A 70104-nucleotide genomic window follows, 5' to 3' on the forward strand; every position below is an offset into this window, starting at 1 on the left:
TTTCCAATCCCCTGGAAAGAACTATGAGATCACAGCTTCTGCTTTGACTGCTTTAGGCAGGCAGTGCTCGAGCTGCTGCCCCTCCCGTCCCCAGTAAATGTTCATGCCACAAGATCCCCCCCATACACTTCCCATGAAGAAAAAATAAAACCATAAACCCACAAAACCCAACCCACAACTCTCGAATTTGTCTTTCCTCCATTCTCAGGAGCAGCACCCACGGGGTGGCCGGGCCTCCCTCCACAGTGTCCCAACAGCCCCCAGGCCGCAGCTCCTGCCTCTTCTTCAACCTCACCCGCCCCGGAGGCCGTCCCGCCGGAGCCGCCGCTCCGCTTCCGCAGAGAGCCGGCGCCGAGGGGACGCCGAGGGGGCGCTGAGGGGGCGCTGAAGGGACGCTGAGGGGGCGCTGAGGGGACGCTGAGGGGGCGCCGAGGGGGCGCCGAGGGGGCGCCGAGGGGCCGCACCGGCGGGCCCGGCCCGGGGCTTCCTGCGCGCGCCACACAAACCCCACAATGCCCCGCGCCAGACGCGGAGGACAAAGCCCGGCGCGCGGCCCCGTGGGGGTACCCGGATGGGCGCGAGGAGGGGCGGTGGCCGGAACGCCCTCTGATTGGTGGCCACGGGGCTGGAGGAGGCCGAGTGCCCTGTGATTGGTAGCCGCGCAGCGGTGGGGGGGAGGGCGAATAACGGGGGGCTACAAAATGGAGCCGTGCGCTGCGCCGCCACTTACATAACGCGACCTCTCACCCCGTCCTGCCGGCGGGGCGGGGCGAGGCGGTAGGATCGACCGGCCGTACGACCAATCCGCAGCTGGCGGGGCAGGCGCCTAGCCAATAGACTGTCGGCACCGCGGCGCGGGGGTGGGCGCTGCGGGGCGGGGCGGCAGGGTCGGGGCGCGCGCGCGGGGCCGGTCCCGCCGCCCGCCGTGAGGGGGAGCGGAATCTCCCGCCATTTTTCAACCGTCCCGCTCGGGCCCCGCCGGGTCCCACCATGGCGCCGCTACTCGGCCGCAAGCCGTTTCCGCTGGCTAAGCCATTGCCGCCGGGGGAGCCGGGCGAGCTGTTCGTCATCCCCCACACGCAGGAGGCCTTCCGCACCCGCGAGTATCCGCCACACCGGGGCGCGGGGGAGCCGGGGCGGGTCCCGGGGCCGTGGAGCCGAACAAAGCGGTGGTGGGGTCGTGCGGGGAGCGGGACCGTGAGGAGAGCGTGCCGGACGCTGCCCTGGGCTCGGCGGGGTCGTTGTTCCCTGAGGAGTTCCGGAGCCTGTTCCAGGCGGGCAGGGGAAGTGCGACCGCGCACACTCCACGGGGCTGGAGCGCGGGGACGGGGACCGTCAGAGCGGGCTATGAGAGCAATTCATGCACTCCTGCAGCGGGTGCGGACATTGGGGTCTCGCGGGCCAGGAGCAGGCTGGCACTGGAGGCTTCCTCAGTCCTTAATTTCTAGACAATTAAACAGCGGCAGGAGCTCTCGCTGTGTACATCCCAGGCTTTCGTTCTGAGCATATCTCTTCCTGGGCTGCTTTTGCATAAAAACCAATTTTTAATTTTTTTTTCCCCTGCGTGTGACAGCCTTTGATCGCCGGAAGTGGCCGTAGGCCAGGCTGGTGACTGACAGAGCCGCGCGGCAGCAGAGTTACTGTCCCCCTTGTCCGCAGCGGGGCTGAAGGGGCAGGACCTCGGCGCTGTGACGTGCTGACTTACTGCTTCAGAAGGCTGGGTTGGTGTTTGTGTTATAAAAATCAGGATCTGAGTTGAGAACTAATGAAGGACTCTTAAGTGAGAGGGAATGCATGGATATAAGGAGGAGGTATGGGCAATGTGGAAGACAAAGGGCCTCCAGAATTTCCATAGCCCCTGTGTTAAGGAGTGTCTTGTTTCTGCAGTGAACAGAACAGGTAGAGGAAGCCCCTAGGAAGGATTAGGTGGCCTTTGAAGAGGAAATGCATGTCTTGAGTGCAGGTAGGCATTGTTAATGCACTCAGCCCAGTAAAACAAGATTAGGTGGAATGTTGGAGGCTTGCTTTTTAACTGTGTTTCAAATTAAAACATGCAGTCTGTGATGCCTACCTGCTCTTTTGGTATGTGCAAACTGAAAGTAGCTCAGTCATCCACCTGACCAGGCAGTTCTTTCTGTTTCCCTGTGAGGAGTGATCAGTGATCAAAAAGACTAGTTTAAGCCTATATACTACTTTTATAAAAGAAGACGTGGCTTTAAGGGCCATCTGCCTTGTCGGAACAGCATAGGGAAGTTCTGGGTCTCCTTCTGAGAGCACCATTTTGTTGGGTGGCTCTTACGGATCTAGCAAGTAGGTGGAGGACATGTTTCTGCAAACACTGGGGTGGTATTAAAATTAAGGGGGGAAAAAAGATAGTTTCACATTCTGAGAGGGGAGGAGGGTGTTAGCTGTAGGATTAGAAGGAAAGACGAAACCAAGGTAAGCACTGAGGTTCTGGAGAGTTGCTCTTTTCTTGGAGGAAGAATTTCATCCGGTGCTGTGGGAGGCAGCCTAGCATGATCTAGAAAGTTCATCTTGGCAGACGGACGTCATGAGGCTAAAAAGAGAAACCAAGCAATGCTGGGTTTCTGCTTTGCCTTGTTGATGGTGTATAATATATGCTAGGCCAAAAGTGGAACAGAAAATTGCAAATGAGCCAGTGAGCTGGAGGGAGATGTTACCCAAGGAAGACTTGGGGGGTTTTTTTTGGTCACTTCCGTTTATCCTAGATAGTGTTGAGGAGGCGTGGCTCTGGAAGATGGGAGGGGCCTGCTGAGAGTGTGCCAGGAGATACCTGAGTTTTCACCCAGTGTTATTTATGCAAAGATCTGACAGAATATATTCTCCTGAATTGTTTTCTATCTTGGAAAGTTATTGACCAGTTCTTTCCCTAAAGACTGTAAGTTCTTGTACTGCACAGCTACAACTGAGGCATTTGAAGGACATCAAAATTTCTTAAAGCTTTTTTTTTTGTTAAGATTTGCAACTACTGCAGATTGGGTCACACAAAAAATAGAGACTGTGGTGGCGTGCATGAGGAGAGACGTCTTACCCTTGGGTGTGTGTTATGGAAGTGTTTGGCAGCAGTGGGAGTGGAATAAAATAAGATGGTCGGCAGAGTTCAGGTGTTTGTTTGGCCTCTTTTGCCTTTGTAGCTTTATGTGGTTTCCTTTGACTTCCAAATCCTGCAAAAACCTTATAAGAGAAGTCCTGCTGTGTAAAGAGAGCCCTTTGCATCCTGGCAAAGCCTTGGGTCCTGCTAATCATGTGGATGTGGGGTCATGGGGCAGCCAGGGATAGACTCATCCCTGCAGGAGCTCAGTGGGGTCTGCTCTGAGCTACCTGAATTGTTAGGAAAGTGTTTTGCATGTGTACAGTGCTGTCACCAGTGCAGTGGGTGCTGAGTATTTGCAGTCTCCCAAATACCCAAGTTTGTACCTTGGTGAACAGTCAGCTCAGCTGTGGGCATGTGGGTCTGCTGCAACATGGTCTGGAAAACTGCTGTTGGATCAGGAGATATGCTGGGTTCAGAGAGCTCAGCCGACCTGGGCTGTTCCAGCCAAAGTTTCCCTCAGCTTCTAGTGCATGGTTTTGAGAAACTGTAGTGTCTCCTCTCTGGATAAAAGCCTGCTGTCTTTCTTTAGTTCATACTTCTGCATGGTATCAGCGCAGGGAAGGAGAGGGGTTGGGCCAGGTTTGGCAGGTTCAAGGCTGCTGCTCTCATCCTCACATGTGATACTGGCCAGACAAACTCTGCCTGGAAGGTGGCACAGCAAGACACTGTTGTGTCACACTCTCCAATTGCAGAAGAACTTTGCCACACATCCAGGGAGTAGCACCTTATAAAGGTACTCATATTTCTGGGAAGTTTACCTTCTTGGCTAACGTAAGTGCAAACAATTCAGATGGAGTAAAACTTTTTTGGGAGTTGATATTAGTGCTCTCCTGGAAATTACTAACTGAGGAAGAAGTAAACGTTTTATTTTGTCAGCAGTTGTTTCATGCAGTGGTTAGTTTTGTTACTTTTAAACATCTTTCTTTTAAAAGGTGCCTTTTTTCTACTGTAATTTTGTTTGTACTTTAGTTTCACCGTCTTTCAGCATTGGATGATATGCAGTGCGATGCAAACAGGTGTGATATAGTAACAGCTGCACAGTGGATAGTCGTAGCTTTTTGGGCAATGTTCACAAGTAGCTTGTGTCCAGGATTTTTTTATTCATTCCTGTGTTGGGAATTTTTGGCAATGGAGGCTCCAGCTGTGTAGAGAGGTGGGTTGATTATGGCATACCAGGGGCATGATGACTTGCAGTCCTGGATCAGACCTGCTGAACAATCTGAAATTTCTTGGGTTTGTTTCCAGTCTGAGTGGAAAAGACAAACAGTGTATATGTAGTGAAAAGTTTGGGCTATAGTAAACTTTGCAGAAATATTCTCCTGCATTTTGGTTTTGTGCTGGCCTCAGGAATTCAAAGCAGTACCTGACCTGGAGCTCTTGGCAGACCACAAAGGCAAGGTCAGTACTGTGGGACAAGTCTGGAGCCCTAAGTAAGGAGTGTGTCCAGGGTCAGTGTTAGATGAGCTGATCAGCTGGAGGTGGAATTAAACTTCATGCAAGAGGCAGATCTGAGCTGAACAGGGAATGACCCTATCTGTCACTTCTAAATTCTAGGCTTGTCTGGGAAATGTGAGTCCTGATAAGGTGAGGTTAAGCCTGTTCTCGTAGGTGTGTACAAGGAGTAGAACATTCATAGGGAAAAGTCTCTTGGCTCTCCCTGCTGATATAGGAAATGATGTCAGGGGAAAAAATGTTTCATTCAGTTATTCCACAGATAGACAGAAGGAAACCAAGGGGAGAATGCAGAGGGGTTGCTGGATGAAGCTGAACATGGCTGCTGGTCCTGAATTTCAGCTTCTGTGTGCTGTGAGGATTAGATTTGGTTTTAAGGCTGTTCTTAGTGGGAAAGGCACAGGAATAAACAGTATTGTGGTTCTAACTTAGTCATTATTAAAGTGATTAATTGAATCATAGAAGCTCAGAATGGTTTGGGTTGGAAGGGATCTTAAAGCTCATCTTGTTCCACTCCCTGCTGTTGGCAGGGACACCTTTCACTAGACCGGGTTGCTCCAAGACCTGTCTAACCTGGCCCCAGGGATAGGGCAGCCATAGCTACTCTGGGCAACCTGTTCCAGTCCCACGTTTCTGTAAATTCAAAGAGGATTCCTGGTTTCTTCTTTGATTTCTTTTTTTATATTTTTTTCTCTTCTAGCTGAGTATCACTACAACAGGCATCACAGGGGCACTCCTGGGCTGGTCAGTGGGGCAAGTTACCTGTACATCAACACCCATAATGCAGCTGCTGTACCTTGTTATGCTTTACCTTGGGGCTGTGAGGAAACATTTAAGGAAATTTGCTTTGCTGGAGTTGTAATTCCTAATAGGAATCTTTGAAAAGAAAAAGAAATAGGTTGATCACATTTCAGTTCTTGAATGGCAAAAGGTGTGAGACACAGCGAGTGCTTTGCCGTGGCTGGTGGCTCTGCCTGTGCAAGAGCGTAGAGCAGTCTGCTGTTCTCACAAGACTGTGAATCGGTGCTGGTGCCTCAGTGGGCTGAGCTGTGGCTGTACCCAGTGTGCCTTGTGCTTCATGCTGGCTTTGCCACTGGAGGGCATATGAAGGAAAAGCAAAAGGTGCTTTTCTTGCTTCTCTTGGAGTTTCTCCTTGTAACTTCCCGTTAGAAGGGATGTGGCATTGATCACGGGCCAGTTGGTGTGGATTTAGACCACGCTGATAATTGTGCCTGTGCATCTTCTGTCCATAGTGAATGTGAAGTAGCTGCTCTCTGTTTACCCTGACTATTAATTACCACTCCGGTGGAGCAGGGAGAGCAGCCAAAGATGCTCACAGCAGAGTAGCTATTGCTCTCTGCACCCCGATGGCTTGCCCAAGAACCTTTTAATCATGTAATTCCACCTGGAATAACATAACCTTGAGGCAGGCTGTGACGCAGGAGTGTCAACACCTTAAGTGAGCCAGCAAGAAAGAGAGGGGCTTTTTACAAGAGCATAAAGTGACAGGACAAGTGGGAATGGTTTCAAATTAAAAGAGAGTAGGTTTGGATTAGATAATAGGAAGTTCTTTGCTGTGTAGATGGTGACCTCCTGGCATAGATTGTCTAGAGAAGCTGTGGAAGTGTTCAAGTGTTCAGGTTGGACTGGGCTTGAAGTAACCTAGTGTAGTCCCTGCCCATGACAGGGGGGTGGAACAAGATCGACTTTAATGTCCCTTCTGACCCAAACCTTCTGGGATTCCATGAAGCAGGCAATGCAGTTGGTGAGAGGGCACCTCATGTTGGAATGCAAAAGGCTGATATTGTAGAAAACCAAAGGAAAAAATGGCATTTCTAGGGGTTTCAGTTTCAAATGGTTTAGGTTGTTTTTTTTCTTTTGTCAAAAGATTGGGGGTCATGGGTAGCCTGGTAATTTGCATCTGGATTTTGTGACACCACCATAAGACATTGGTAGTAGCAGTGCCACAACAGTTATTGCCAGGAATTTAGCAGCAATTCATGCTGTACTTCCTGCATGTGCCTGTGATGTTGATTGTGCTGTTTACCAGTGTATCAGACTGGAAAAGCTGAAAAGTAAGTTCCCAATGCTGTGAAACCTTCAGCCATCTGTGCAGTGCAGCTGAGCTATTGGTGGTGTGGAGCCTTCTGTGCCAGGATGAGCAGGACAGGCATTTGGCCTCAGAAAGCACCAGCACTTAATTTAGCACAGCATCTTTATGGTAGTCAGAGGGTCAGACTGTATTGAGGCTCTCCTTAGTCTTTGTACACTCCAGTCATAATAGTTTAATTAGATTTTACTGTTTTGTGCTGTGGTGATTGTGGTTTCCTCTGCATAAATCCTGTTTTCCTGAGCTGCCACTTGTACAGAGAGTACGAAGCACGTTTAGAGCGATACAGCGAACGGATCTGGACGTGCAAGAGCACAGGAAGCAGCCAGCTGACACACAAAGAGGCTTGGGAGGAGGAGCAGGAGGTTGCTGAGCTGTAAGTACTAGCAGAGACGTGGGTTTGTGCCTGTCTTTAGGTGTTGGGGTGTAAGAGTGGGCTTGGGAATGTGTGGCTAGTTGATGAGGTGAGGTTAGGAGCTGTAAGGAGAGCTGGGGATTCTGGAGTTAAAAGCAAATTAAGTCCAAATTTTAAACCATCACTAATACAATTGGCTATTATTTAGTGTTGTATCTTGATATTACTTCAACCAAAATAGTTCAGCATATGGCACTTGGCATATTTTAAAGCCCCTGGAGTGTCAGGAATATTTTAGAGAGAAAAATAATAGATCTTGAACAATGTACAGTCAAAACAGAGTAAAAGGAGTCGGTTGAAGTGTTTGAGATCAGCCAGGTCTGCACCTCTAATTATTTTCTCCAGATCTGCATTAGAGTTGTTGCACTAATTAAAAAAAGTTGTAGTGAGATTTTCGAGAATCTACTCTACTTGAAACAACAAGAGTCCTTGTTCTGTGCAAATTGTCTTCCTCGGGGCTGCTGTGGCCCTGACCTCCTCCTCTAGCCCACAGGAATCCTTGGATGAGACCCAGCATGGCTCTTGTCATAGAAGTGAATTTTCTGTAAAGGTGCAAGTCCTTGTCTCAACCAGCACATAATTTACTGTGTAATTACCAAATCGTAGGAATTATGCCAAAGAAGTGATGTATTTCTTCATTCTGTCAACTTACGACTTGGACTTCTGTGACTTTTTTTTCCCCTGCATATAAACCGTGGAGAATGTCAGCAGTACTGCCTAAGAGGTGGAATTTTCTGCTGCCTCTCTTCATGTTTCTGATTCATTGGCAAATAGTTCACAGCCTTCTCCTAAGGAGAAATTCACCATCATTTGTGGTTAATCACAATCTTAAAGCCAACAAATAAGAAGCCTATTTGCTAATAGTCCTAATTTCTTTGAGGGGTGATGCACTACTGCTTTCAGGCTTTGCTTCCTGGTGTTCTTGTTTGAGAAGGCAGGGGTGGTGCAGAGGCAGCTCCATAAACTTAAAATCCTGAGTCAAAACTCAGGGGTCTGCTGCTACTTTCTTTTGGTTGTCCGGGTTGGATTGATTGACCGCTACTGGAAACATTAAGAAATGTCAGTGAAATGGAAACAGGAGATTTCTCAAATTTCCCAATAACGAATTCAGCTATAGTCTTTCTAATATGGAGGTGGGGCGTGGGGTGTGGGAAGATTCCATGAAATGAGATTTTGGTCTTGTCTCTTTGAAATGGAATGAAAAGTTTCCCAGGTAGTTTGTCTGCTTTAATACCCGACACTAAGCTGGATAGAAAAGTTCATTTAGACAGATTGCTAAAGGGATAAATTTGGTTATGGCAGTTGTAACACAGCACATATAGGCTGAGGGCTCTCAGCCACGGATCCTGGTGTCTGGGAAGATGCAAGTGCTTTGGAAAAATTGAGTATTTTTTTCCTCCTTACTTGCTTTTTAGCCAGAAGGTTTTGTGCAACATATGCCTTAGTGCCCATGCCAACTTCCTGAGGTCAGCTTTTAGAAGGGAAAGAAGGGAAGTTAATGTCACAGTCCTTTTGTTTCTTTGAAAATATTTGAAGATCATGACATGTGAAACACACAAGATGTTTTTCTCTGGCAAGATAATATGATTGTGTAAATCTGCCCCTGTCTTTACTGCACTGGCAGCCTGTTGGAAGAGAAGAAAATACTAAATCTTTATCAGAATCATGGTGTTACTGGAAACAAGTATTTTAAATTAACAAGCCCTGGGATAATTGCATCATCTTGATCTGTATTTAATATCTAATAGAGAAACAGTAATAATCATGAAAGGGTTCACACTCAGTGCTGCTCTTTCTGAGTGTTTACAGTATTCCTTCTGGGAAGAACCAGGACAACTGGGATTTTTCATGCCAGCTAACACCTGGGGAAGGGTGGGGAGCAAAAAGCCCTTGGATGTTTGCACGCTAAGGGAGCATCTGCCTCATTGTGGCTGTTAACAGGAATTCCTGGAATTGGGAAATGGGAGGGTTCTTTGCATTTGGGCTTTTATTCCCTTGAATAATGAAAATGTCTGTGCTTGCTCAGCTTAAAGGAGGAGTTTCCTATCTGGTATGAGAAACTGGTCCTGGAAATAGTCCACCACAACACTGTGTCGTTGGAAAAGTTGGTGGATGCAGCTTGGTTGGAGATCATGACCAAATTCGCAGTGGGTGAAGAGTGTGACTTTGAGGTAAGAATATGTTTTCTGTTTTATCCTGTTCTTCTGCATAGGGCTAATTCCAGATACCTACAGGTAGGAGACGGGAAGAATATGTTAGCCACTCAAATTATTAGAAGGATATGAAAATTTATTCTCTATAGAATCCCAGTGACAGCACCTGCTCTTGGATGGAAAATGGTCCTGTAGTCCATACTTCTGGTGGAAGGTGTCCCTGACAATGTCAGGGGTTTGGAACTGCATGGTTTTTAGGGGCCCTCCAACTCAAACCATTCCAGGATCCTGGAATAATAGCAAGCGAAAAATGACTGATATGTGTGTGCATGGGAAACTGATAAAATTGTTATACTGCTTAAATATGTGATGATCTGTTTATAATAAATACATGATTTAATTAGAAGAAATGAAAAATTATCATCTGTCATAATCTTTTCACTTGACACATTGCCAGAAGGAGCAGTAGTCTGAAACAAATGGACCCTGAAGTCAAAGCTTAAAAATCTCTAAAAAGACCCTTAAGATTTGAGAATTCCTTCCAAAACTGGGAATGTTGATGAAAACTCCAACTTCTTGAAAGTGGGGAGGAGTTAATGTTGTGTGGGGGCAGTGTTTAAGACATAGTCTCTAAACTGGGGTTGCTGAGAACACACTTGCACCTTGTGCACATGCTGTGTCCTTAGGCTGAGGCAGCAGCATTGGTAAATGCTGTGGGTTGGGAGTTTTGCTTTTAGGTCATCTTAGCAGGTACTTTTCCCTTTCTCATAGTGTTAAAGCCTGTTAGCTCATCTGTCTTGTTCAAGTTCGGTCTTCACCAATATTTCTGTCCAGGTTGGTAAGGAGAAAATGTTGCCTGTAAAAGTTGTGAAAATGCATCCCCTGGAGAAAGTTGACGAAGAGGCCTCGGAAAAAAAATCTGAAGGAGCTTGTGATTCTCCATCCAGTGACAAGGAGAACTCCAGCCAGGCAGCCCAGGACAACCAGAAGGAAGCAATGCTGAAGGAGGATGACAGCAGGAGGGATAGTATGAGTAAGTAGAGACCACATGGCAGTAGGTAGCACCTGGTAGTGAGTGTTGGAGCTCGCTCGGTGATAAAATTTACATCTTGGTGCTGCACTGCGAATGTCCAAACAGTGTTATAGGGTGAAAATCCAGAAGTTGTCATTGTTAGTGGTGAATTTTTGGGGCATCAGTGCTGTTGGCTTTCACGTGTTCTTGCCTGATTTAAAGCAGAAAATGTGCTGTCATTCTAAGGTGTAATACCAAAAACAATGCACGAAATGTATAACAAGTGTATTTAAAAAAAAAGTGAGGGGAACAACAAAGGTTTGTTCAGAATTATAAAGTTCTGCTGCAGTGTTCATCCTCAGAGTAAACCTCCCTGGTTCTAAAGTGTGTTATTTTGAAGTCAGAGACGAGCTCTAATTCTCTTTGTCCCCAGTTGTTATGAAAAATGAACTTTTTTTCATTTTTAGTTTATTCTAAATAATAAATTTTCAATCATCATATGTTGAGATAAAAATCTTTTTTTTTTCTTTCCCTAACAGTTTAAAATAAAGCATCCTTTAAAACCTTGTTCCTCTTTCAAATGCTCTCCTTTGGTGTTGAGATAGCTAGTGCTGTCCAAGGCTTTTCTTGCCTCTGAAGAAATATTGTTAGGGAAAAAAAAAAACCCAAACTAACTAACACCCCCCCCCCAAAAAAAAAACCAAAACAAAAAAAGCCACCGAAACCCAAACAAACACATTGTTTGTCCTTTGTCCTGTGCAACTTCTTAAAATGGAATCATAAGATACTTTAAAACAGATTACAGAAAGTGTTTTCAGACAAACCAGCCCCAATCCCACAACATAGTTCTAACCTGGAGAGCTTTATTTTCAACTCTCATAAATGAGTAAACTGTTGGCATTTGTAAATAGTGACTCCAGCATTCGGGAAAGTTGTGTAATCCCCTCTAATGTGGGGAATAAGAAACTTTGAAAATAGCCCAGCAAGAAAATAGCGAAGTCAGGAGTGGAAAAGAAGTCATACCAAGGTCTTGTCCTGAGCTTAAAAATTATCAGCTCTTTTTGACGAGTACTGTTACTCTTGAGATGCCACATAAGAGGCATGGGAAATACCTTTTACTTAAAAAATGCTCTGTGATCACATTTACAGCAGCTATTTTGGATTTGGATGATTAAATAAGATTTACCATGATCCTTTGGGCATTGGGGTGTGGTATTCCAGCAGCTGTGGGCATCGCCAGTGCAGCACTTCAGGATCGGATACTGCAGGAATGAGGGTTCCTGCTCTTGTTTCAGTCCCTGACTCAGTTGGTTCTGGCCTGTATATAGTCACCTCTGGGAACTGGGACTGTCCTCCCCTTCCTGAAAAGATGAACCCCAACGTTTTCCAGCTCAAAGTGCTGGCATAGTTATAACCTAAGCAGTTCTTTGTGCATATGCTGTTACTAAAAGGCTATTTTATTGCTGATGCTTTTATATTCTGGGTTATAACAGAATGTAGGCTCATAGTAACATCATTAAACTAATTCTTCCACAGTGTGTTAATATAATTATGTAGCAATTATTATATTTACACAGAAAACTACAGGAGTTGGAAATGTTCAGTTGCATCCACAGAGGCTGGGGGTTCCCAGCAACACTGACCTGGACTTTTCCTCTCTAGTAATGTTTACATGTGGCCACTTGATATGGGTTGAAGTCACTACACTAGAGTGAGTAACTGGAAGCAGTAACAAGCTCTGTATAACTGATGTAAGAGCTGTGTGTGCCTGTGCACACAAGAGGGGACAGAGCAAACTTTGGCAGTTCTATTAATACTTGTGTCAGACTTGCTGGTTTTGCTGGAGGAGAAATGGGGCAGAGAAAGATAGTTTCAGTCTCTCTGCTTAGGGGTCTACTGTCCTTCAGAAGCTAAAAATAAGGCATTATACCAGCTTTGTTGCATCATTTGTGTAGTCTGAAGTGACTATATTTTTAGTTGGTTAGGGAATGAACTCTAGAAAATCTGCAGGAGCAAGGAAAGGCTGGAAAATTGATGGTGAACTGCTGCAGGCTGGTTCTGTAGCATGAGCTGAGTTAGAACCTGTACTGCTCTGGACAATCTGAAATAATGTGAATACAGGAGACAGCACAGTATAGATGCTTTAGAAACACAGAATCAGCTGTGCTGGGAAGGACCTTAAAGATGCTCTCATTCCAACCCCCCTGCTCTGGACAAGGGCATCTTCCAGTAGACCATTTTCCTAAGTGCTTCATCCAGATGGCTTTTAACTCTTCCAAGCATAAATATCTGTTTCATTACAATAGAATGCAACAACAAATGAAGTTGGCTTTTTAAAATTAACTTAAGGGTGGAATGGGTAGTATTTTCTTCTTCCTCACCCAAATATCTGGGTGCTGTTTGATGGAATTCCATATAGCCATCCCTATTTATGGAATCTAGACAGTAAAGCACAAAAGAAGAGGTCACTTGGGTTGATACCGTGTTAGGTATAATGGTGCTGGAGCTTCAATGATGTGATTCTGAGATCTATATTCTTAAGCTTTATTTAGATTTAACATCTACTTTTATTCTCTATATGTTTAGTAGATTATTACTCTCATCCCTCATGCTTGCTTTATTGTTTTCTTTGAATCCTAAGAAGAAATACTTTCCTGTGAGAGTGGTGAGCCCCTGGCACAGGTTGCCCAGAGTAGCTGTGGCTGCCCCATTCCTAGAAGTGTCTAAGACCAGGTTGGGCAGGGCTTGTAGCATGCTGGTCTAGTGGAAAGTGTCTCTGGTCTAGTGAAGGTGGGAGGTGGAATGAGATTACTTTTAAGGTCCCTTCCATCTCAGACTATTCCATAATTAGCCACATTCCATTTGGTAGCCACAAATATAAAAACATTTGGAGATTACTTTCTTCTTAAGAAAAAAACAAGTCAGTGATTCCTGCCGTGGAACTATTTCAAAGAAGGCATAGCATAGGCAGCCAGGGCTGTTGGAGGAATTCTCTTAGCAGGTTTACTGGTTGGGTTATATCTCCTCTTCATAAATCTTACAGACATTTTCTACCTTTGCGTACGTGGTTGCAGTTTACTTTCTGCAGAGAGATGGGTTTAAATGAAGATGGTCCTTTGTACTCCTTGAAGATAGATGTTACCTCCTTAGTTCTCAGAGCTGGTCTGGGCCTCCATTTCTGGCCTGTATCTTCTGGCTATTTCTAAAACCCAGTTTGGGTTATATTCCTGATGTTCTAGTTTAACCAAACACTGTACAGATGGCAAGAAGTAGGATGCCCTGTCCAGTGGTGGCCTGGATTTTTAAAACTTTTTTTTTTAACTATAATAAGACTGTGTATCACCTTCTTTTGTCAGATGATCGAGCACGTAGGTCTCCTCGAAAGCTTCCCACTTCGTTGAAGAAGGAAGAAAGGAAGTGGGTCCCACCTAAATTCCTGCCACACAAATATGATGTCAAACTGAAAAATGAAGATAAGGTGACTTGTCTGCTTGAGTCCTTTCTATTATAATATGAATATGCAAGTTTAATTAATCACTGCTGGTGATTGTACAGCACAGTGTAGTACTTTCTGCAGAGTCATGGCATTGGAAGCAGGACAGTTGTCTGTGAGGCTGGCCAGCCTGTCTTTTTCTACCTGTAATTAGGTTTTGTGCATGGAAACACTTGGTACCACACACATTGAGTCACAGAACTTTATTGTGGTTGTTGTTAAGCGCCTCATCTCTGGTCTTGCAGTTCCTGAGACCAGTGAAATCATGAGCGGCAGTTGTTGCTGTTGTCCTGACCAAGCTGCTCTGAGTTGAAGGTGGCAATGCTTTGGGAGGCTTTGGATAGCTGCAGCACTGCTCTGTGCTTTTTGTCTGCTCTTTGGTAATTTGACAAGTGAGCAGTGCTGACCTCAAAGAGTACCATGTGCAGAGGTGCTCCTTTGGTCTCAGGAAAAAAATCTAACATGGATATGTAAAAGCTTTAAAGTCGGTAGCAAGCACAAGCTGGAGGAAGGTTAGAGATAAAACAGTGGGCTTTGGCAAAAATTCTGCATCATAAATTCATGGTTTTTACTGTTTTAGCTGTCTGATTCTCTTACCAATCTCTGTGTGTCTCAGTTCTGTTGGAGCCAGCTCTGGTTGGTTTGAGTGTTTCCAAGAGAGCTTTGAATGAGCGAAGAGTTTTTGGACATGAAGCAGTACAATGATCCTGGTTCCTTGTAGGCATGTGATCTGTATAATGTGGTTAGAAGTTAATCATTAACAGTGTGTCTGTTATCTCCAAGATCATCAGCAACGTTCCAGCAGATAGCTTAGTCCGTACAGAGCGTCCTCCCAACAAGGAGATCCTGAGGTACTTCATCCGTCACAATGCGCTCCGTGCTGGCACGTGTGAGAATGCCCCATGGGTTGTGGAGGATGAGTTAGTGAAGAAGTACTCTCTCCCCAGTAAATTCAGTGACTTCTTGCTTGACCCACATAAGGTAAGAATTCCTGAAAGTACCTGCTTTGCTTTGCCACCCATTCCTTGGATCTTGGCAGAGACCTCAGTGTGCTGGTTAGGTTTTAGAATCACAAAATCATTAGGGTTGAAAAGCCTCATAAGATCATCGAACCTCACTGTTACCCAACACCACAGAGGCCACCACTAAACCATGTCCCCAAGTGCCAATTCCACATATCTGTTAAATCCAGAGAGAAGCAGAGCAGGAAAACCTACTCTTTTGTAGGTTGACCTTTTGAGAGGTGACATGGCTTGTACATCTGGATGGAATAGTGGTGTGCTTTAAAAATTTGAGCTTTATCTGCCTTTTTATTTTTCCAGAGGTTTGCATTACTTGTTTACAAGTAAAGACATGATTTCCTGGTGTAAGAGAAATGGGAAAGCTACAGTCTTTATGTGGTAGTTCAGGTGTTGGGCCCAAGACCTGGATGCATGTGACTGCATGAGGCCTGATTCATGCACAGGGCTGCATTGAGCGATGGCAGATACTACAAATTTAGTACTGACTATATACATAGCATGAATGGGTTCTTTTAGCCCTTAGTGCTGACCAGCCAAATACAATATTAACCAACTAAATGCCATACCATGAAATGTGCTGTCTTAAAATCCATCTTCTGGTGTAGAAAGTTCTATTTGGTTCATTCAGTAAACTCACTTTTTCATAGACTGTCAAGTGTTGTTTTAAAACTAGAAGATAAATCTTTGTTCAGGACAAGGGGGAATGACTTCAAGTTCACACAGAGTAGGTTTAAATTGAATATTGGGAAAAAATTCTTCCCTGTGGGATGGTAAGGCCCTAGCACAGGTTGCCCAAAGAAGCTGTGGCTGCCTCATCCCTGGAAGTGTCCAAGTCCAGGCTGAACAGGGCTTGGAGCAACCTGGTCTAGTGGTGTCCATGCCATTGGCAGGGGTTGGAACAAGATGGTCTTTATGGTCCCTCCAAACCCAGGCCATTCTCTGACTCTGATTATGATTGCAGAAGCCTGTTACCCTTAATGCAGTGAGCAATTTCATTAGAAAAAAAATTTAAAAATGGGCAAAAATAATTGACAGAGATCTAGGTAACTTTTAATTTCCTTTCAATATTAATACAAAATGATTCTTCCTTTAATTTTAGTATATGGCTCTTAATCCCTCAACCAAGAGGAAGAGCTCTCGGTCACCTGAAAGAAAGCTTCCTAAGAAATCCAAAGCAGACGGATCTTCACTGGGACAGCCACTGAGTCCAACCCTATGGTGTCACGTGCATTTGGAAAAATCTATAATTGGCTCTCCGCTGAAGGTGAAGAACTCAAAGAACTCAAATAGTCCTAAAGAGGAGCTGGAGGAGGTGATGAAAATTGTGTCACCTGCTAAACTGGGTTCTAACTTTCACATTCCAAAGAGGAGCCAACTAGGAAAGGGCAACAACAAATCCTTGGACAAAAAGCAAAGAGGCAAAAGGGTTCTGAATGGGCAGAAGTCGTCGGGGAAGGCAAAGTCTCCTAGGAAAGGTTTGAAGACCCCCAAGATGAAAATGAAACAAATGACACTGCTGGACATGGCTAAAGGTACCACTAAGGTGTCTAGGGCTCCCAGGAATGCTGGAGGCACCCCTGGATCTTCCAGGAAACCCCAGAAACATCTGCCTCCTGCAGCGCTCCATCTCATTGCCTATTACAAAGAAAACAAAGACCGGGAAGACAAAAAAAGTGCTCTTTCCTGCATCATCTCCAAGACAGCTCGGCTCCTTTCCAATGAGGACCGTGCCCGTCTCCCTGAGGATTTACGAGGGTTGGTACAGAAACGCTATGAGCTCCTGGAACACAGGAAGAGATGGGCCACCATGACTGAGGAACAGCGGAAGGAGTACATGAAGAAGAAAAGGGAAAAGCTGAAAGAGAAACTGAAGGAAAGAGCAAAAGAGCGGAAGGAGAAGGAGATGAAGGAAAAATTGGAAAAACAGAGGAGATTTGAGGACCAAGATCTGAAAGGGAAGACATTGCCTACTTTTAAACTGGTTGATACTCCAGAGGGCCTTCCTAACACACTTTTTGGGGATGTGGCCATGGTGGTGGAGTTCCTGAGCTGCTACTCAGGGTTATTGATGCCAGATGCTCAGTATCCCATCACAGCAGTGTCCCTGATGGAAGCCCTTTGTGCAGAAAAGGGAGGCTTCCTGTACTTGAACAGAGTGCTGGTCATCCTCTTGCAGACCCTGCTGCAGGATGAAATTGCTGAGGATTATGCTGAGCTGGGAATGAAACTTTCTGAAATCCCACTTACTCTGCATTCCGCTTCCGAGTTGGTTCGCCTGTGCCTGCGCAAGTCAGATGTGCAAGAGGAAAGTGAGGTTTCAGATAATGTAGATGAAAGTAAGGATTCAGCAGCTTTTGAGGATAATGAGGTACAGGATGAGTTTTTGGAGAAACTGGAGACATCAGAGTTCTTTGAGCTGACTCCTGAAGAGAAATTGCGGATCCTTGGAGCACTGTGTCACCGGATCCTAATGACGTACTCGGTGCAGGACCATGTGGAGGCCAAGCAGCAGGCCTCAGCTGAGCTGTGGAAAGAGCGCCTGGCTGTCCTGAAGGAGGAGAATGACAAGAAGAGGGCAGAGAAACAGAAGCGAAAAGAAATGGTGGCTAAAACCAAGGAGAATGGGAAAGTAGAGCATATGATGGGAAGGAATGAAAAGAAAAAACACGAAATTATGAAAATAGAGCACCGGGTAGAAATTGAAGCTGATGATATGATCAGTGCTGTGAAGAGCAGGCGCCTTCTTGCCATCCAAGCCAAGAAGGAGAGGGAGCAACAAGAAATACAAATGAGAGGTAAGAAAAATTACCCAGCGAGCAGAGTGTTTGTGTGTTGTGGAGTAACTTCATGGCAAAAATGACAGCCTGTTTTCCAGAAGCATTGTCTGAATGCTTCTGAATGAAACCTAAATAAAACTTAAGAATATAGATCTCATAATTGCATAATAGAGCATTGAAGCTCCAGCACCATTATACCTAACACAGTATAAACCCAAGTGACCTCTTCTTTTGTGATTTACTGTCTAATTCCACAAATAGGGATGTCTGTATGGAATTTAAGGGATTTGCTCACTGGAGATTTGTAATTCATCTCCTGTGGTTCTTGTGGCAGCTTAAACTTTGTAAATTTAAGAAAAACTAATACCTGCTTCTAGTTTTTTATCTGTATGTGTCTTTTCTTCAGTACCTTTCTAATTATGACAGGCCCAGGGAGGGTGGACAACACAGTATCTGTTTTGGGAACAGAAAGTAACCAAAAATTTGTCTTATGCCCAAACATCATCTAGTTCTTGGGTACAGAGGAGATATTTCCTGCCTAAAATCAGTTCCTACTGCTGCTGCTGGCCCTGCTGCTGTCCCCATGGTAAGGTTGTTGGCAGCAGCCCTTCTCTCATATCAGGATTTGGGTAATAAATCTCAGTTTAGAGTTTCTCACTTCAAAGAATTAGTTATGGAGCTGTATAAATATAAACTGTCCACTCAAACCTCTCTAAATCACGAATTGTGGCACCAGACCTTGTTTCTGTGTAAGTAGTGCTGCTTGAGGAGTAAAGAGACAATACTTTGGAATTACAGTTTAGGGGTTTTATTGGTTATAAATGTAGATGCTGGCTGGATGGAAGTGGACAGTATTGCTCATCTAGGTTATTTTCCTTCTGAAACAAGTGAGGGGTAAGCGTCCCTCATGGAGCCTGGCTTTTGTACCTTAACTGGAATGTAGGAGTATCTGTTCTGGGAGACCAAGAATCACAGAATGCTTTGGATTGGAAGGGGCTTTAAAGTTGATCATGGTCCACCCCTGCTTCATGGGCAAGGACACCTTCCACTAGATCAGGTTGCCCCAGGTCCCATCCAGCCTAGCCTGGCACGGGTTGCCCAGAGAAGCTGTGGCTGCCCTATCCTTGGAAGTGTCCAAGGCCAGGCTGGACAGGGCTTAGAGCAACCTGGTCTAGTGGAAGGTGTCCCTGACCATGGCAGGGTTGGAACAAGGTGATCTTTAAGGTGTCTTCCAACCTAAACCATTCCATGATTCTGTGATATGGCGGTTTTTATCCTGGGCTTCTTCAGCCCAGTCCATTCTTACACCTTGACTACTTCTTCTATATCGATCTATATGGAATTTTTTAATTTTTTTTTTTTAAGAATGATGGGCAGAAAATAAACAGAAGAGTGTATAGTTGTAAAGAATGTTTATTAAAATCCCCTGTAAACACTTTTTTTATTCCCATGGTATAGTAAAATAAAAGACAATATTGATGTCTGGATGCAATAAAGGAAAGCTAATGCTGCTCTTTGCTGATTCTAACAGTGAGGATGGAGAAAGAAGCAGAGGAAGAAAGAATCCGGAGGCATAAAGCTGCTGCTGAGAAAACTTTCCAGGATGGAATTGCCAAAGCCAAACTGGTGATGCGCAGGACTCCAATTGGCACTGACAGGAATCACAACAGGTGGGAAAGGAAATGGCCATGAACTTCCATCTTTGCCCTGAGAGAGGGGCTGTGTCAGATACCACCCCCCAGGAAGGGATTGATAGGGAGGGTATATGGAATTGCAGAGGAGAGAGAAGGAGAGTGTGTGTATTAAGTGTAGTGGCTGCTTATGTGCCCAGCTTTTTGAAGCCTTCCCATGGAGGTCAGGACCAGCGGAGGTTCAAGTGCTGGCATTGGGTGCTCAGGAACCTCATTACCATATTTTCTTTTTTTTTTTTTTTTTCATTATTGTTGCACAGGCATGCTCTTGGAAGGATTGTAAGCTAAGTTTTCCCTATGGGCTAACATAAAGATTTGCATGCATTCAGCTTTAATGAGTTGAGCACACAGATACTTCTCCACTCAATGCCAATAAAAGTGTGTGTGTGTTTAACTAGCCAGAAAAGGAGATAGGTACCTAATAACACATATTTCTTCCAGGTACTGGCTGTTTTCAGATGAGGTTCCAGGCTTGTTTATTGAGAAAGGCTGGGTACACGACAGTATAGACTACAGATTTGCCCTTCCCCATCAGAAAAAGGAAGATCTGAAGAAGGAGCACAGCCCTGGAGGTACAGTCTCTTGAGGGTATTTCCTCTGCTCTGACTATTCAAAGGGAGTCATGAGTGTGAAAGAACTGTATAGTCAGAGTTTTTTAATGGGGATACTCTGATTTTTTAAGCCTCCTTTTAACTCCAGAAGCATGGACAAAGGAGGTGCTGGTGATATTTCCATTCTGCTGCTGCAGGTCTTGAGACTTGCCTGTAGTATTGCACCTAAAGACCGTGGCATACAGTCTCCTCTCCAAGGAGTGAGGTTGATGTCAGTTGGTATCATCCCTCTAGTTCACTCTGACCCTCCTGAGTTGCAGCGTGCCAGACTCTTGCACAATTAGCTGGTTGTGCTGCAGAGTGAGGATGTCTATCACAGTGCTGATATTCCGCTGATGCCAAGACTCCTAGATTGGCCTGTGGATTGGTAACAAGCAGGGCAGTCTGTTAGGTATGCACAGCTTTGCTGATTGAGGTTGTTTTGGCGAACGTCCCTCGTGCACTTCCTCTCAGCCTGCTCTTCACCTTTGCTGAATCTGCAGGTGAGGTGCAAGGGACTTGCTGAACTTCTAGTGCTTTCTCTGTGATTTTGCCTGGCTGACTTGGAGCCTAGGTCCTGGAGCCTTGCAAGCTTGAACAGGCACAAAAATTTATCTGTACAGGAGGGAACTTAACATTTCTGTATGGAAGTAGTTCTTGAAACAGATGATACTGCAATAACCTGACTCAACTGAGTTTCAGTTGTGATTGTTTCTTGCTTTTGGAACCTCACATTCTGGCACTGAGTCCATCCATGGCAATCCTGCATGGGAAAGCTTATGGAGTTAGATCCAAGCCCTCGCCTGGTAGAATTGTCATAGACAAGGGGCAAATTGGACACCTGTAGAGGAATAGAACAGGGCAAACCTACAGTGAGATCCTTCATCCAGGTGTAACTTTACAGCCACCTGTGACTTTGAGACTGACTGAGCTGGAGGTGTATCATTCCAAGCTCCTCTGTGGGTATATTTTCTTGCAAGAGCTGTTTAAAATACTGACCAGCTGTGTTCCTGATCAACTCTTTGCTTCCAGCTGCTTTCATCTCTCAGCTGCTGCTGCAGGCAGTGGGCAGGATTTCAGCACATTCCTCTGGTAACTTAACAATCCAAGTCCTGAATGAGCAAAGATTTAAATCCATGTCAGAGTGTATCTGAGATGCTGAGAAATAAAAATTCATGCTGCTTATACCTCCTTTGGTTTTCAAAGTGCTTTGTCATTATACAGCTAAAAAGTGAAACTAGTTTTATATGTTTGGAATAGTAGGAATGCTGCTCAGGAATCTACCTGAGCCTGTGCTTTTCTTTTGCAGAGAAGCGGAAGAGCACAGGCAGTGACAGCCGAGGGAACAAACTGCACCGCTCCATGCCCACCACAGACCTGCCTGCTGAGACCACCACTCCCAAGCAGGGCCAGAACTTATGGTAACACACACTTCCATGGCTGCAAAGTACTCAAAGTGTAAAGGTCAAGGAATCTAGACAGATTTCTTTTTATTAAACCTGCTACAAACCTGTTCCTCTTTCAGTGCTGAGCAGTTGGGTTGGTTCAGCAGCTCTGCAGGCCTCTGTTGCTGATATTATTACTGCCCTGCTAACAGGGTAGCCAGTGTAAGAGCCAGTGGAACCATCATTCAACGTAATCAATCATACAAAGCCAGTATAAATTAAGCTATTGAAATGCTTCTTTGATGCATTGCTTTTTAAATATTTTATTCTTTCATGTTGACAGCCTCTTATCCCCTTAATGCTTCCAATATGCCAAGCAATCTTCTAAGTGAATCAAATCTACTTTTGAGCATGCTTGATTGTAACCTGCTCCAGTCATTGGCCGTATCAGTGTCCTTAAAGAAATTCTCCTGTGTTGAATGTTGCTCTGTGTGGTAAGGAGTGCTCATCAGTTGTCCCCATGCCAGAAAACCCTGGCTAAGCTTCACCTGTTAATTGCTGTGGAACATTGTGTATTTTTTAGATAACCCTGAGGATAACTGTCCCAAATTATGTGCTCCTGCAGCTCCCCTCTTAGCACTGTCTGTCCCACAGACTTCCACTGCTGACACACAGAGTGGGGTTAGTCTTTGATAAATAGAGTTTAACTTCTCTCCAAAGATTAGTTGCCAGTCAGAACTACTTTACTAAACGTGTACCTGCTCCCCCACCAGCAACTGTAAAAGAGACTGAAATTGTGGATGTCTTGATTTATCTGGACCACCAGCATTGGGTGCTGACTCTTGGTATTGTTCTGCTGCTTATCTGTCATGGCAGCAGGTCATAGGATATCACAGAGTTCCTGTGCTTTCCCTCACTGCCCCATCCTCCCATGACAAATTCCCACCCTGTTACCAGTCTAGGCCTTTGCACATCTTGCCAAAATTCAGGCAGTTGGGCTTTCCTAGAGACTGAGTCCTGCACAGGCAGTGTGATCCACAGGGAAGTCCTCTGCTCTTCCTAACTGCCTCCTCTAACCCTTGGTCTTTACTGAGCAGAGATGGCATGGTGTATTCCAGGAGAAGGACTAATTCCATAAGGAAAACGGTAGCTTAAATTTACAGAGCACATTGCTAACACTGAGGGCAGCATAGAGCCAAATTGGATGAGTTAATTAACACAGATTAATTAACAATTCCTTCAACTTTTGTGACTCTAGGCTGAACTTGAAAAAGCACAGTATTTGATCTCCCCATTCAGGTTGGCAACTCCCAGGAACATTCTGAGGGAGATCAATGTGGTGACAGAGGCAGGAGTGCTGTGTGGAGTAACCAGTCACAGCGTGAGAGGAGTAGCTCTTGGAACCAGGTCCTGGACACACTTGGTGCTAAATTATATTCTGTCACTAAGAGCTGCTTTGTATGGAGTGACCATAATGGATGGTATTCTCCTTTTAGAAAAGAAAGCAACAAAAAGAATTAAGAAGCTTCTTAAAAAAAAAAAAACAAAAAAAAACTTAAAAGTGGCAGCCAGAAGCCCAAAACACTTTCAAAGAGATTTGCCTTAGAGTTTCCTACTAAATGGTCAGAGCAAGAACTATCTCTTACCTTTGGGAAAAAAAAAACTGTTGAGGAAGCTGGAAACAAAACTGTAGCAGCAATAGCAAAACATTTTGAGTTCACATCAGGATAAGGAAGCTGTTTAAGAAAGCCTACTTAAAACCTGTGGTGAATCTCAGTGAAAGAAATAAAAAGAATGATAAAGTGAAGTACAGACTAAGGGCAAAACAATTTTCTTTTCCCCTTGGGGAACAATCCTGCTTCACAAAATCTATCATTACAGGGTCTGCCGTCGGAGAAGAGGGAAACTTTGCATGAGAGACTATTTAGCTAAGAAATACTAAATAAATTACAGAAACACTCTAAACTTTTATGTTCAGCAGGGAGATGGAGAGTAATGGTAGAGGAAATTGGGGAAGTCTCCTAAAGAGGTTTTCTTTGATGGAGAAAAGAGGGATCAGGAAGTAAAAGTAGCAAATGGCTGTTTTGAAATAGAGAGGAAAGTGCTGTAGCTGAGGTACACAACTGGCTGCTACCAACTGCTGTGGCTCTGTGAATTCCACCTGTTCAAAGCACCGGTGGACAAATTGCTGAGAGAGGAGTAAGAAATGCAAAGGTAATTGTCCTGGCACACAGAGGAGTCCTCAAACCAGCAGATGCTGCAGTCTGGAGGGGTAGGTTGAAGAACTGTCACTGCATACCTGCTCTGCCTTTTGGCCACTCAGACATCAGACACTGAGCTAGGGGGTGGGGGGTTTGGCCTGACTGTTTTGTCACAGTGTCCTTAATTGCTGTTCTTTCTTGTCCCTGCTAGGAAGGACTTTTAAGTGCTGACAATCACTGCACTAGCAGGTTTTTTACAAGGGTCTCGTGCCTGTGTGCATTGTTGTGCCAGGCAGGGGCAGCCGTGCAGGTAAAAGAGCCAGGTGTGGGCCTTGAGCAGGGGCACAGAGGCAGCTTCTCAAAGGACACATAACTCCTAATTGAATGCTGCGCTGACTGCCTCTCCCTGAGTGATAGGGCATCCAAGCCATGCCTGCAGCTAAGCAAGAAGGTCTCTCAGCTGAAAGGTTTTTCCTTAAAGATCTGGAGCTCCTTAGAGTTTGTTTGCTAAGTACCTGTCTGACACCTGCCACCACTTACATGTAAGCATCCACAGAAAGCTGTGTGACAGGCTGGGAGCTATTATTTCAGGGGATAGCCAGGAACTAGAACTTTTCTCTGAGGAAATCCATATTTCTATTCCTGTATTTTCCTTAGGGGCCATTGCTATTGATCTCGAGGACTGCTCTAAGCATAAATGGTTATGGAAGAGTCTCCTCCTTGGCTGCTTTTTGCATGTTGTCCTTGGACACTGTGAGGAGCCCCAAGCCCACACTGAAGTCCTTGGATATCTCTGTTGTTTGGACTTGGGCAGCTATAACTCACAATTTTAGCATGTGCATAGGAAGTTTCATTTCTTTGTGTTCTGCTTTAAGTTGTGCTGTTTGTCTCTTTTACTAGTGGTGTGTGGGACATGGGATTGAGTAGCCTCAGAGTGCATATAGAGCATCTTTAGCTTTACCCTTTTATCCTTTAGAGTGATGAGACTGCAAAATTAAACAGCAAATTAACTCTGATTAGTTGTATTTCACAGTCCTGCCCCTTTTCCCCTTTAGCATGGTAGCGGGTAGCACACTGATAAAGGGAGAAACAGATTTATACTTCTATCAAGAGTAAATAATATCTCATGGAAGTAGTTCTGCTCTTGGTACTTTGTCCCCAAAAAGAAGGGGGTCCAGTGTTCAAGTGTTAGTTCAGTGCTGCTGAAAGTGCAGCATCGTAAACAATTGGTTACTTCTGTCTTCTCCAGACAGATGGACCACTCTCTCTATTCATCTTGTGCTCCACTTGCACAGATGTTAATCCTTATTAAAAAATCTCCTTGTTCTGGATACACAGGCTCTGAAGAGGTCTCTGTCCTTACCATAGTTCTTGTGAGCTGTGTGCTTCCTGATCTTTCCTGCAAGAACCATGGGGGAGTCACAGCCTTGGCAGGATGGCAGGATACTAGCATGCAGGAGACTTCTTGCTCATCCTGGTCAGAAAGGAGTTGAATTTTGGAAACAGTGGCATCTCTGCAGAGTAACTGCAGAGTTGTTCTTCATCTGTTAGGAATTCCGCATGGTATGATGGGTCCCCTCAGCCGACAGTTTGAGTTAACTGCGAGTGGGTGCTGACAGACTCCATTCTCTTCCCTGTATTCTACACATGGAGTTCCCCTGTTTCTACCAATCCTCCAAAGCAGATACTGGTCCTGGGCCCTCTAGTTGTTGTCCTCTCAATTTTGTTGTTCCTTAGGCCAGGTTTTAGACCTTTCTTTGTCCCTTGCATCCTGTAGCTTGAAAACAGGTAGGAATATTCAGCCTGAGTGAATACTGAGAGCTCCTTTTGACTTGATTCTTGTGCCATTTGTGCCTTCTGTTCTGTTGCCTACCAGTCTGTTGGCTAGTGCTGCCAGAAGTGTCGGGGGAGAATCTAGGCTGTTCTTTGTGAATGCAGGAAGCCCTGACATCAGTCAGGATTTCCCCCTTGTATATCAGTTTGAAGACCCCCACCTGGTCTTGACTTTCCCAAAGGGACCTTTCCCATCCCTCTGGAGTATGTGATTAACCTGTGCCAGGCCACATGAAGGACACTAACTGTCTTACCATCCCTCTCTCCAGAACAAGATTCACTTTTGCCTTCCCTATTTAAAATTCCTAGCCCTGTCTAACCATGTCAATACTCCCAGCCTGTGGCTGAGCTCCAACTGGATGTGCAGGTAGTTCCTACATGCCTGGAGCTAGTTTGAGAAGCAGGAGCTGTGGCTGCACAGAGCAGAAAGGGGTCACTAATCAAACTAACGTGATGTCTCTGATATGTTTGTATTTTGCAGATCAGGCTTAGGTTCAGGCTTGAGTTCAGGCTTAAGTAGATCAGTTCCCTGTCCCAAAAATCCCACTTCTTACTCTCGGGGTGAACTGGGAAGATTTAAGTACCTGTTGCAGATGTTCTTCTTTCCCTGTCCCATATCCTTTTCAGTAGGAACAAAGTTGTACCAGGGCTTCACTCAGACTTTTTTAAAAGGGTGGGAGCTGCTTTCTACAACTGCCCAGCAGCCTCTGTTGTCTTCCCCCAAAATACTCAAGAATAGAAACCCTACATGATGACTGTTATCAGTGTCCTTTACTTTTTACAGTGTGCCAAAACAGTGCAGTAAGTTCTCCCCTTTAATTTGTCTCCATGGGAGAAAGCAGGGAAAGCTCGGGGATTGTCATCTTGAATATTCTTCTAGCTGGATTCCATGGTGTATCACCAGCAATGTCTGATGTTTTATCACAACCTGGGCAACCCATCTCAAGGTGTCTGAGAAATAGTCCTGTATCTGGGTATCTGTAGAGCAGATAGTTTGGAGTGCAGTTTATGCCATTCCCAGGTGGTGACAGATTCTAGTGGGTGAAGGATATCTGAAGCTGCTCTGGCCTGTTCCACAGGGAGAGGTGCAGAGAGTAGTGGTGCCCAAAGGTTTTGATCTCAGGATGCAGAGTGAGGATGCTCCACGGGGTCAGATATACTGAAGATGACTGGCTAAAAAACATCTTGCTTCCATTGTTGAACAATCAATCCTATGTTCTATTAGAGTAATGAATTTCCTAGCTGAATGCAAACTGGGAGGCTATTGTCCTAGTAGGACTATACCTAGAATTATTAAATACTTTCAGATATGGTATTTAGTAAGTATTTCTGCCAGAAAAATAAGCATTGTGGAGACCGGTATTCCAAGAGGAGCCACAACAATATCTTTCTCTAGCTGTTGCTTGGCTCATCTGAGCTTGTGCCCAAGAAGAAAGATAGACCTGGAATCTTCTGATAAGGATCACAGAGTGGTCCTTTGCAGTTGTTTCCAAATAAGGAAAGAAAGAAATTCAACAATGCCCTTTGATATTGAAATCGAAAGGAGAATCAACCTAACTTGGAAGATTTCCTGTCTTCCCTCTTCTAATGAGCAATCTTCTAATAGAAGATGGGGAATTAGTCATATTTTCTGTAAATAACCTCTGAAGCTCGAGTTGAATCCACATCCCATCACATGAAGAGTCTCCATGGTTTCCTGGAATAGAATTGGAAAGAAAAGAAGGAAAGTGCAGAATTTCAGGTTGTCTTAAATCTCATTTAAATGTACAACTCAGCATGCAAACATGATTGTACTTTGGGATTAAAGAATGTCTTGATTTAGATAATTCTGTAAAAGTAGTTCCCCTTTTAGACTGGACTAACTGCTGAGGCCATCACTGTCCTCAAGAATTCCTGAGCAAGAAGGTTTCAAGCTGATCAATATGGTTTTCAGATTCTGTACTTGAGCTTCAAGTTTGGGCAAGCTTAGAGAGGAGGACTTAGGCACTTGCGGAGACAGAGCCTGCACAGACACAGAGCTCCAGCAGCAGAAGTTGTGCCATCAGGCAGGACATCTCCTTTATAATCTGGGAACTTCTGGTTAATGAAAGAAAATATTACTAAATTGCCATGCTGTCAGTGTATAGTATGTTAGTCTTTGCTAATACATCTAAAACAACATTCAGATCACTTAAATTAACTGCAGAGTAATGAATGGAATCCCTGGGTATTGGGATAGACAACTAAATTCAAATGTCAAAGTTTTAATAAACTTAATGGGGAAAATACATCTATAAACCAGTTTTGTGTTTATTTTGATTCTGGTTTTCGTACCCTGGCATTGGGTACATTTGGGGACCTTGAAACTAAGCCAGTCTGAGTCAGAATTCTTCTACCAGCATTCCTGGAAGTGTTTCACCTTGCTCCATGGCATCAGGATATAGGTTACCTCTTAGCCCTACATGCCAATCCTTGGGAACTATTTAGAAGAAGAAATTGTGTTGTCATAGAGATACCCTAGGTGGTCTAGGTACATTTTTTTATCTTTCAGGTTTCTCTGTGACAGTCAGAAGGATTTGGATGAGCTGCTGGATTGCCTGCACCCCCAAGGAGTAAGGGAGAGCCAGCTCAAGGAGCGCTTGGAGAAGAAGTGAGCCTGCTCTTTGTTTTTCTATGTGTGCCTTCTCCCAAGTCAGAGCATGTCCTTGGCGCAGCAATCCTTGCGATTCTTGGGGCAGCATCCCAGGCCGGGCTTTGATTATTCCTGTGCTTAAGAGGGGAGGACATTCAGGTTGAGTACTTGCTGGTTTTCTTGGGCAGATTGTTAATAAATAACACTGAGCAGTGAGGAAGTTCTGCCAGTCTTTAAATTCCTCCTTGAAACCAGGAACAAAGGCAGTGCTGGTTGCTCTGAGTCAGAACTGCCACGTGCTTTCAGATGTCTTTCAAAGAACGTTCTGCACTGGTGGAGCTCATAGCTCTCAATGAAGACCATTGTCCCAGAGCCTGCCCAGCTCCCAGGACAGTGCTCTGCCTGTACTCAAAGGTTGGGTTTGATTTTCCAGGTATCAGGACATCACACATTCCATCCATTTGGCTCGGAAACAGAACTTGGGCCTCAAATCTTGTGATGGCAACCAGGAACTGCTGAACTACCTACGGAGTGATCTGATTGAGGTTGCAACGCGGCTGCAGAAGGGAGGCCTGGGATATGTTGATGTGACACCAGAATATGAAGCAAAAGTGAGTGAACAGGCAAAGTACTGAACAAGAGAAATGTAAGATGATACTTTCTGTAGAAGGTCTTCAGCCTTTTGTTCTCCTCAGACAAGAGGAGCAGGAAATCAGTTTTCTCATTTGTCCTTTAAACAATTATTTCAAGATTACGCAGCTGATGGCTTGAGGTGTAGGCAGATCATAATGTTGGAGCTGAGTGTCCTGTTCAATTGTCCTGTTTTCATATTCTCATGACAGGCTTCTTTATTGAGCAGAACTCCATAGCTGATTTTTGGCTTCTGTATCAAAGCCAGCATGTCTTGTTGAGACAGCAGCAATATGCTGATTCCATAACCAGGTGTGGCCGTTAACCACACTGCATTAGTTACCATGGGTGTCCACTTGCAGGCACACTTCAAGCAGTAGAGAGAGTAATATCCAGCTGTTACAGGGTCATATGTTCTTCCAACAGGTGTACTCTCTGGAGAGCCTAAAGGATTTTGGAGAGTGTGTGATTGCGCTCCAGGCTGGTGTTGTTAAGAAGTTTCTGCAAGGTTTCATGGCCCCTAAGCAGAAGAGAAGGAAACACCAAGGAGAGGATCACATTGCCAGGGCTGAGGAGATAGATGAAGACAAGAAAATGGCAGAAGAAGCCAAGGTATTGTTCACCTCAGGGCTCTTGCAGTAGAACTCTTTGAGCAGTAGCAGTACATTTTATGGAGTACTAAATCTTGATCAACTTCCTCCCATTTCAGATCTGAAGTTGAGTGTGTTTGGTGTTTATGGGGCCAGGTATTGCCTGTTTATTTTGAGGAGTAAATGCATGGGGAAAGTAAAAATAATAATGAGGAGTTACCTAATTTTCTCTCTGTCAATAGGAAATGGTCAAGTTCCTTCCATACAATTCTGCGTAAATAAAAGTTTATTATGGAGCTTTTTCACAGAACTTAATAGGAGTTGTATCTGCCAGAGAGGACTTAGGGTGCTTTGATCCACAAAGAGAAGGAGAGACATGTTGGGGTTCTGGTAACTTCAAGGGAGTGAGATTCAGGTAAATACCACATTAGGCAAAGGGAGATACAAGTTGTTGGATGTGTGGAAGCACCTGGGGAGATGTCTGGGCAAACAAGCCTCCTGCGTATGCCTCCAGGAGAAAAACGGTATTGTGGGCCTAAATACGTATACATCCTAATAAAAGGGATAGAGGAGAGCTGCAGAGGGTTGGGAAGGGTACTGCAGGCACTTGTGCTGCACCAGTGTTTCACCCTAACTGGGGTACTAGAGTTATGGGGTAGTTTCTGTATACTAAGTTGAACAGGATGTTAATGCCCCATAACAAGACTTTCCCCACTGCCCGCAGCTCTGCCCTGACTGATAACTGACTTCAGCAGAGGCAGCAATATCAGAATTAGATCAGCAGAAGTACTTGAAAGTCCCAACTTGAAAAATAGTATTTCTTCACCTGTGTTTACCTAAAGGAAGCAGGCAAGAAAGGTGGAGAGAGACTAATTTACAAGAGCATGTAGTGACAGGACAAGGGGAAATGACTTTGCACTGGTAGAGAGTGGGGTGAGAGTGTGGATATTGGGAAGAAATTCTTTCCTGTAAGAGTGGTGAGGCCCTGGTACAGGTAGCCCAGAGAAGCTGTGACTGCCCTATCCCTGGAAGTGTTTCAGGCCAGGTTGGATGGGACTTGAAGCAACCTAATCTAGTGGTGGGTATCTTTGCCTGTGGCAGAGGAGTTGAAATGAGATGAGCTTTAAAGTCCCTTCCAACACAAACCTTTCTGGGAATCTGTGACTGAGGCTGGAGGCAGTTTCTTTGGTGTGGATCTGTGGGGCTTTTTTTAAAGCTCCTGTCACTATATGCTGAATGCTTATTTGAACATCAGGTCTTTGCTAAGCTGTGCTGTTGCTGTGTTAGTGGGATAATTTGGATAGGTGCTAGAAATTTTCACATTCCTCAGTTGTCCTGAGGTATTTAAACTTTGCTAATTTTAAATCTTCCAGTAATGGGAGGATACTGTGTCCTGAAAGCTCACAGCAAAACGGAGTGCTGTAAAATCGGTGAGGTCTGAGGCAGAAAGGACTTGGATCAGCACATTCCTGTTTCTACAGCAGCACCATATTGTGCCTTACTCCAGTCTGCCTTGGAGCTGTAACCCTGAGGGGTGTACCTGTAGGGGATATTCAGGGTAGCATCAGATTTACTGCAACACAGTTCCAGTATGCTATTGTGCAGGTTTTCCCCCTGCAAGCACTGGCTTTGGTGTCATGCCAGTCTCTCTGGAGCATTTATTTATGCAGTACAGTGCTTACTATCTAATTCAGACTTTTCTAGACCTTTGTGGTGCTACAAGCAATGTTCAACTTTTTGGGGGTGTTTGTTGGTTTGTTTCATTTGGCAATTTTTTTTAACCTCAGTTTATCTGGAATAAGCTTTCTTTTTGCCAAAGCAGAAAACCTTTACAGATGACCTTGAAAGAGCAGCCTACTTCTTAGATACAGTTATCTGAGGAAAATCCCTGACTGCCAGGCAGACTGTTCTGAAGAAAAATCTCCTGCATAGGCTAGGAATTATGAAGCCTTTTGAGCCAGAACTGCACTGTGAGCACATAGGAGGTAAAATACAGCATAGCCACACTGGAAAAATATACTCAATGTACTTCGAGACTTTAGAGGAAGAATTGCAGCCCTGTGGTATGGATATGTCTCATTTTCCCTGTGAGAAACAAGTTATGGCTTAACAGGCACCCTTTTGCTGACATAATTGTCTGTACTAAGGGTTCCTGCTGGCTCAGCTGCATTGCTGGAGCTCACACTGCTGAGTGGCAAAGGATTGCAGTGAGACCTGGCTTGTGGCTGCTTCTGAAAATCAGGCTGGTGCCTCTGTTGATCAAAACATTCCCATTTCCAGTGGCAGTAGCATGCTGGACTGTCCCAGAGCAGGACAGGGAATATATGACCTCTTTGCAGCATGACATTGTGTCACTACAGCATGAGCAGAGTGAAGAACATGGGTGGCTTATCACCCCTGTGACCCGCAGGCAGTACTCTGTGCAAGGGGAGAGTCAGTCTGCACCTGCAGACAATCCCTCAAAGAGCAGCTTCACAACCAAGCAATTCCAATTTCAGCTGTTCCAAGGGGTTTCAGCTCAGGGTGCCAGGTGAGAGCCTTTATATTCGGAGGCTTGTCTACCTTTACCAAAGTAGGTGTTTTCTGTCACTCTGAGGCTGACATGTGGTTGAGGACTTGTCCTTTTATTCTGGGAGTTGCATTTTGGGTTTTTTTTCCTGCTTGGTTGCTCCTGTCCAGTAAGGAGGGGATTTAAGTAACTTCCTCCAGTCTCCCATTTTGCCTTGTTGGCAGCTGGAGCTCCCTTGGTACTGGTGCTGCTCAAATGCCAGCAGTCTCCTGATGCTTGGGAGGTAAGGCTAGAAATTTGTTAAATTCCAGACTTGGGGAGAAATATCTTAGCAAAACTTGCCAACAGCTTTTGCAGATTTATCTTGGCCCAGCATGTTAACAGCAAAACCCATGGAGCAGTTCCTTGGAAAATCAGTGATACCATATGTCAAGCACCTTAAAAATTTTCTGCAAAGAAAGAGCACAGAGCTGTGTTACCTCCACAGTGGGCTGGGCAGCTTTACGTTTGTCTCCAGTGGTTCTCCAGAATCCACACCAGCAAATGTAGGGATCCACATGGCAGTAGGGATGTTGGCATTTCAGAACAGTTTGTGTGTTTTTCCAAGCATCTAATATATGCTGTGCTTCCTTAAATTCAGGCAGAGGAGAATGTGCAACTCTGCAAAACTCCCAGGTTTTCTTTGGCTCTCAAATTGCTGTCAGCTGCAGAGTTTAGATTTTCCCATCTGACACTTCACTGTTTTTTCATTCTTCTGAGGTGGAAGAACATTAGTTAAAGGCCTATTACGTCCCTGTCATGTCTGGGCCATTGCCTCACTCTTGTAGAGTACAAGATTATTATTGGAGAGGACATGGCTCTGAATAACTTCTGTCCTGCTGCATTTTGGATTTATCAAAGTGGTATTTGCAAACCTCTTGAGCTGGGTGTATGGTTTCCCATTGGCCTTGTTCTGTGCAGACCCTGGCAGCTGCCCTGGTGCAGGGCTTGGCTTTGATGCTGTCATCCGCATTCCCAGTTTCTGGGATTTCTGATTAACTGAGGCCATAGTGTCTCAGGGAAGCAGCTGGTTTTATATTGGACGGTCCAAATGCCTGTGCAGTGTGATTATAGCTGGTGGCACAGGGTTCCCTCTGCCACCTGAGAAGCTCAGGGACTGCATGGGTGTGTTGCTGAGGTCCACATGCCTGTGTGGTACCCACTGGAGGGCAGCACAGGCCACTTCAATCCTCCTTCCACTGTGATTGCCAGCTGTTCCACAACTTTCCTCCCACATTTTACAGTGCTAGGTTTCTGCCTTTTATTTTCTTAGCCCGCTGATTATTTGGGTTTGACCTTCAGAGCAAGAATTTAGTGGAGTTCACATATAGTGATTCAACCTGACTGTGAAATGCAAAACAGTTGACTGTTAAGAGCAAACTGTCTGATCCAGGGAGACTGAATATGGATAAACCACAACCAGAACTGCTGAGGTAACACAGAAGGAAAGCAATACCAGAGTTGAACTTTGGTTATGAAGGGTCCCAGCTAAGGGTTATAAAAACATCTTTAGACTGAAGGCAGCTGTGTCTGTGCATCATTGTAAGATGTTAGGTCTGTCTGCAGGTTGCTTCAGCCATGGAGAAGTGGAAGACAGCAATCCGTGAGGCCCAGACCTTCTCCCGTATGCATGTACTGCTGGGGATGCTGGATGCCTGTATCAAGTGGGATATGTCAGCAGAGAATGCCAGATGCAAGGTGTGTCGCAAGAAAGGTACGCATTCCTATCTGCACAATTCCTGCCTGTGCAACAGTTGGATGTTGTCACCTCTCTGCTGTGCTTAGGTGATGTGTCCTTGTAGTCTGTCACTCTGACTATGACTGTATTTTAAGTTCTGAATGTCAGGATTTACAGTCAGCAGCAGCATTGATCTCCCTTTTAGAGAAGGAGCAAGCAAAGAGGGGTTGGAAAGGTTATTATGGGGAAAAGCGGGGCGGGATATTGCCGCTCTGATGCCAAAGTGGCAGCAGAACTACTCAGTGAGCTGGGGAAGTCACCAAACAGGTGATGAGGGCATACTTTTCTTTGTGTGCACTGTAGAATGAAGGACTTCAGAGTCTTCCAAGTGAAGGGGGAAGTAGAAGGGGTGTCAGCAGAGATCAGGTGCTGGTATTTGTTCTGCCATAACCTCTCCTCTTGGACGGGAGCCTGGAGAAAAGAGCTTGGTGGTATATTCTGCCTCACCACTTTTATATTGCTGAAACTAGTGGAAAATGAGGGCAGGCAGAGCAGGAGGACTGCTGGGCAACTTTTGTTTACAGCAAGGCTTGCCATTCATTCCTTTAGGGGGAAGTAAGGGCTGAACTGGTGCAAAATCTGCCTTCACTGCAGAACCTCAGGGGTATTCCAGACCATTGCCAAAACTACCCTACCTGCTGTTGAGAAGAGTTTCTAGGCAAAAGTAGCGGGGGGGCTCACCTGAGACTAGCACAATAGTTTCACAGAAGCTAAGAACTGAGATGTTAGACAAGCTGGCAAGCCCTCTGCACTTTCTTTTTCCACTTTAGTAAAAGAAAGCTGGCTCAGGATTGTTTCCCTGTTTCCCTTCATCAGTGGGAGGCACAGAGAGAGACTAGTCCTGCTGCATACTGATTTTCAGTGTAGCCTTGTCACCCTGAGTAGAAAGAAGATACCATGTAGGTTAAGCAGAATAGCTCCATTTTTAGCTTACAGCTCTGGGGCCCTGTTTGCAGCAAACTTTCCCCATGTTTATCTGAGTGGAACCTCTTTGACAGATTTCTATCTTTGCCTTCAGTGAAATCTTCACAGGACAAGGGACTTCGCATTGGTTTGTTGGTTTTTAAATGCTGCTGTTCATAAATATAGTGGTGGGGCAGAAAGAAGGATCCCCAAGGAAGGCCATCAGGGAAAGGGTCCCTGCCCTCAGAGGGGACTCTGCATCTTTCTCTTGCTTAATCCTGACCTCCAGCACTGCAGCAGCTTCTGCCTCTCAGGTTGAGTGAGGCTGTGGCCTTGTTACAAGCGATCTGCACTTTCCTAGGTGAGGATGACAAGCTGATCCTGTGTGATGAGTGTAACAAGGCCTTCCACCTGTTCTGCCTGCGGCCGGCACTCTATGAGATCCCAGATGGGGAATGGCAGTGCCCAGCGTGCCAGCCTTCGACAGCCCGGCGCAGCTCACGAAGCAGGTGAGTGACCTTCCTGTCCGTAGCCTTGTCACAGCACAGTCCTGGGCCTCTTTTCACAAGACCCAAACCAGCCTGGAGCAAAGCCCCTTTAGAAGGTTTGAAATCACCCAGTTAAAGCAGCACTGGAACTGAAGAAAAGCAGTTTCAGGATGTAAGTTCACCACACATATTTTACTGATGCATTACAAGTTCATGAGTTTCAATAAATATCTTGGGTTTGGAAATGAAAACATAGGCAAAACACCCACCAAAATTAGTTACACTAAGGGTTGTTGTTTTCTTTGAGCATCTGCTTGGGTTATTTCTTCATGTAGTTGGTGGGTCCTTGGGTTGGATTACTGCAGACATTACTCCAGGCTGCAGCTCAATCCCTGCTCCGCTATGACAAGTCAAAATGCCATTCTAATGGTTTTCTGTACCTGATAACCTTAGCAAAACAGCAGAACAGTTTATAATTTGACAAAGGGAATGTGATTTGAGGAAGTGTGGCAAATACGAGTAGTTGCCTCCTGACAGCATGGGGTTAGATTGGTTTTTTGAGTTGCAAGCTGGACTTTAAGGATTTTACAGTGAGTGTAATTTGCTTGTGGTAACTGTGCTACATCTCCCCTTATATCAGTGAGGTGAGGCTATCCAGTGGCACCTGATGCAGAAGCAGGGAGCAGATCCTCCCTGACAGAGGAGCCGCACAATAGAGGTGTGCCAGCCAGTACCGTGCAGGTGGTGTTCGGCCTTGAAAGTATTACTTACTCCCTGAACACCATTTAAGAGTTCATCAGGCTTGTACAGAAATGACAGGGCTTAAAGCCTGAGTTCATAGTTACTTTGATGTGGCAAATTCACCTGCAAGCTGCTCAGCTCCTGGCCCAGAGCCATCAGGTGGAGAACACCTGTCCTGTTTTCTGCTTTCTGCTCTTGTCTTCCTGGCTGAGATAGGAAAAGAATGTCAGCCTGGCAGACCTTATACTCTCTGTGCTTTGGAAGTTTTATTCCTTTTGTTGCTCAAGATCCTCTTTCTTCAGGGGATTTAGACTCCCACAGCAGCTTTGCCTGTGTCCCCTTTTTCCTGTGCATGCTGGTTTTTAATGGTCTAAATGAGACCCCACCAGCAATGCTCTCTCTAGCTCCGGGACCCCAGCACAGGAAGGGCATCGACCTGTTGGAGCAAGTCCAGAGGAGGCCACCTAGTTGATATGAGGGATTAGAGCACCTCTGTAATTAGGGAAGGGTGAGAGAGTTTGGATTGTTCAGCCTGGAAAAGAGAAGGCTTTGGGGTGACCTAATTGCAGCCTTTTAGTACCTGAAGTGAGCCCACAAAAAAGATGGAGAGAGACTGTTTACAAGGGGGAATGGCTTCCTTGACATTCTTCCTTGACAGAAGGCAGGGTTAAATTGGATATTGTTTGGGAAGATATTCTTCCCTGTAAGGATGATGAAGCCCTGGCACAGATTGCCTAAAAAAGCTGTGACTGCCCCATCTCTGGAAGTGTTAGAGCTTGGAGTAACCTGCTCTGAGAGGTGTCCCCTGCCTATGGCAGGGGGACTGAAGGAAGATGGGCTTTAAGGGCCCTTCTAATCCAACCATTTTATGATTCTATGAATGATTGAACAGTCACAGATGAGAAGCCAGAATGTGCTGGGCAGGGAGTCTGCGTGACTTCTGACTTCAGCACATGAGAAGCCTGACATTCTGTTCACCAATCTGTTTCCCAGAGTGTAAGGACACCAATTTGTTTCCTTAAGTATAGGGAAAATATTCCAGCAGGAAAAAGAGCCCCTCTTGAAACTCTTTCGGCCAGGCCTGCAGACCCGGGCAAATGGCAAATCGTCCTCTCAGGGAAGAGTAATTACGCAGCAATCCCAGTCTTATAATCCCCTGTCCCATGGTCATGGTGTCTAGAATACCAAAAAATACAGAGGTTCAGCTCTTGGGAATTTTCAGTCCAGATGTTTAGCTGAGGAAGTGCCCTTTGAGCTGTAGCTATAACTTGATATTCTGGAATACAGCAAGCTGCTTTCGGCTAGCCTGGTGTTTGTTGTACAGCCCAAACAATACCAGGGCCCCCGGGGCCACTGATGCTCAGACTCTTGTACCACAAACACATACACCTGCTTTATTCTAGGAACTATGCAGAGGATTCTGCTGAAGATGAAGGTGAAGAAGGTGAGGAAGCTTCTGATGAGCCAGATGCTGAGGAGGAAGAGGAGGAGGAAGAAGACTATGAAGTTGCTGGACTAAAATGTAAGGCTTTGATCGTGTGGGGAAATAACAGAAAATAGTAACCTTCCTGCCTTCAGTATCGGAAATACAGATCCTCTTTAGGATTTGTGCTTTTCCTCATGCAGATCAGGTAGAGGCCTAGGAGATGTCACAGGGAAAGGCTGTGGCTGTGCTGTGGTTACCTGGGGAACTGGAGTAAACCCTTGGCCGTTTGTGGTGGGGTCAGCACTAGCAATGATTGAAATGGCTCACTGCCCAGTCACTCCCTGGGGACACTGATGATGCTGTTCTGAGGGCTGAGAGGGGTCAGTAGACACTGCAGTGGGCTGGGAGGTCAGCAGATCCTGCAGAGCAGTGGGATTGTCAGTCTCTGCACCTACAGGATTTGTTGTACGCTGGAAGCTGTTTAATTGCTTATGGGAGCTCTCACCACAGCCTCCTTTTCTTTTTCCCACCATTTCATAACCCCCTTGAGTGCAGGACTTCTGGTGGTTGGGCAAGGAGGCATTTTGAAATAGGAGGACTAGCACTTCCTCTCTTTATTCCAGTGAGAAGGCACAGTGTTCAGGTGTAGTGTGGGCTGGACCACCAGCATCCTTTGATCGCATACAGAGACCACTTGGGATGCTCCCAGGGCAGCTGGGAGGAATAAAAGACTGTTTTCTAGATTCTTCAATGTCTGCTTCTTCACCTATGTGAAGTAGTAGTATAGTGTATATATGTGTGTATATAGTGTATATATATGTATATAGTTATATATATATACATATACGTTAGTATATGTATTCACTTTGGTTTCAGTCTCAGTTGGGCAACTTGCTGCACTGAAAAGCTCAGTCTGGGAATGGCACACTATGCCAGCATTTGCTTTCTGTCAAACTGTCCTTGACTGACATAACATTAAATACAGGTTGTCTTAAATAGGGCGGATGGAATCCAGAGACTGGGACTCAAAGGATTATCCCATGTTCTTTTGAGGGTTTCCATCCAGGCCTGAGCCTCGATTCCTTTACTTTATTCTGGTTTCAGGGAGGCTCACTGATACCACGGCTGTGCAAACTGCTTGTTGTCCTGCGGTGTATCCATGTCCACACTTGGAGTGTGTTTAGCCTGTGTTGCACGGCCAAGGCAGGAGCTGAGCCAAGCTTTCCAAACAATGGCAAAAGAGGGTTATGGTCACTAAAAATAAAGTGCTAAATGCAACCCCTGGCTTTAGAGAGCATTAACATGGAAAGGTCACCATGGAAAACTTTTGTTTTAATAGAGAAATCACATTGATCCTCATGGCGTTTATCCTGAGGGATCTAACCTAGAATGTTGGATTGTCAGACATTTAGCACGTGCTGCACGCTTGACACACAAGCAGAGTGACAGCAGGTGGATGTCCTGCGGCCTTGCCACACGCCCAGCATGATGATTTATGGGACAGGGCTGGATCAGAGGCTGCAGCTGAGGTATCCAGTGTGCTGGATACAGCTCAAGGACTTGGAATCAGGTGGAAGGGCTTTGACTTGGGAAGGCAAACACATTCTCCTTGTACAGAGGGTCATGGGAGAAATTTAAGACAAGGAGTGCGTCAACACGGTCGCATTGCCACCAGTGTGGAGCTCTGAGAGCAGACACACACAGGCAAGTGCATTTCTGTAGGATGTAATGTGGCAGCCCCAAGTCTTGGGGAATAAAATCCCATTGTTTCCCACTTGAAGCACATGGAGCAGCTCCCAACTGCAGTAATTTGACACTCCCCCTGCACACAGTTCCCTTCTCGGGGGGCTTATCCCACTGTGTGGGCCACTTGGAAAAGCACCCATCTCCACAACTGAGGAGCAAAGGGGCAGCAGGAAACCAAGGAAACTCCAGGTTTCTGCTCCCAGTGCTTTTAGAGGGTATTTTGCTGGTTGAGACAACTGTCTGTCCTTGCATTGCTTTCCTGTCTTTCCCTCAAGCCTTGATGTTTTGGGGTCTCTTGGTGCTGCAGGCAGAGGGGTTTGCTGTGGCCTGCAGTGGATGATCCAGGAGCTCCCAGTATTCCCTTGGAGCTTGAGGATCTGCTGTGTGTGAAGTACCCTTTTAGCAGCAGGGTGTTGCTAGCCATGGCCTCTTCAGGCAGGTGGTGATGACCCACAGATCCCCTCTGTAGAAGGTGTGAGAGTGTAGCTGAGATGAGGCCGGGTGGTCCCTGGGCTCACCAGCCTGAGCGAAGCTCAGCCTAGTGTGGGAGGCAGAAGGTGGTGTCTGCTCCCAGATGCACCCAGGCCTCTAAGCCCATGGCTTATCTATTTCAGTGAGGCCCAGGAAGGCAGCCCGTGGCAAGCAGGGCTCCATGTACTCCTCAAGGCAGGGAAGGCACCAGAGGAAGAAGCAGACTCTGCACCCTGTGCAGGGACCCCGGCAGCGCACGGCACCTGTCAACGGTGCAGACATCGATGAGCTGGTAAGAGCCAAACTTCTCCCTGGAGACCATTCACATCGTGAGTTATAAACCAAACAGGTGGCCTGCTTCCTGCCATCCCTTTGCAGAGAAATAGCCTGAATCCTAGTGAAAGCTCGGGTTGGGCTGGGTTAAAAAAGGATACATATCGTTAGGGGCCTGCTGCAGACAGAGCACAGATATGCCAGGCATCCCTGCCCAGCCGCTTTCACACATTGTCCCCTTGAGCAGCAGGCAGCCTGCAGCTTGTTAAAGGGTTTTAAATAGTATCCATGTGTCTCTGCAGAGAGGTGGGGGAACTGAGGGGGTCCTGGATGGCCAGAGAATGCCAGTAATGCTGGACCCTTGCTCCCCAGCCTTGGCCATTTTATGACAGTTGTTGTCTGTATGGTCACTCCCTGACTTCCAGGACATAATTTGGCTGGTTTAGGTTTCACTTGATATTTAAAGAATAAAACTATAGGCTCCTGCACAGAGCAGTCTATGTGTGCTGGGTGGGGGAGCTGCAGCCATTCTGGGGAGCCACATGCCATAGGGGATACATGAGGTTACTCCAGCCCCACAACCACGTCACAATGCCCTGATCTGCTATCTGTCCTGTGACCAGCAGTAGTGGTGTTGGTGTATCCTGTCACTCTCCTTGCTCATGGACTGTGGACTCAGTGGTGCTTGTGCTAGGTCTGGGGGGCTGTGCTTGTGGTCTGTGTTATACACTGGAGGGCAAGCAAACCCAGCATAGACAGCCACAGCCAGCACAGAGGGATATTCCAGTGGGGAAAATTTTACTGGAACAACACACTGGCTCAGAGAAGAGGACTTTGCCAGGATTTATCATTTGTCCTGGGAAGAGATCGGAGCTGGGTCAGAATAGTGAGTACCCTCTGCTGTGGAGCCTTCCTGTCATTCAGTGTTTCCTCAGCAGTGATGACCCACAAGCTGTGCTCTGGGAGCTATGGGGATGTCCCCATGCTGGGTGTGACCTGGGTCCCTGGGCACATTAGTGACCTCGTGCTGAGCCTGCATGGGGACAACAGTGCTTGGGCCACCAGCTGTTCCCTGGCATTTGAAATGGCACAGTCACCCCTGCCAGAGCAGAGCAGCAGCACAAGTGCTTCTCCGTCTGCCTTGGGTGCTGCCCGCCGCAAGCTCAAGAGAAGGCATTCACATTCTCCATATTGCTGGCATTTATTTTTTGGCTGCTTGCTGTGGCCATATTGTCTTTGAACTTATTTTGAAAAAGCCACCTGCTACCAGAGGAGAACTGAGCAGTTTGTGAGCTGTTCCCACCAAGCTCCTGAATGAAGCTACTGTCCTGAACCCAAGCGGCTGCTGTATGTCATAATCACAGAATGGCCTGGCTTGGAAGGGGTCCTAAATGCATCTCATTCCAACCCCTCTGCCATGCACAGGGACACTTTCCACTAGACCAGGTTGCTCCAAGCCGTGTCCAACCTGTCATTGAACACTTCTGGAGATAGGACAGCCCCAGCTGCTCTGGGGAGCCGGTGCCAGCCCCTCGCCATGTTCAGATGGAAGAAATGTCCTGGCTGTGCTAAGAACTAGCTCCTTTGGCCTCAGGGCTGTTAGCCAAACCCCAAAGCCTGTAGCAGTTCCCTCCTTTTACCAACACCTTTTGTGTGGGCAGGTCCTTCAGACAAAGAGGGCAGCACGTCGCCAGAACCTTGAGCTGCAGAAGTGTGAGGAAATCCTCAGCAAGCTGATCAAGTACCGCTTCAGCTGGCCCTTCAGGTGAGGGCAAGTGGTGTCTTCCTCCTCTCTGGGCAGGACTGGCCACAGGCTGTGGGGATATGGGCTGTGGTGCAGTCTTGCCAGATCCACTTGGGAGACTTATGACTTGCTTTTGGAGCCCTATCTGGGAAGAAGCTGCTCCAGAAGAAACCACCATGTTCTCAGTCTTCTGCTGAAGACATGGTGCCCTTCTGAGGTGGCAGGCAAGGGGCTGATGCAGGTGGTAGGTGTTCTCTACTGCCCCCAGGATTTTTGGAGCACTGAGGTGCTGTGACTGAGGGAAGCTTTCCACATGGACCTTCCCCATGCCTGAAACAGCTCCCTGGGCTCCTGTGCTTCCCATTCCCGTGCCATAGGGCTGATGTATCTGTATCATTGTAGAGGTATTGCTTGGGCTTGTTGCACCACCATGGGGCTGCAGGTCAGGGGTGCCACAGGGGTGAAGGGGTGGTGGGACCCCACTTCTCTGCTGTGGTGCCAGGGTTGGCATTCCCTTCCTATCCCTGTGGCCCTTCCTTTGGCAGGGAGCCAGTGACCACGGAGGAAGCTGAAGACTACTTTGAGGTCATCAGCAACCCCATGGACTTCCAGACTATGCAGAGCAAGTGCTCTTGTGGCAGTTACCGCTCTGTGCAGGAGTTCCTCTCCGACATGAAGCAGGTGTTCTCCAATGCCGAGCGCTACAACCAGAATGGGAGTCACGTACTGTCCTGCCTGGAGAAGACAGAGCAGTGTTTGATTGACATGGTGCACAAACACCTGCCAGGCCACACGTATGCACGCAGGAAACGCAAGAAGCTCTCTGCCAGGTGCCAGGGACTGGAGGAGCAGGAAGGGGACAGTGAGTCAGAGCCCCTTGAACATTCCCAGGGGCGGAAGAGGAAGAAATGAGGGATGGGGAGGCTAGGGGGAGAGCCAGAACTGGAGCAGGCCTTCTGGTGCTGCCAGGCAGTTGGATGGGTTGTCTGTAGGGAGTTGAGAAGCACTGGGCACTTCTCTATTAATCCAGCCTTCCCTTGGGCCCATCCTAGTTTTAATTTTTCTGCAATTTCCTCAAGTATTTGGTCATCCATTGAGTGGCGATGACTTAATGCTTCCTCCAAAATCTACAAAGCTCTTCCTGAGTCTGTCCTGCCAGGAGGGGAAGGTGGGAGGGCAAGGGGAGGGCCTGGCCAAGCTTGGCTAGGCAGAGGAACACCAGCCTGCTCCAGCTCAGGCACTGTTGGTTTCCTGGAATGAATTGCTTCCTTGCCTCTGCAAGCAGCCAGAGCATGGTGGGACCATCTACTGCCAGTCATGTGAGCACACCAGCCTCCAGCTGGTGCAGGGGGTGATCGTGTTGCTCTGCAGAAGAATTGGGTGCCATCAGGCCAATGGGCTATTCAGGCTTGCCTATATATATTTATATGGTGTTAATTCTGACCCTGAGTTCTGGGCTGTGTGGGGCGAGCAAGCACTTAGGTGTACCGCGGTCTGGCTTTCACCAGCATCCCAACACCACTGCTCCAAGGTGCTCCTGCTTTCCCCTCTCCTTGGGGAGCAGTCCTTGGAGGTCTCAGTCCAAGGAGGGCTCTGAGCTCAGCTCCCCACCTGTACATGTCAAGAGGAGGCTCCCTGCTCCCCTGGACCCGCATGCCGTCATGCAGCCCTGTTGAGTGCCAGCAGCAAACTGGAGAGTGTGGGTGTCTGCGCAGCCCAAGGAGAGCTCCAAGGCCAGGGGAGAAGCAGAAATGTGCTGTGTAACTTTTTAAATTAATTTTTTAGTTGAAAGTGGCTTCGTTTCTAGCTGTGATCTTGTACAAAGAACACCTGTAAGATACCCTTGTCTTGCTTTGGCACATGTACAGTTTATATAAAATCATGTTTGCTTTATATTTTCCCCCCCTTTAAAACTCATTTTCCTACATCAGGGGACTTTGCGGGGCGAGAGGGAGATCCTAGTCTCTCTCAGCCACTCTCTCACGACTTTTCATAGTAACACCCTTGCTCCTGTGCCACGGCCCAGCATCAGCTCCTGCTGCCCCAGATGCTGACTTTTCCCTAAGAGGAGGGTTTGTTTTCTCATTCTCTCTTTTCTCCATCATGACAGGTTTGGATCATACAATCAGGGCTTGAACTTCTTATCCCAGAATTGTTTGATGTGGAATAAATGGGCCATGGGGCTGTTCAGTGCTGGTTTTGTAACAGAAGAGCAGAAGCAGTTGTTGTATCTCCTGGGATTTGAGAAGAAAAGAATAATCAGTTACAAATTTCAGCCTAGTTTTGTGAATGTTTTAGGTTTGGGGTTTTTTTTTAATGGGTACTTGTTTTCAGTTCTGGACTGGCAATGACTGCAGATGAGGCAAGTTTCCAGCCCCTTCCCTCTCCTCAGCCTCACTGCCTGCCCCACAGAATAGCACTGACATTTGTATCTCGCACATCCCTTCAGAGGCTGTTTTGTCTTGTTTCCTAGAGATCATTTCCTGCAGGTCCTACACGGTGGAACCTTTGGAACTGCAAGTTTTCTAAAAATCAGTGTCATTTGGGGGGAGGGGGTTTCTGCAAAGGGCTGTACTTGTAATAAATTGGAAACTTAAGAATAAACATTATGTACTTGTGTTTGTAAATGTGGCTTGTGTGAGTTCTTTGTTGGTCCCTGTGTTGGTGTGGGATTGTCTGATATGGCTCTCCTCTGCCTTCCTAGAACTACCACTGGACATCTCTGGAGCACAAATGGAGCTGTGGCGTAAAGGAATGGTGAGTCAGGATCAGATCAGCTTCTGGGATGGTGCTGGTGTGTTGTCACGCTCTCCAAGGACAAGGAACAGAGCTGTGCTGTGCCTGCCCCTGGAGTGGGGAGCAGTCCTTGTTCCTTGTCCTGTGCAGGGTGCCATTGTGACACTTACCCTCCTGTTCCATTCAGGGGGGCACTGGGTACCCCTGGAGGGACTATCTGCAGGAGATGGGGAGCTGGGATGTCTCTGCTCTTTTGCCGTAGCATGGCCTGGCTACCCCCCAAAGCCTATTCACTCATGTTGGAGTGTGTTTTGCAACCTGAGCCATGCTTGCAGTAAGGATTATTGCTGCTGTGTCCCAGGCCCCCATCCTGATCTCCAGCAGCCCAGCAGGGACACTTGGAGCTCCAAGCGCAGCATGGCTGGAGCAGTGATGTGCCAGTGCTCATGACCACAGCTGTGACACAAAGGGTTTGGCCGAAGCTTTGCTTGTTTCTGCTGGACAATGAGGGTTCCTGGGTGTCTTCATCCTGCTTCTCACTCCAGATCTGAACTGGGAGTGTTCCATCCAGGCCCCATACTGCTGTGCAGGGAAATCTTGATGGGTTTGAGGGCTTGGAGGCTCTTGGCAATGGGCTGATGCTGTTTTCCCTGGAGAACCCTCCTCTCTCCACAGGAGGTGGTTTGGCTTGCTGGCCATGCAACAGGACCTGGGTGAATCTGAGTGACTCCAGCTGGGATATTTCCAGGCCTCATCGTGGAGCTCTCACAGCAGCATCTGCTCCAAGACCTTTTTGGAGACTTGTTTTTTATAGCACCCCTCCATGGCATCAGTGTCCTGTGCAGGGCTATAAATAGCTGTCCTCACACCTGGCAGGGCAATGTGAGGGCTTGGCGGGCAGCCGGAGCCCTGCTGTCACCATCATCAGCCCTGCTGCACCTGCTGCCTGCAACAAACCCCCAGGAGCTCCTATGATTGCTGGAGTTCCAGTGTGGCCTTGGGAAAATGAGACCCAACTTTGGCCCCCTGGGTTTCCTCATGGCTTAATTCTCAATCATTAATTAATATTCTGGGTAATGGGGGTATTGTACTTGCAGGGACCCCTGTGGCAGGGAGGAATGATGCATCTGACTCCATGTTCTCAGAAGGCTAATTTATTACCTTATAATGCTATATTATATTAAAGAATACTATACTATACTGAAGAATACAGAAAATATACTCAATGCTAAAAATAATGAAAACTTGTGACTCTTTCCAGAGTCTTGACACAGCTTGCCATTGATTGGCCAAAGAGTCAAAACAACTCATACCAGAATCCAATGAGGCAATCACTTTTGGGTAAACAATCTCCAAGCTCATTCCACACATGAGCACAACGCAGGAGAAGCAACTGAGATAAGAATTGTTTTCCTTTTCTCTGAGGCTTCTCAGCTTCCCAGGAGAAGAATCATGGGTGAAGGGATTTTTCAGAGAATTTGAATGCCACATGGGGGTTTTAGCAAATTCCTAGAGCACAGTGGCTTTTCTTTTGTTACTCAAACCTTGAGGGACTGTCCATCCATGTGAGGGTGGATAAACTCCATGGCTCAGCAAATGTCAGGAGTGACAAGACTCCATTTCTCCACGCTGAGCTGGACCAGGACCTCAGTTATATCAGGATGTCCTGGCCCCATTCTCACCCAGCTGGCAGCCCCAGCTCACCCTCCGCAGCCATCCCAAGCCAGGCACTGCCCTGTGCAGCCTAGGCACTGCTGAGCCCTACTTGTCACTTGCTGGGGGTTTATTGGAGGCAGGTGTTTGGTGTCCTTGGGGCTGCTCTGAGGAGGAGAGAGATGGGATGCAGGGATGAGTTTGGGTGGGGCTGTAAGAGGGAGCCTAAGCCCCACAGCACAGGGTTGAAAGAAGCTGTGACTAGGAGCCAGCAGTGTCCCTGGGCCAGTCCTTCCACATCTTTGCAACCCTGCTTTGCAGGGTCTGTGGAGCTGTGTCCTGGCCATACTCTGCTCTCAGGACTGGCAACCTCCAGTGGAGCCAGCTGGGCTGCTGGGGCTGATAGTGGGCAGTGGTGGGTGCCGGCGGTCCCTCTGGGGCCTGATAGCAGGGACCCATTGGGACGGGTTATCTGGGTGAGCACTCTAGAGGCAGCCACTCCTTGGCAAGCACTGGGTGCTCAAGGGCAGCCTGTCCCCAGAGGTGCCGCCAGCCAGGCACCAGCACTGGGCTGCATGCCTGGTGCACAAGGTGAACCAAACTAGCTCTGGGCTTAGCACCCGGGGTAGAACACGGGGAGAACACATGGCTCTTTGCCCCCTTCCCAAGCAGCCCCTGCCTAGAGCCATGCCCAGCTCCCCAGCTGGACTTTGGAGCCTGTTCCGCAGCCAATATTGACTCTCCTGCCCCAGGTCACGGCCCTTTTCTCTGCCCGAAACAAACCTTCCTGTGGCAGCCAAGGGAGCTCCAGAGGCTGCAGCCCACCAATGCTGGGGCCAGGTAGGGTCCCTGCCCTAGCACCATCAGCACCACCAGCCTGGGGAAGGGGATGGATGCCCACCAGCACAGCCAGGGGTACTAAATCTGTTGAGAGACTCGGTGCCCCCCCCAGCGACACCACATGGGGCACTGGGGGCTCTTTCGCATCTCATCCACCACACCAGCTCCTGGGGGAGGAAAAGGCTTTTCTCAGCTCAGTGATCCAACTTCTCCTGACATCCCAGGGGTGGCAGGGAGCACATTAAAGGTGCTTCACCAGTCCCACCATCACAGCAGCCCTGGCACAACTCGATGGTGGGTGAAGGGTCCCAACCCCAGCCTTTGCCCCCACTGCAGCCATGAGGGGGAGTCTTGCCCCTGTCCTCCAGCCACAGTTTGCTGGTCTGAACCCTGAATGCTTCATCAAATGGGGGCCAAGGGCTGTTGGGGTGAGCAGTGGATGCCAGGTTGAGTACTGGAGGAAGGGTCCATTGCTGGATTGTTGCTCCCTGGACAAGGGTTGACCCTCCCTGGAGTCCAGCACTGCCCAGCCTGCAGGCTGGCTAATTAGATGATGGACAAGTCTAAGCATCACTAGAGCTGTGTTGCCCCTACAGATCTTGCTTGCCACAGGTGCTGTGCTGCCTATGCCCCTGCCACAGCCCCCTGCCCATGTCTCTTCCCTAGCACTGGGAACCCCTACCACATCCCTGGGGACAACCAGGCAAAACAGCCCCATCAAACCCCTGCAGAGATGAGCTGGCTGCCAGCTCCTCAGGATGTCTCGGGGAGGGTAGGTACTCCCCCCTCTCTGAGCCCCTGCAGAGCCACACTCCTGCCCACCCTGTGCCCACCAGCCCCGGCTCCCCCTGCCAGCTCCACCAGCACCAGCTGAAGCTTGAATTTCCCTCCAGACAATGGGGAAGGCAAGCTGGGATTGTAACCAGAGCAGGAGATAAATAAAGCTGCCCAGAAGTTTCCATTGCCCGTACCTCGGCCTTCTGCAGGGGACATCAAAGCTGAGCCCTCTCTGCCCCAAGATCCCATGTACCCAGCCCATCTCCCTGGCTCCCAGCCTGCCCCCTCAAAGCCCCTCAGCCCGGCACCAAGGCTCCGGCAGCTGATGGCACTGACACAAATCACCTTCAGAGCATGGAGTCGAAAGGTGATTCGTAAGTGTCATAGCACAGGAAAACCCTCCTCCTCTTCCTCCTCTTCCTTGCCAGGGGGCAGAACTGGCCCCAGGGAAGCCACGGAAGTGAACTGGATGGTGGCACCTGCTAGTACCACACTCTTGCCAGAGTCAGAGGCACCCCAGCATGGCCTGACATGGCCTGGCCTGACATGAAAGCCCCCAAACTGGGATGGGGTCCCATGGGGGAGTTCTTGATCCCCTGGAATCCCTGCAAACAGCACCAGGCTTGGATCAAATAACACATCCAGGGTTTATTGTTTTTTCCATTCCTCACAGCTAATGATCAAAAAATATTTAAAATAAATTACAGAATTAAATAAACACAGATGGATTATTCCTCTCCCCGTCCCTTCCCCACCATCCCCCACAGAAAGCGTTAGAAGAGTCACTGGATTTGGCCACAGCAACAACAAAACAACCTCTAGGAAAAAGCAGCTACTTGTCAGTGAGTGGTGCTGGGTGTCCTGCAGCCTCGCCCCCCTAAACCTGGGAGTGTCCCTCCTGCCGCCACACAGCCCTTGCCCCTTACCCGTGAGGCCACTTCTTCCGGTGTGGGGGGCAGCCCCCGTCTCTAGACGTGAGTCGGGTTGTCCAGGTATGGGTCAGTCTTGGTCATGTGCAGCATGACTGTGGGGGCTTTGTAGTGGCAGTGTCCCCCACCACAGCTGACCCCACTGCAGGGCTTGCTCCGCGTCCTCATGCCCAGCCGCCTGTTGCACAGGCTCTGCCAGGTCTGCAGTGTTTTAGAGCTCCACACCCACACCCCGCTGGTGATGCCCACCACCAGTGACATGAAAATCTTGAGCATGAAGACAGCCACAGTGGGCACCGAGGCCTCAAGGGAGCAGTCGGTGGCACGGCGACCAGGCAGGCGTAGGCAGCCATGCTCCAGCGCCCGCAGCATCCAGTAATCCACATTCAGCCGCTCATAGAAGTAGCAGACAATGACACAGGTGGCTGGGACGGTGTAGAGGATGGAGAAAACCCCAATCTTCACCATCAGCTTCTCCAGCTTCTCCGTGTTGGTGCCACCCGTCTTCATGATCTTACGGATGTGGAAGAGGGCAACGAAGCCAGTGAGAATGAAGGAGGTGCCGACAACCAGGTAGCAGGAGAGGGGGATGAGGACAAAGCCAGTCAGGGCATTGATGTCCATGCTCCCCACATAGCACAGCCCTGTGAGCTCATCCCCTGCCACCTTCCGCATGGTGAGGATGACAATGGTCTTCATGGCTGGGATGCCCCAGGCGGCCATGTGGAAGTAGCTGCTGTGGGCCTCGATGGCCTCATGTCCCCACTTCTTTCCAGCAGCCAGGAACCAGGTGAGGGTGAGGACAACCCACCAGAGAGAGCTAGCCATGCCAAAATAGTAGAGGATGAGGAAGACAATGGTACAGCCTGTGCTCTCCAGCCCCTCCTGTATGATGTAGAGCTCACCATTCTCCCGGTCACAGGCAATGTTCTCAGCCCCGGCCACAGAGCGGATGATGAAGGCCACAGAGTAGACATTGTAGCACATGGAGAGGAAAATGATGGGCCTCTCAGGGTACTGGAAGCGGTGGGGGTCGAGCAGAAAAGTAAGGACGGTGAAGGCAGTGGACACGAAGCAGAGGGTGGACCAGACAGCCATCCAGATGAAGGCAAAGTCCTTGTCCTCCCGGGACCAATACACGTCCACCCCAGGGGAGCACCTGGGTGCGCACGAGAGGCTCTTCTCCACGTACTGGAACTTCTCAGGATTGTCACAAGCTCCCAGCTCATTGGGTCCCCGTCCCTCAGTAGCGGTGCCAGGTGGCCATGGCCGGGGGGCCACAGGCAGCATCCCCTGTCCCTTGTGCGGCTCAGCGGCTGAGGCATTCTCAGGGGCCTCCATGCAGAGGGCATTGGGGTCATTCTTGGTGGGCAACCTGCCACAGTCAAGTGACTCAGGCCAGCCGAAATTGAACTGTTCCATGATGGGTACGCACTTGTGGCGGGCCTGCTCACACATGGGGCGGCACGCAGGGATGCTGGCGCTCACCTGATCCGTGCACATGGGTGCGTAGAGGGAGCAGAGGAAGAAGCGCAGGTGAACGTGGCAGCCGTACTCCACCAGAGGGGCGAACTCGTGCAGCTTCAGTGCGGCCTCACGCTGGCTCTCGTGTCCCAGCAGGTTGGGCATGCGGGTCAGGTTGTACCCGATACCCCGGCACATCGGGATGTCCACAGGCTGGCACCGCGCCGCCCGCCCCCGCGGGCCCTCCAGTCCTGCCAGCTCCAACCCATGACCGCCCACTCCAAAATGCCACAGCACCCACAGGGCCACCCGCAGCCGTGCCGCCGCCATCACCCGCCGCCCGCACCGGCCCCGCGGCTGCTACAGCTCCGCCATCGCCCGGCCACGCTGCCCCCGGCGCCGCGGGGCCGATCGCTGCGGTGCTAGAGGCGCCGCGCCGGGGCAGCCCCCGAACTTTCCCCTCCAACCTGCACTCTCAGCCTGTCAGGCTGCTTTTTTTAGCCTTTCCTTTCATACCTGTGTAAGCTCCAAGGGCAGATCCTGTACCCAGTGAAAAGGAGTGTGCTCAGGAAACTGATAAATAACCTGTGCCAAATGGGGGACGGGGGGGGGCGGGGGGCGGGGCCCGCGCCGCGAACCGGCAGCGAGCTCCGCCAGCGGCGCCGGAGCTCCGCGGCGCTGGGGACACGCGGGCGGGGCAGCGCAGCCGCGCACCCCGCTTACAGAGACACGGACGCACACGTGCACAAACGGAGCATTTACACAGGTATCGATAGATACACACGCGCGCGCTCTCGCATACACTAATGAGCGTGTCCTTGTGTGCACACACACGCGTAACATACACACTGACAGACATGCACACACTTCCACACATACACATACACGCATGTGCACACCCTAACGTGCACATGCCCACACACACGTACACACTCTATCACACACTAAAACACACACACGTGAGCACATTAACATGCACTAACACGCACAGAGCTTCACAATAATTTGCACACACATACATGCATTGACACACGTGCCCATACCGTGTGCATGTCCATGTGTACACACACATATATTCACATGCACATGCCCACACACACATAGAGAAGCACAAACAGGCTAACACATGCACACACACATGCACGCACACACACACACATAAAGGCATACACATACAGTAACATATACTCACAGACGGACACACATGCACACCCATACACTGCCAGACAGGCCTCGCACACGCACAGGGGCATGCACTAGCACATGTATGCACACATACACATGGGCACAGGATCACATGTGACCTCACGGATGCCCACATCTGCCGGGTGCTGCCAGGCCCCCCCGTGTGCCAGCAAGATGTGCATGAGCGGCTGAGCACACCTGGACACACACCCCAGGGCTTGTTGTCCCTGGGGGAGAGATCATCTCCCCGCAGGGTGACATGCCTCAGTTTGGGAACACAAACTGCTGCTTTGGTGCCACTGCTGAGAACTGGGGAACTCACAGCATGTGACACATGGTGCCTGTGCTCCTGGGGTTGAGCATGTGGTAGGACAGTGGAGACTCTGGGAAATGGTCAGCTCCCGTGCCCACAGCACAGGCCAGGAAGGCCATGTCTCCAGCCGAACAATTCAATCAGGCACAGGGCAGGGGACAGCAATGTCACTACAAGGCCAGGGCAGCTCCTGGGAGGTGACATAAGTCAGGGTGGTCAAGCCGGGGCTGCCAGACCCCAAAGTCCAGTGTCCCACTCACAGGGTGACAAATTACATCCAAGACGCGAGGCTGTGTTACACTCTGGGGTTGGCAGCACCCCTGAGGACAGGCTGTGCAGCCCAGGCCACCATCAGAAGGTGTGATCAGCAGCGCCCACTCCAACGAACTGCCGCTCCCAGGTCAGCCCAGGTTGCTCTGTGCCATCTCCAGCACCCCTTTTGGAGCAGCTCGTCCACCCTGGGTTGATTCCAGCATGGTTCCTGGAGTGTCCTGCAGGACATCTGGCATCCAGTGCCTGGCTGGCGCCAGGGGGTCCGGGCATCCAGCCATTCCTAGGCATTCTCACAGCCCTGCAATTTCTTTAGTAACAGCATAACAACCTGTCAGCGCGGCTCCTAATCCTTGACACCCACTGTGCAGGATCCAAACATCCCGGGTCCGGCGCTATAGGGAAATTCCATGGGAGCTGCTTATCAGCCATGTAACGGAGCAGCAGATAAGGCGTTGCCCCGGAATTTCCCTCTAACATGGGGTGTCTGCACAATGGGCTCTGGGGCCCTGTGAAAAGGGTCATTGGGGGATATTTGGAATTATTGGGGATATTGGGATGTTGAGATGTTTGTCACCTTGGCCACCAGCTCTGGGGGTGTTTCAGAAATCACTGTCCCATGTGCCCAGAGATACGAAGCAGCTTCAGTGGGCTTTGTGACATGGGTTATGGCCACATACTCTAAGAAATGGCTGTCTGGGGGTAATTTGTGCTGTGGTGCAGTCCTGGGGACAAATTGTCACGTATGGCTGAGCAGCAAAGTGATGGGGTTGAAGGTGGCACCTGCAGTGTGCTGGGACCTTTCTCTGGGTCCTTCAACTCTCCAACCCCCCAGACCCGGGGCACATGTCCTGTGTGAGGGGAGGGACCCAAGGCAGTCACTGCCACCACTCCAGGACACCTCAAACACCACTCTGGCCACTGAGGCTTGCCTTCAAGGAATTGATTGCTAAGGAAAGCTGGGAAGCAACACCTGGAATACCTGAAACGTCTCTGACCCAGCCCCAGCTGTGGAGTGAAGGTCCTGGATGGGTGGTGGGCACAGGCAGGGACTGGATGAGACCCCGGGGTCCTAGCCCCACCTTCCTGGTTCACCCCCACGGTTGCCTTCCACCTGGACTATGAAAGGTTAAGGGGCGGGGGATGCAGAGGGCACAAATAAATATATTTTAATTTAATTTTGCTTTAATATGTAAAACTGTTGCTCTTGGCTCCTGTTACTGCAGCCTGGCCAAGAGCAACACAGGGATTTTTGGAGTCAAGGTGCTCCTTGTAGAGGTGCGGCTGCCCCTAACCTCTGCCCTGCACCTTGGGGTGCTCCACCCTCACCTCCCTCCACCCCCCCACACCCCGCTCTTGGCTCCTGTTACTGCAGCCTGGCCAAGAGCAACACAGGGATTTTTGGAGTCAAGGTGCTCCTTGTAGAGGTGCGGCTGCCCCTAACCTCTGCCCTGCACCTTGGGGTGCTCCACCCTCACCTCCCTCCACCCCCCCACACCCCCACCCCCCCAGGTACTCCTCGGGGTGCCAAGCTCTGCCTGAGCCCCAGGGACCTGCCCAGAGCTTCATCTCACCCCAGAGGTATGCAGGGGGTATCGGGAGGTACCACGAGCACCCCGAGCCTTGCCCTTGCACTGCCCCATTGCCTGTGCCTGGTGGAGAAGTGGCCTGTCCCTGCCTGGGGAACGCAGGGACGGCGGGGAGGGGCAGTGCACGAGTGGGGCATGCCGGCCACGCACAGAAGCCGAGATCTCCAGCAGGTCTGGGAGCCCCACAGTGAAAACAAGAACCCCAGGTAGAGCAACACAGAGATTTACGGTCTTGGAAGTGGCTCTGCACTGTGGATCCAAGATCAATAGCAGAAAGAAAGGGCTCTCAGAACTGCTCAGGAATCCGCTCTTGGCTCCTGTTACTGCAGCCTGGCCAAGAGCAACACAGGGATTTTTGGAGTCAAGGTGCTCCTTGTAGAGGTGCGGCTGCCCCTAACCTCTGCCCTGCACCTTGGGGTGCTCCACCCTCACCTCCCTCCCCTCCACCCCCCCACACCCCCACCCCCCCAGGTACTCCTCGGGGTGCCAAGCTCTGCCTGAGCCCCAGGGACCTGCCCAGAGCTTCATCTCACCCCAGAGGTATGCAGGGGGTATCGGGAGGTACCACGAGCACCCCGAGCCTTGCCCTTGCACTGCCCCATTGCCTGTGCCTGGTGGAGAAGTGGCCTGTCCCTGCCTGGGGAACGCAGCTCTGCCTGAGCCCCAGGGACCTGCCCAGAGCTTCATCTCACCCCAGAGGTATGCAGGGGTATCGGGAGGTACCACGAGCACCCCGAGCCTTGCCCTTGCACTGCCCCATTGCCTGTGCCTGGTGGAGAAGTGGCCTGTCCCTGCCTGGGGAACGCAGGGACGGCGGGGAGGGGCAGTGCACGAGTGGGGCATGCCGGCCACGCACAGAAGCCGAGATCTCCAGCAGGTCTGGGAGCCCCACAGTGAAAACAAGAACCCCAGGTAGAGCAACACAGAGATTTACGGTCTTGGAAGTGGCTCTGCACTGTGGATCCAAGATCAATAGCAGAAAGAAAGGGCTCTCAGAACTGCTCAGGAATCCTGCCCGGGAAGCGGCCAGGCAGGCGAGCGGGACGGATCGCCGGAGCCCGGGAGCCTGTGGTTCCTGGCACAGCTTTGCCCCATTTCCTTTCTTCCCGTCAACAGCGCCTGAAACCTGTGCGAGAGCCTCGGCAAAGGGAGGGGATGAATGGAAAAAATCCACTGGCTGCCCCCTCGGGCACAGGGGGCTGCAGCAGTGCCCCTCTGGCCAGCCACGGCAGGGGGGAGGGTGTCTTTCTGGGAGGAAGGGCTTGGGGGATCCTCTTGGCACCAGAGATGGGGACAGCCCCGGTGGGAGTCAGTGAGGGGGCAGTGGAGGTGGCATAGTGGAGCAAAGGAAGAGATGGTGGAGCTGGGGAAAGGGTGATGGAGCAAGACAGGAGGCAATGGATGTGGGGAGAGGGAGGAGAGAGAGGATGGTGAAATGGAACTGGGTGAGTGATGGAGTAGGGAAGACAGTTATGGAGGTGGGGAAGGAGCAGTAGAGGAGGGGGTGATGAAGCTGGAGAAGGGGGCAACAGAGCCTGGGAGAGGGTGATGGAGCAGAGAAGGGAGTGATAGAGCTGGGCAAGGGAGGAAGTGACTCATCCAGGGAGGAGGTAATCGACTTGGGGAAGGGGCAGGGGAGGGGGCAATAGGGCAAGGGAGGGTGGAGCTGGGGAGCATGCAGTGGATTTGGGAAGGAGGTGCTGCAACTGTGTCAGGACTGCGGGTGCTGCTCTGCCCAGCCTTGGCCAGGGCAGCAGGACTTGTTGCAAGGAGGTGGGGGCTCCATGCCATCACTGCCCTTGCCTCTGACCTGACAAGCTCCCAGTTCCCCAGTGGTCCCAGTTCCCACCAGTCCCTGGCTCACAGAGAGAGGCAGGGGCTGAGGCAGGGAGAGGAATCCACCTTGTGAGGACAGACCATGTCCATGTGAGCCAGGACTCTGGGCACCCTGTCCCCTACCTGCCAACTTGGAGGCAGGAAATGGCACAGTCCTGCAGGGATCTGGGAGGGATAATTTTCCCTTCCTGAAGAATTTCACAGGAATTGCTGTGCAAAAGGCCAGTGGCTTCAGTTTCAAAAGGATGGGCTAGTGCCAGGCCGGATGGGCTGGTGAGCAGGTGAAGGGGTCCATTCTGGGAGCAATCCATGGGGCTGTGGGCTGGCACCCACCCAGCCAGAGAGGCAGATTACCCCCCAGCCCCAGCCACCATCTCCTTGGGGACACCAGGATCACCACGAGTGATCCTCAAGCCCAAGCTCCTCCTGCCCCAGGCACAATCCTGTGTGATGCCAATGCACACGCACGTGCAACAGACTGTGCCCACCACAGGACAACTGTTCTCTGTGCCCCTGGGCATGCTCTGTGCCATGGGCAGGTGCAGTAGTGGAGAAAGATGGGAATTTTGGGGTCTGGTCCCCAAACAAGCATGTGGAGAACAAACAGTGTCCCCAGGCAGTGTCTCCTGGCTTGGCTCTCTGTAGGTATTTGTGGTTACAACCCAGCCCATGGTGCAAGGACACTGTGGCCAGGACTCAGGGATGCAGGCTGACATGTGTGACATTACCAGGGATGCTCTCTGCAGCCTTGTCACTCCATCACCCTGCAGCTGGGGACTTGTGGGTCATGGCGCCAGCCCCTGCTCCCCAGCCCTGGCCACAGTTTCCCTGGGCCATGACATCTCCATTCACATAGCTGTGACACAAATCAGGGAGGAGGCACATGGCTCAGGGCACGACCTTAACCCCAGGATCCCTGGGAGCCTGAGGGACCGGCACAGGGACGGGGACCACATACAGCTTTGGGACTCAGCGGATGGGGCAGGAGGACATGGTGTGTCCCAGGGGAGCCACAGCTGGGAGAACGAGGCATGAGAAAGACAATGTCCCTACCTTACCCTCTGTATTTTATCTGGTGAGAGTGGTGGCAGCACAAGGGGCTGCTTTCAGCTCCTGGCAGCACTGAGACACTCGTCCCCAGCAATGGGACTTCTCTTATCAACAGAAAACCTGGATTGAGCCACATCCTACCCTCAGCCACCTCGTTTACCCCTGCAGACCCCTTCTAGGGGGACAGGGGCCAGGTGAGCCCTGGCAGCAGTCATTCACTCTGAACTCTACTGGTGGCAGCAGCTGAAGATTGGAGCAGCTGCCTGAGAGAGGCAGGTGAATGGTTGGAGCTCCCTCCCAGCTGCCTCCCGGGAATAGCTGCTCGTATACCCCCATGCTGGGCCATGGGGCCACCATCTGTCCCCGCAGGTGATCTTCAGTGTCCATCTCTTTTCCTGGCAGCCCAAGAATGGGCCAAGGAGGTTTTTTGTGCTGGGAGCAGGCTCTGAGGTGCTCCCAGACAACATCCCAAGCCAGCACAGAAACCCTTTCACCCCCAGCCCTGCTTGCCCCCCAGAGTGAAGTTTCTTCCCCAGGATCCCTCATCCTGGGGCGGGTGCTGGCAGCAGGTCCTGGTGCTCACATGCACACTCAGTCCTTTCTTCAGCCTCACCCACAGGCTCGGTGCTGGCAGGAGGCTTCAAGCAGCACAATGTGCCTCCTTGTTCACCCGCCCCAGGGTTGGCTTGTGGGGAATGGCAGGGAATCGCCTCCATTTCCTACTGGAGTTTTATTACATTCATCGTATAAATAAATAAATATGATCCAGAGAAGAAGGGGAGAAGCACGGGGCAGGCTGGAGCCAGGCAGAATGTGGGCTGGGATTCAGCCCCACAGCAGCAGGACTGGAGGCACCCTGGGAGGGGGTAGGAGATGCACCATAGCAGCTGTGTCCTGGGTTGTTAATGCCCCCGGACCCTCAATGCCTTTCCAAAGAGCAGCAAAATCCAGGAGGCATCTGCCTGGTCAGGGACTGTGGTCACCAGTCCAGAAGAGGAGAGGAGAAACCTTCTCCCAAGCAATTTGGGAAGAGTGGGAGCCCCCTCAAGCCCTGCCACCTCCTGATGAATTGCTGTGTCACACTGAATAATGCCGTGGGCCAAGAACCTCTGCACAGAATAACAGCCTGGTCACAGTCAAAGCAGCATCCCCTGGGAAGAAGGAACACCCTCAGAGAGTTGAGCCCTAACCCACCGTATGCTGCAGGAGCAGGGGGGGCTCTTGGAACCTGCTAGAAATGGTTTTATCACACCACTGACTTGGCCAAGCTGCCTGCCTACTTGGTTGCCAAGACCAACCACATGTCTCCAAGTGCAACCTCAAGGCTCTGTCAGCTGTCACTTTCCCTGGGTGCCCCACAGCCATAGAGGCCTTTCTCCAGGTCCTCACCTACTGGCAATGCCATTGGTGCTGTGCTTTTCCAGCTGCATGGACCAGGAGGAAGAATCCTGGCTTTGCCAGGGCTCTTGGGTTGTGTTGGTGTAAGCTCCCCCACACAGCTGGGCCCAAGTGCAGGGAGAAGGCAGGAGCAGCCCCATCTGATGGTTTCCTGTCTCTGATACTTCTGGGAGAGCGTTATCTCCTCCCAGTAACTGGGCAGAATTATCAGTGCTGGGAAGCCCCATACTGCATTTCTCCCTTTCTTCCCAGGTCCCAAACACCTTCTGACAGGTGGCATCCCAGTCTATGGCAGGAAGTTGGAACAAGAGAATCTTTAAGGTCCCTTCCAATCTACTTCCAAATTACTCTGTGATTCCATGGAAGCACCCCATGTTCAGGGGCACTCCTTACTCTGGTCAAACCATCTGGCACCAGCATCCTCCTCCCTGAGCTGGTTCCTCCTCGTGTACTACCTCTTCTCCTCCTCTCCATATGGAGAGCCCCAGGAGATCCTCATCTCTCACTTGTGCAGAGGAGAAGGGAGAAAGTTCCTCAGACATGTCTAACCTGATCACCAGAGAGCTGCACAGTGTAACAATTCCATCCCCACCTTCCCTGGGCCTACTCTGAAGAGGAGCTGCTGTGGATGAGCTGCAGCTCAAGGACCTGAGTTCCTCAGAGCCTTATTTCTCAAAGAACAGAGCCTGATGTCCTGGCAGGGCCAGCTCAAGGGACACAGAATTTTGACAAGTTTAAGGTAAAGAATTTTCTGCTCTGCTGGAGACAGACCCAGAGCCTTTCTTCCCTTCTGCCTCCCATCACCCACAGGATTTGGGTTCATGTCCAGATGGGAGGTTCCTGATGGGTCACTTTGCTCTTCATTGTCACCAGCTGGTCAGATGGGCTCTGACACCTTTCAGGGATCAGAAAACTCCTCACCTGCCTGGCCCCCCAAACACTCCACTTGGGAAGTTCAGACCTGATCCCAGTCTCCCTGGGGGAGATGGGATTTAGGCACAGGGAATCCAAAGCAGCAAAGAACTACACCCCAGATGATCCAAGCGTGTTCCAGAAAAGTAATGTGACCTTTTGCCATTCCCTGCAGCCCCACCCAGTCAGGAGCATGTCAACCCTCCCAGCTCGCTGAGGCACCCCTCCCTCGGGGCAGCATGCAGCTGGGGGGCGCATTCCACCAGGGAAGGACTTTGTACTGGAGCAGCACCAGCATGACCTCCTTCTATCTCAAAAACACCCTCATATACCAACTTCTCTGAAAATATTCAAAACCCCAATATTTAACAAAAAAAGCAAGCAGCACCATGGTGGGGGAGCCAGCTGCTCCTTTTCTTTACCAAAAAATATCTTCACAAGATGAAGCAGTGCCTTGTCAGGTCTATCATCATCATCATCATCATCATCCTCATGGTACCAGGAGCTCAAAACAGCAACTTGGAGTGGAAACCCTCAGGTATGTCAAACAAAAATACAATTCCCCATTCGCTGGCTAATCCTGTTCTCCTTGAGGGGAAAAAAACCACAAATCTCCCAGATTTATTCAGCCAAACTCAGCACTTTTGGGTTTTGCTGATGGTGTCTAAATATAGTTTGTGAGAAACAAATAATCTTTCAGGGATTTCTGCTACCTCCATCTCTCCAACTACCTTGTTTAAAGGTCAGTGGCTGCGGTAAGGGCTCACATTAGACAGGAGCCTGGAGGTGAGGAAATGAGCTTTTTGGTGTGTCACCAAGGCTGTGAGCGGGGTCACCCATCCCTGGGTTCCTCCAGCAGCGCTGGGGTGGGCTCTGGGGTGGCTCTGCTCTGTCCCCATCCCCAACTCCAGCCTGTCTCCTGGCCCTGCTAATAGCACAAATTTCCCTGTCATGTCCTGTCACTGGAGGTGATGGGGAGAGCAAAAGCTGTTATTGGGGAGGCCACAAGCTAGAGGCGACATCCCTGGAAGTGTTCAAGGTGAGGCTGGATGGGGGTTGGAGCAACCTGGTCTAGTGAAAAGTGTTTGGTGAAAGGAAGTTGGAACTGGATCGTCTTTCAAGTCCCTTCCAACTCAAACCATTCTGTGATTCCAATTCCATGATCTCATCCCAGAGCAGCAGGAGACAATAGATGCCAGCTCTCTGAGTGTCCTGCTGAGCCTCTTCCCTTGATGTTCAATCTGCATGTTCCTGCTTTTGCCCTGCCCCGGGGTACCCTGAGTTACCTTCCCCCTCTCTTCATCCCTAATCCTCCCCTGCTCCACATGAAAAGAGCCACAGGCAAGGGACTTGGTGCTGGCTGGCAGAGCTGAAGGTCCCCCCAACTCTACATACTTGCAAATCCAGGGCTGGAAAACAAACATGTCTCCAGGTCTGCAGCAGAGCCATGGCCCAAGGAAATATCATATCCTATTACCCTGCCTGTGGCTGTCAGAGGGTTGTGTTGGCAGCACTGAGGGCAGAACCCAGCTTCCCTCTTAGGTGAGTGCAAGTGTTTCTGCAGCCAGCTCATGGCTCCCAGTAATATAGGTTTGCTGCAAACACTCCAGGAGCAGCAGTAAGGTGTCTAAGTGGGATTTGAGATATCTACATGCCACAGAGAATGGCCTTGGGTGGCGGGAGGGAGCTGCAGTACTGCAGCAAACCTGTGTCCAGCCCTGTGCTCCATGTTCTGGTGGGTCCCCTGGCACCTCTGTAGCATTCCCATCACATGTCAGCCTCAGGGGTGCCAGACCATCCCATGGGAGCTGAAGGCCAGGCAGCCTGTGGAGTTGCCCTGCTTCCCAGCAAATTCCTGGCCCCAACCACCCTGAGCGGGGACACTTCCCAGATCCACTGGGCTTTGGCGTGTACCATGTCCATGTCCCTGCCATGGGCTCTGCCCCAGCAGGCAGGTCACATCCCAAAGCTCCCAGTGGCCCCACACACCTCCTCTCCCACCAGATTTCCCACCTTCACTGCAAACCACCAGTGAAGGAAAATGTGAAGCCATGGAAGACCAAGCCCGTCCCTGTCAGCCACGCCACATTCCTCCTCCTCCTCCTTCTCAGCCCCTCGACTCCCAAACCACAGGTTGTCCAGCTCCCAGATCTCCAGTGTTCCACCCTAGCTGGTTGCCCACTCCCCCTGTGCAGGATCCAGAGCACCTCAAGCTGCAGGGAGCCTGTTTTGGAGTGCACTGAGGGCTTTATGGAGCAGCCTGAGTTTCAAGCGTGAGAGTGCTGCTGGTGTAGCTCCAGTGGTTCCTCCATTCACCTTTCTGTGTGTTGCTCCAAGTCCGGGTCCTGCTTAGCTCCAGCCTCCCTAAGCCCACATTTGGGACTGGTTCCTCCAGCATCTGGCATATGAGGCCACTGTCCCTCTCCTCTGGGCTCACCCAGGGGAGCAGAACTGCAAATCACCACACTCCTGACCCTTCCACACTGGAATGACCACAACCTTTCCCCACACACTTCTCATTCCTGACACAGGTCATCCTCAGCTTTCAGACCCATGTGCAAAACTGGAAGTCTTCCTTTGCCTATGTAACTCCAGAACCTTCTCTACTACCTTCTCCAGAATCAGCCCCCAGAGCCTGTCAGGCACAGTTCCTGTCTGGCTTCACACAAGAGGATGCTCTGCACTGTGGGAGAGGCAGGGGAGGCACTAGGATACACTGAACATAAGACATGCTTAGGAAGGGGTGGACAAACTACCAAAACCCCAGAGAAAACAGCTTAAATCTGATTTATGTTTTTCCCAAAACCCGGAAAAAGAAGTGCAGGATCATCAGGGAGCTCCCACTTTCCTGCCAATGTCAGGACCAGGTGAGGGGCTAAGGATGCATAAGCTGGACACCTCCCAAGAGCATCCTTACCTGGGAGCTGCATCATCCCTAGGGAGCTCCTTTGGGCCCTGCTTGGATGGGAATGCTTCTGTCAGCTCTGGAGCCACAGCTGTATCATGAAACAGAGGTATCCTGAAACAAATGCTAATTGTTCCCATTTAAGGACAGAACTTGGATACTTATCAGCACATGGTGGCAGCCCTAATGATTTTCCCAGGATGGCTGGGAATGGGGGCAGTAGAACTGGGGAGGGCTCCTGCTGCTGGCATCTGCCCTGAGAGGGGAGATTTGTGTCTGTGCTTCTTTCAGGGAAAGGGAAAATGTGCTTTGGGCTCCTCTGGGATTTCATAACAGCTCCTCGAGGGATGGAGCAGAGGTGTTGAGGTCCCCAGGGACCCCAGTGCCCCATAGCAGTAGTGCAAGAGCTGGCCCAGTGACACCCCCCCTCCACCTCCCCCCCACCGTGATTGGCTGTGTTAGGGCATCCCAAAAGGAGCTGGGGCCAGGGCTGAGATAGCACAACCTTACAGACAGCCCCAGCCTGAGATATTCCCAGTGGGCTGGGCTGAGGACATTGAATGAGGAAACTGGGGGCTGCATGGCCCTGCAAAACCACCCAAATATGGCAAACAACTGAACACAGAGCTTGGCTGGGCTGTGGGTGCCCTTCAAGGAACTCAGACAAGAGGAAAGCAGAGTTGTTTCCCCTGGATCCCAAGGCTGAGCCAGGCTGGATGCTCTGCATGTGATACCACCCTCACTGCTTCTGCAGCTCACAGGGATTTTCTCAAAGCTGGAGGGAAAAACCTTATGGAAGCTGCAAAGTCATGAAGAGCAGCAACACAAGATGGCAATATGGGGGTCCAGTTGCACCCAATGCCCTCAAACCCACCCAAGAGAGAGCAAGCTTCCAAAACCTGGCAGGTGCTGGAGACACTTACAGCACACATGGGAATCCCTGGGGCTGGGTCCCAACTCTGCTAGAGGGGTTTGCACCTGGAAACACCAGCTGAGGGCACTGGGAGCCCCTGCTCTGCGTGGGGGGATCCCCTTGGTGACCACGTTGTTGGGGAGGTGAGATACCCCAAATCACCCTGAAAGCAACAGCCGCCTCCTCCATTACCCAGTCAGCCCTGCCAGCACACTGGGGAAGAAAGGAATTTCTGTGTAAATCCCATTTACTGTCGGGTTTCTCACTTCCCGCCCAGTAGACAATCCCAGCCCTCAGTGCAGCGCTGTATGAAGGGGCAGTTTAATGTATTTTTGGAAGGAGAGGAAAAAAAAAGCCCTCTCTGAAAAGAGCCTCTTTCAGCTAATAATGAAGTGAATATTATATTAAGAGTGAAAACATTCAGGGGAACTTACAGAGGGAGACAGAAAACCTTTTCATAACATCCTGGCCACAAACACAACTGCCAATTAAACCAGCTTCGCTCTCTGGCTGGTGCCAACACAAACGAGGGGCCAGGAGCAGAGCACGGAGCTGGCGCGTTCTGTGCCCGGCTGGGCTTTCCTGCGACCGGCAGCACAAAGGGGTTTCTGCTTCCATGACTTCCAGGGCCAGCCATTGGAACAAAAAGATCTGAGTCCCTTGTCCTTACCTCGGGGAACGGGTGCCCAGTGAGTCAAGGGACTCTGGTGCCATGGAGGTCCTTGGTCCCTGTCCCAGCCCAGAGGCTCCAATGCCATGGAAGTTCTTGGCTCCTGTCCCAGCCCAGAAGAACAGGGTGCCCAGTGACTCAAGGGGCTCCAGAACCCAGTGAGTCCTTTGCCCCTGTAACAACCCAGAGGATCCAGTGCCACAGGGGCCCTTGGTCCCCGCCTGCAGCCTCCTCTCTGCCCTGTCAGCAGCACAGGGATGGTGGCAGGAGCCTGAGCCCCCAAGTCCCTGAGATCAGCAGGATTGCTCCTGGCCCAGAGGAGGGTGCTGAGCACCCACCCAGACTGAGCTGATAGGACCGGCATCCCCACGCATGCCAGGAAGGTTTGGAGAGGTGCTGCATTTCCCACTGCAGCACCTTGTGCCTTGGAGGAAAAAACAGGAGGTGCCACAACGTGGAGCACCTTCCAGCATTCCTATTTCACACGCCCTGAATGCCTCAACACAGGTTTAGCACAGCTATTTCATGTGTTTTGGTTGCTTGCCAGTGGTCTCAGCTCACCCTTGTCCCTGGCAGAGCACATCCCACACCTAGGGGGCACAAGGTCACCCACCCACACTCTCCAGGGTTTCTGCACCAGCTGCCAGTGGAGGGAACAGGCATGGAGTGGGATCTCAGCGCCCTTATGTGTTCTGGGGAGTCAGTGGTGTGCAGGGGAGGACAACATGATGTGAGATGCTCAGGTGACACACAGGGGTTGTGAGTCACACTTCAAAGAGGCTTTATCTTTGCAGCCCAAGGAGTTGCTGGATTGATGAGTTGAGGGTGCATGACATTTCAGGTTTGGATAAACAGCCATGGCAGGAAAACTTCACCTGAGATCAGATAATCTTGAAATTTAGCAAACCCGGCACAGATGCAGAGCTGCAGGTTGACATTTGATAAACCCAACCTGGAAATACAAGACCACTGCTGAGCTGGGGCCAACCTTTGGAATAGCTTCTCCAGGGAAGACGTTGAAGATGTTTGTCAAAAACTGTTTCATGGAGGGGAGAAATGGATGCATTTTGGCCAAAATGAAAAATTCCAGTAGGAAACTTTTCTCCGATTGGGTGGTTTTTGACTATCACCCTGAAAGTGTGGCTCTCTGTAGAGATTTTTGTCTCTTTTGCTCAAGGACTAGTATTTCTACTTTAATGCCAAGTCAAGATCCAAACACACCTCTGATTTTGCCCAGAGGCTAAGAGATTGTATTTCTTCCTTTAATAACAAAAAAGGAAGGAAGGGAGAAAGGAGGGGGGAAAAAAAAGAGAAAAAATAAAGTAGTTTTTTTACATAATTTGGTAAAGAAAGATGCACTTCAGCAAGATCTACCTCACCATGAGAAATCCCCAACAGCAAAAACTGCCTGTCAACCTGCCTGTCAACAGACTCTGGGTAAAGTACAGTTAACTGGCTTGGCCTGGGTGGCAGGGAAGGGTGGCTGCTGTTCCTGCAGTGTGTGCTCCTGGCAGCAGGACTGGAGTGAATCTTCCAGAGGCTTGGAAAGCTCCTCACTGTGCCACAGCAGTTACACCGCTCCTACACTTCAGATTTAGCAGATGAAATGTCTTCCTCAGTGGGCTCCCCACAATTTGGGGTCCAGGAGATCCTGCCTTTCCAAGGCCATTGGTGGACAGGGATGTGCAAAGTCTGCACTCATGGATCCAGCTGCCCACAGTCATTTGACCCAAGGGCTGGCAGGGAAGTGCCAGCACAGCCCATGGTAGGGAATGCCAGGGAAGCACAGCTGTCCCATTCTGGAAAACTTGCCTTGTTTATGTCTTCAGAACTATCATATCCCAGGAACCACAAAGTTCTCTGCTTCTTATAGGGAAGAGGCACCAACTCCCAATCAAATTTATATAGAGAAAGACAAATTTATGTAGAGAAAGACAGCTATCCAGATTTAAAGGCCATCAGAAAGGAGTCCCAAACACCGCTGGGAAGTAGGCATTGCCATCTAGTGTCAGGCTAGGAAAGGGCTCAGGGACACACTGGCCCTGCAGCAGGAGCTGCACTGGATAATCCCAGTGGATCCCTTCAGTTTAGGATATTCCATGCTTCTACAATTCTCCTCTCAGTGCCAGCCCAACCTCTACTGGCTGGAAATATGGTTTCAGACCCTTCTGCAAAAGAGCAAGGCCAAGAAGATGGACAGACAAGGCCACCTGTGATGCATAAATAGCTGGGAAGCCCTGGCTGATATGGCTGTGGAAGTCAGAATCACAGAATGGTTTGGGTTGGGAGGGACCTTAAAGCTCATCTTGTTCCACCCCCTGCCATGGGCAGAGACACTTCACTGGACCAGGGTGCTCTTAGCACCAGCCCGGCCTTGGACACTTCCAGGGATCCAGAGGCAGCCACGGTTTCACTGGGCAAGCTGTGCCAGGGCCTCATAAAGTTCATAGGGAAGAATTTCTTCCCACCATCCCATCTAACCCTGCCCTCTATCAACAGGAAGCCATTCCTCCTTGTCTTGTTACTCCACCTCCTTGTCCAAAGTCTATCTCCACCTCTCTTGGAGCCTCTTTACACAGAGGAAGAGGCTCTAAGGTCTGCCTAGAGCTTTCTGCAGGTGAACACCCCAGTTCTCCCAGCCTGGCTCCAGAGCAGAGGGACTCCAGCTCTCAGAGCATCTCTGACTCTGCATTTATTCAATCCCAGCCACAGCCTCATGTGAGCACACAGAGTTCTAGAGTTTGCTCCAAAGCTGGTAATATTCAGCAATTTTAGATCTAGCATCAACATTCACAGGAACATTCAGCCAAAACAGAGTACAACAACCAGTCGCCCACAAAGGGAGCCAGCTGTACAGACCCCATTCCAAATTCCAGCTCCTTCAGGCACTAATCACTCTTGCAATCACTTTTATTTGTGCAATAAATTGGCACAAGTCCTGACAGCTTTAGTGTTCAGGTTGGTTTATTTCCTCAGAACAAAAATATCAAACTTTTTTTTTTTTAAGAACAACCTGTGTAAATAGAAAACTTCATGGCATCCTCTTCCCACTTACAAATTCTCTGAAAGCAGCCTGGAATCTATCTGCAAGAGGCAGGACATGAGGAAAGAGTTTTCTTCAAACAGCGTGCATGGGAGAAGAGAAGGAATTTACACAGACCCATTCCTCTCTCCAACAGCACAGATTAAATTATTCTGGAAACTGCCTCAAAACATAGCAAACAAACAAAACTTTGGGAAAATGAGGTTGTGTATAAACACTGAACCTTCAGTCTTTGAAGTAAGACAGTGTTTCTGCTCCTTTTCCGAAAACTTGTATGTGATGCTGAGATCTCCATGTGCCAAAAAGTGGACAGCTGCAACAGTCCTAGGACGACAAAGTATCACAGTCAGTGCTTCCCCAGCATCACTTGCACAATTTATTGAATTTCAGCTCTCAATGATCCATGATTACCAGCACACACCTCCAGTGGCCCTGAAAGAAACACCTAGAATTCCACAGATTAGCACAAGTGGAACAAACACAAGTGGAACAAACACATTTGAAATCCCCTCAAAATCCATTCAACTTCCTCATGAAAGACTTGGAGAAAACAGAGTATTAAGTGACAAAAACTAAAAACAAGCCAGCCCCCATCAGGGAAACACCCAGAGCACTCCTTGGGCCACTTCCTTTTCTACACAGGGTCATCCATGCTTCCCATCACTTACACTTTTCCTGCTTTGGGGAAACTGAAGCCTGGATACTTACTCTGCCTTTGGGAGAAAGTGAATCTTCTATGAGACACAGGAATTTCTCCTAAACCCAGATTCCTATTGCTTCTCCCTGTACTTCCCTGCTCCGAGCTCCTTCCTGTTGCAGGACAGGAGCACTGGAAGGCTTGGCTATCTGGCAGCATCCCAGCAATGGATCACAGAGCACCCCCAGCACTTTGGGCAATTGTTTACCTCAGCCCATCACTCGCAGTTAGGTCCTTGACAGTCTTGAAGCCCTGGCAAGGGAAATGACAATTTCCACATCCAGCAAAACTTCTTTATTTCATCTCAGCCTCCACCCATACCTTCCCTTCTTTAGGGTAACCAGAAGGAAATCTGTACCTTGGTGCAGCATCAGCTTGTTCTGGGTAAGAATCAGGACTGCTTTTAAGTGGTGATTCCTCTCTCCTCAGCTCTAAATTTGAAAGGGGAACCTCTCTGGTCACTGATCAGGACTTGGCTCACCTACCTCACCTTCTAATGGCTTCACTGACCTTGTTGCCAAAAGCTCCCCTGCTCCTCCTCCAGTGCCTCTCCCAGGTGGGCTTTCCCTCAGCTCCGGCAGAAGCGGCACCTTCACCTCCCTAGTGCTCAGACACAATCAGCACCTTCCCCTGTGTCTGGTGCCACAGGTCACATCCTGCTGTTCGTCATGTAGCTGCCAGTGGCTCCTCTCAAACACCAACACAGAAAAACTCCTACTGGAAGTATTTCCCCAATTTGTGAGCACAAAAGACACCAAAATACTGTTGGAACAGTATTTGTCCCTCTCTCATCCATAGGATTACCAGCAGAAGGAAAAATAGAATAAATGAAAACCCAAGAAAATCCTTAGAAACTTTCCCCAGAACAAACCAGTATCTGTCTCCTACAGGAGCTCTGAGTAGCAAAGGATCCCATCCAAAAGGTGCATGACCTGCTCACAGCTCAGGAATACCAGAAGCCCAAACCTATTTTTATACTCTTCCAGCATCTGCATGCTACCACAGCTGGCACAGCCAGCTCAGCTGCAGTGACCATTCCAACACATGTAAATCAAATTACTGGTAGCAAAATAGGAAAGCCTGTTCCTTAGAGGATATTGAGTTACAGGCTGCTAACCAGGAGGCAAAAAAACCCCCAAGAACTGTGAGGGAAATAGCTTCTTTATAGACTAAAAGAGAAGATGAAGCATCACATGATGCTCAAAATCCACACCTCATTCATTATACATCCTTGAAAGGCACCACAGGATCACGGGATAACTGGGGCTTTGAGGAACATCAAGACCCTCCAGCCCACCCCCAATGACTCATGTCCCTCTGATGATCCTGGAGCAGTGGGATCATCAGTCCATGGGCTCAGAGCCACACAGAACCCATGACAAAGGGCCACCCTGCCAGAAAACTGGGTCTGAGTCAGTACAATGTGCTTCTTACAAGGGCTGTCCCCAATTTAAAGTTTGGGATACTAAAAGCATAAAAGAGTTGAGGAACTTTTAATACTGTCAGAAACACAGGAGACTTCCAGCCTACTACAAACTGGGAGTTAGTGCACTCACCAAATCCCATGGTACAGCTTTGTTTAACAGGCCCCCTTGTACTGCCAAACCTTCCAGAACTTTGGGGGTACACGAGGTTCCTGACACACAAGATATCAGTTGTCAATCCAGGCTGGCAGCACTTTCCAGGAAAAGGGGGATAGGAAGTCCAGAAAGAAGGAAAATTACTGAAGGACACTTCAGCAAATATCTTTGAAAATGAATCAGAAAAACACCTAAATAATTTCTCCAGTTCACAGCAGAATGTTCTTTCAACCAGGAGAAGGAAAGAAAGGCTTCAAGTGGGAAAAAGGAATCCTTATTCTTGATGTGCTACAGTGTTCTCTGCATTGTTAAACTAAAGCATCCTTGCTCCTCCTAAAATACAACTGACTTCCACTCTGCTCCTTATCAGTCTAATCCCATCCCCACAAAGCAGTTCCTTCACATGTTCCCAACAGGAATACTTCAAAGCTGATCACTGGGTGTTCCCATCAGCTGTTAGCTGGGGTTTGGGGTGTCTAATTTGGAGTGAGCCTGCGGCTGACTGAGGCTTCCTGTACACCAGGAAAATAAAGGATCAGACCAAGAGGTTTCTGGTTTCATGGCTGCTAATTGAAGTAATAAAGTCTTTACATGAAGCTAATTAAATAAAAATTCAAACTGAAATCCTAAAGCCATTTCAGGGAGTGTTTGATCAGTTTGTCTCTTTCATTTCCACCAAATGGCTCCACAATCAGAAGAGAAGTGGAGGGGAATCACAGGACCCAGCAGACATAGTAGCTGGAGGGGGTTCAACACCAGTGCTACTCCTGGATGGAGTAGAACAGCACACTCCAACCAGAAGCCTGCTCCAAGATTTGTTTCCTTCACTACAGCAGGTTGACAGCAACTCAGTCATGAAATCCAGCAAGGCACATTCAGATTTCAAAGGTCACACACAAGCCTGTTGGTCTCAGCTACTTTAACTCATCCTTTGGAACTACAAAGCTGATCCTCAATTCATAGGGAGTAACACACCAGGTCACGGGTCATTTATAATCATAATTATGATATAAATATATCACCTTTACTCTGCATTAAAGCCACAATTAACAGTTAATGCTTAAGTAAGACTTTACAATTTGTTTAAGCTGCTTTTCTGCATTAAAAAAACCCTGCGGGTGCATCTTCCCCAGCTCCCCCTTTCCTGCCTCCATCTCTAGAAGGACTGTAGGGAGGCACCAAACACAGCAGATAAAAGTTCCTGTCAAAACACGAGGAAACTGGAAAACTCAGAATTGTGCACTTAAACATTGCTCCTGCCAGTTCAGCCCTCACTGCCTCCCATGCCTTGAGGCAGTAGCTCCCAGAGTGCTGCACTGGGATAACCCTCAGTGAGAAGAGCGCTCCTCAAGGCAAGAATCCAAGAAATCAGCTTGGTGGTGGCAGTCTAGAAAGCTTTCACATCTCAGAAATTGACCTCAAAGGATATTCAGAGAAATGCAGCCTCCTCTCTTAGGGGAAACAGAACACCTCCTCTTCAATGCTTCTGTTCAGATCTAAATGGAATTTACAACTGAGCATGGAGAAGAAAGGAAGGGAAGTTGTGACTCAGTAGCCAGAAGGATAAAGCACATCCTAACACCGCAGCTCCACATGAGCCTGGCTGGGAAAGCAGATGTTATGTGCACACATCAGCAAAGAGCCAAAACCGTGAACAGCAGCTGCCTGAGAAGTGCTCTTCACTCGGAGCCTGACCAGTCCCACAGGCACTGACACTGGAGAAAAACCACTGCGATCACGAAGGAACAATCTCATGGACTCCACGAGAGGTCCCTGCCAGGCTGCAGTGCTCTGGAGTACTGAAATGAAATTCCAGCAGCACTAGGGTGCTCTCAGCAGCTGATAACATTATGTGCTGGGCAATCACCCTGACACCAAGAGAGGAACAGCTATTTACAACACCAGCCTGTCCTGATTTATCTGGGCATGAGGCATTGCCATCCCAGGGAGATTCCTCTGAGCAGGTGACATGCCTTCGGGAGAAAATTCCCTAATTAGGGACCATTTATATGCTCTTTGTGGAAGTGGCTCTGCAGTCAGGCATTCCCTCCTCTTTTCTCTCCAAGTGCTCTTTAGGGATGTCCAGCTGTGAGGCTTCAAGTGGCCACTCCAATGGTGGAGGTGGCTGTGGATATGTTCTCAGAGCACGGCAGCACACAAGCATAGACACTCACCCTCCCCACATC

At 49.1% G+C, this 70104-nt stretch overlaps 3 protein-coding genes across 6 annotated transcripts in view; 1 reads left to right on the forward strand and 2 right to left on the reverse strand.

The window, feature by feature from the left end:
* The first annotated feature begins 781 nt into the window (after positions 1 to 781).
* Positions 782 to 45853, forward strand: BAZ1B (bromodomain adjacent to zinc finger domain 1B). Of its 4 annotated transcripts, none has more exons than XM_039732884.1 (21): positions 782 to 1103; positions 6937 to 7053; positions 9119 to 9263; positions 10080 to 10278; positions 13614 to 13735; positions 14534 to 14731; positions 15872 to 17567; positions 19081 to 19219; positions 19682 to 19812; positions 21140 to 21251; positions 27780 to 27878; positions 28294 to 28471; positions 28917 to 29102; positions 33195 to 33342; positions 34631 to 34778; positions 36902 to 37020; positions 39285 to 39433; positions 41076 to 41179; positions 41704 to 42020; positions 43863 to 43915; positions 44551 to 45853. In XM_039732884.1, the coding sequence occupies exons 1-21, from the start codon at positions 991 to 993 to the stop codon at positions 44749 to 44751; spliced, it is 4674 nt and encodes a 1557-aa protein (XP_039588818.1). In that variant the 5' UTR covers positions 782 to 990; the 3' UTR covers positions 44752 to 45853. The 4 variants fall into 4 exon arrangements, with proteins under 4 accessions (XP_039588818.1, XP_039588819.1, XP_039588822.1 ...); XM_039732885.1 differs by having other exon boundaries at positions 910 to 1103; positions 44570 to 44759; XM_039732888.1 differs by having other exon boundaries at positions 910 to 1103; positions 41704 to 41988; positions 44570 to 44708.
* A 1939-nt stretch (positions 45854 to 47792) lies between these two features.
* Positions 47793 to 50002, reverse strand: FZD9 (frizzled class receptor 9). Its single transcript, XM_039732889.1, has one exon. It carries the CDS (start codon positions 49885 to 49887, stop codon positions 48133 to 48135), a length of 1755 nt encoding a protein of 584 aa, XP_039588823.1. The 5' UTR covers positions 49888 to 50002; the 3' UTR covers positions 47793 to 48132.
* Positions 50003 to 65556: 15554 nt separating this feature from the next.
* The window catches only part of FKBP6 (FKBP prolyl isomerase family member 6 (inactive)), a 21001-nt gene continuing 16453 nt past the window's right edge, over positions 65557 to 70104 (reverse strand). Inside the window, exon 9 of the mRNA XM_039732903.1 lies at positions 65557 to 65965. The gene's annotated coding sequence lies outside the window, so the exon portion shown is untranslated. The remainder of the gene's footprint in view (positions 65966 to 70104) is intronic.

Source organism: Passer montanus, unplaced genomic scaffold, assembly GCF_014805655.1.
Source record: "Passer montanus isolate IOZ18808 unplaced genomic scaffold, ASM1480565v1 scaffold81, whole genome shotgun sequence".
In the NCBI taxonomy this organism is placed as follows: domain Eukaryota; kingdom Metazoa; phylum Chordata; class Aves; order Passeriformes; family Passeridae; genus Passer; species Passer montanus.

Coding starts and splice junctions, on each gene's coding strand:
- BAZ1B (XM_039732884.1), top strand. CDS start 991: ATGGCGCCGCTACTCGGCCGCAAGCCGTTTCCGCTGGCTAAGCCATTG. Junction 19,813..21,139: donor GAAGGAGCACAGCCCTGGAG/GTACAGTCTCTT, acceptor TTTCTTTTGCAG/AGAAGCGGAAGAGCACAGGC. Junction 43,916..44,550: donor AGCTGTGGCGTAAAGGAATG/GTGAGTCAGGAT, acceptor TTTTCCCTGGAG/AACCCTCCTCTCTCCACAGG.
- FZD9 (XM_039732889.1), bottom strand. CDS start 49,887: ATGGCGGCGGCACGGCTGCGGGTGGCCCTGTGGGTGCTGTGGCATTTT.